This window comes from Glycine soja, chromosome 14 (genome assembly GCF_004193775.1).
Source record: "Glycine soja cultivar W05 chromosome 14, ASM419377v2, whole genome shotgun sequence".
NCBI lineage: Eukaryota > Viridiplantae > Streptophyta > Magnoliopsida > Fabales > Fabaceae > Glycine > Glycine soja.
This window is the reverse complement of record NC_041015.1, coordinates 11182154-11250392: the sequence shown is the minus strand read 5'-3', so window position 1 is coordinate 11250392 and position 68239 is coordinate 11182154. Positions and strand designations below refer to the sequence as shown.

General features: G+C 33.5%; 2 protein-coding genes and 2 long non-coding RNA genes across 8 annotated transcripts; all 4 read left to right on the top strand.

The window, feature by feature from the left end:
* Positions 1-11562: 11562 nt before the first annotated feature.
* Positions 11563-16775, top strand: LOC114385436. 4 transcript variants are annotated; one of them, XR_003660871.1, is made up of 8 exons: positions 11563-12305; positions 12391-12483; positions 12723-12839; positions 13430-13485; positions 13752-15067; positions 15882-15978; positions 16081-16133; positions 16490-16775. XR_003660871.1 is itself a non-coding variant. In XM_028345515.1 (7 exons), exons 1-6 carry the CDS (start codon positions 12303-12305, stop codon positions 16119-16121), a joined length of 438 nt encoding a protein of 145 aa, XP_028201316.1. In that variant the 5' UTR covers positions 11567-12302; the 3' UTR covers positions 16122-16133; positions 16490-16775. The 4 variants fall into 4 exon arrangements, 1 of the variants encoding a protein (XP_028201316.1); XR_003660872.1 differs by having other exon boundaries at positions 11566-12305; positions 14981-15067; XR_003660873.1 differs by lacking the exon at positions 13430-13485.
* An 18691-nt stretch (positions 16776-35466) lies between these two features.
* Positions 35467-43662, top strand: LOC114383095 (histidine kinase 5-like). The gene is made up of 13 exons (XM_028342690.1): positions 35467-35822; positions 36612-37501; positions 38235-38291; positions 38504-38731; positions 38811-38904; positions 39009-39215; positions 39407-39537; positions 39716-39765; positions 40207-40565; positions 40677-40780; positions 41262-42056; positions 42276-42440; positions 42962-43662. The coding sequence occupies exons 2-13, from the start codon at positions 36776-36778 to the stop codon at positions 43082-43084; spliced, it is 3039 nt and encodes a 1012-aa protein (XP_028198491.1). The 5' UTR covers positions 35467-35822; positions 36612-36775; the 3' UTR covers positions 43085-43662.
* Positions 43663-55033: 11371 nt separating this feature from the next.
* On the top strand, positions 55034-63094 carry LOC114385403. Of its 2 annotated transcripts, none has more exons than XR_003660867.1 (6): positions 55034-55320; positions 55398-55450; positions 55778-55974; positions 56115-56300; positions 56392-56553; positions 62687-63094. It is a non-coding gene; the product is annotated as an uncharacterized LOC114385403 (long non-coding RNA). The 2 variants fall into 2 exon arrangements; XR_003660868.1 differs by having other exon boundaries at positions 62683-63094.
* A 13-nt stretch (positions 63095-63107) lies between these two features.
* LOC114385405 lies at positions 63108-66568 on the top strand. The gene is made up of 3 exons (XR_003660869.1): positions 63108-63267; positions 65494-65580; positions 66359-66568. It is a non-coding gene; the product is annotated as an uncharacterized LOC114385405 (long non-coding RNA).
* The last annotated feature ends 1671 nt before the right edge of the window (positions 66569-68239 follow it).

Genomic DNA, 68239 nt, shown 5'->3' with positions numbered 1-68239 from the left:
AAATTTAATTTAATTAAAAGATTGTTATTGATTATTAGCTAAAAGTTCCTGATACTTAAATATTTAAATTTTATATTTACTCTATAATAAAAAAAACTCATTTTTACTTCTTGATAAAATAAAATAAAGTATTTTTTATTCTTGACACTTTAATGTTTATGATAAATTAACAAATTTTATGTTTATTTTCTGGTAAAAAAATTTATTTTTTATTATTTATTTTGAAAAATATTAATAACAAAGTGGAAAAGAATATCATGGAATAAAAACAAAATTGGTTAATTTATTATGAACTAAGAAAAGTGTCAATGACAAAAAAAACAAAATTATTATTTTATTAGGGACTCAATGTAAAGAAAAAATTTATCAATAAACAAATACAAGATTTAGTTATTTAGTAGGAATTAAACATATTTTAATCTTCATTATTTATTTATATGAAGGGTACGTGGGGATTAAGAAATTAAAAGGTTTCTTGTCTGTCACATGGCATATACTTTTCCAAGGGATAGTGCCCTACTACATTAGATGAAAGGGATCACATGAGTAGGATTCCATATGCTTTAGCAATAGGATCTATCATGTATGTCATGATGTGTACTCGATCAAACGTCTCATATTCTTTGAGTATGATGAACATATACTAAACTAATCTTGGTGAAGGTCACCAAACCGTTGTCAATAATATCCTAAAGTACTTGGGAAGGACTAAGGATTCATTTTACACTAGCTTTCGAGATAGGGATGATTCTCAATCGCAATCAGGGTTTGTATTTTGCCTTAATGGTGAAGTTGTAAGTTGGAAGAGTTCCAGGCAAGGGACAATCATCCATTATTCTACAAATACTGAGTATATAGATGCCTTTGGTGCAAGCTGAGGAGTGGGATGTTTGGATCGGGATGTTTATTACTGGACTTGGCATTGTTCCTAGCATCGCAGGCCTGATTGACCTCGATTGTGATAACAAAGGAGTAATCCCGCAGGCTAAGGAACCTAGGTCTCACTAGTTATCTAAACCCATATACTTGGACGCTTCCATTTCATTCGAGAGATATGTAGAGAGCTAACATTAGAGAAGGTCGTTAACCCACTTATGGAGACACATTGCTTAGCAAAAGCATAATGTTCACACTAGACCAATAGGTATTAGGTTTATGCCCGATGGCACTAGTGCTGGTGAGAGATTGTTGGAATGAGCCTTAGTGGTCAATCCATTTTAGACTATATTTTATATCATGACTTTGGTTTATATGCATTTCAATCATTATATTATTAATTTGTTGAATAATAAGGTAACATCCTTAGAATAGGTGAATTATCCAATGATGTGAGATTCATTGAGTGATAAAATGTTATTCTTAAATGTTTGTAGAAGAGTATTATTGTTAACTATGACGACGATAATATATTAAGACTATTGTGTGAGTAGATGGATGACTGCATCTCACATGTCATGGATATGAAATATCAAGTCAGCACATAGGTATAAACATTGGGAGTAATATTTATACTAGATTGACTCACCATGAAAAGGTTTCATAATAGTTATGCAAGTGTCATAAACGCTTATCATGCTAATCATTATGTGATAGTAATCATTCAACTTGAAGTCACTACGATCCCTACATGTAGGCTTTAATGTCATCAAACGTCATATGTAACAAGGTGATCATAAAAGTAATACTTGTGTGTGCAATGAATTATGTTGAGAAATGTAAGTGATGTAGATAAGAATCATTCCCCCTACATAGCAGGAGTTATGTCTATGGGTCCCTTGAAAGAGTGGGATGCGCTACATGTGTGACCACGCGAAAATGGGTCAATATGAAATATAGGACTCATTTGTGTGTACACGTCCACTTGGGTATCGAGAAATAGATGATTGGACTTAACAAGGTGACACTTTTGTGTCTCGTGTTCGATAAAGACATTTGGATGAAGGGACAAAGACTACACAATGAAATGATTGTGCTAAGGTAGAAATCAAATCACCGATTTTCTCGTGGTTTATGTGACAACAATGTATTGCTAGATGTCAATCATTGTCTATAATATTATAAAGATAATGTTATTGCCATTCTAGTTAAAGCCTATAGTGTCGCATGCATAGAGGAATCAATTGAAGCAGATGAATAAATCAACTGTGATTTAATTTAGCTCATAGTTAATTAATAAAATATGATTTAATTAATTAACTACATATTAATTAAATAAGATTTAATTAAAAAGACAGAATTTGATAAGATAAATTATTTAGATATGATTTAATTAATTATTTATATATCTGATCACATAAATTTGTATATCTAATCGAATGACATTTCATAAGATCAAAGATTTATATCAAATACGATTTGATAAGATGATTATCAACATCAAATAAGATTTGATAAGATATGAGTGAGATGTGGATCAGATTATTCTTGTATATACGAGAGAGGTGAAAATACATGAATTGATAGAGATAAGTGTATTAAACCATATTACTATGTTTACCATCAAGACTTTTCTCCGATTGTTGCACACATGGATTGAGTAGAGGTGTTATACTTTCAACGCTTGATAATCAAAGACAACCCATCACTTGAAAGCACCCTACAAAGGCGCATTCTAATCCCTTAGTGATTCCTATGTAATGCATGGTCCATGAGATGTGGTTCTTTCCACTCATGGTTTGTTTAGAATATTTTCAACAATATATATAGATGGGGAAACCCCAATAGAGATCTAGTGGGGGTGGTTGCAAAAGGGGTGTGATAGTGAGATTTGGTGGTGAAGGTGAAGTGTCGATGATGGGGTGGTTGCGGAAGGGATGCAACTGCGAGATCTAATGGTAGAGGTGAAGGGGCGAAAGGAGGAATGGTGGTCATGCACTATGGAGATTATCATAATTTACCTAATGTTTATAGCTAATTACATGTTATTTTTCAAGAGAAAAGCTATGAGTTTGACATGTCATGATTTTGTGCGAGAACTATTAACTCGTTGGCAAGTGTAACAAATTATCACAAGTAGTAAAGTACTCGGAAGTCCGAGTGTCGAATCTACACAGACTTTATTTGTACTTAGATTAATGTAAACCCAATTTAAAAGCAATAGATAAATAATTTAAAATAAAGATAAGAAAATATAGGAGATAAGATAAAGATTTAAAAGAAAAGATAAAAGATTTAAAGATTAAAATAGAAGATAAAATATTAAGATATGATAAAGATAAGAGAAAATAGAAGATAAAAGATAAGAAAAATAAAAGATTAAGATAAAGATAAGAAAAGAAAAATAAAAGATAAAAATAGAAGATAAAAGAAATAAAATCAGAATATGATAAGGTTGGGACCTAGCCTGCCTGATTTGCCTAGGATGTATGAGTTTATGATTTTTTCTTTATCCATTTAGGTGATTCTGTTCTACCCACATCTGTTCAATTACTTGCTCCTGATTCCTCAGGATAACAAGCCTATTTTATTTATCTATCTTTCAACAAATAAAATAAAATTCATAAAGTATGAATTCTAGATGTTTGCAAGAATGCATGGGCATAAAATTATCATTCTATTCCTAGCAATGATTTTCTTATGAAATCCTTTCTTTTTGTTCTATTAGGAGTTACCCTCTTCTGAGGGTCTAACCTCTAAAATCAATGCATGCATACCTTCTTTAAATCTTATTTAGAAGTTATCCTCTCCCGAACGTCTAACGCCTAACAGAATATATAAAGATGAATAATGCAAGATAAAAGCAGAAAATATAATAAAATAGAAAGCATCTTTGCATTGATAAATAGTGAGTACATCATACATCGCTTGGCTTTTAGGCCAACTAGGGGTTTAGCCACTCATAGCCATTGGAGGCTTTACAATGAATGAGGTGGGCTTTACAATGAATGAGGTATAAGAAATGATGGGATAAGAGGGGTAAATGAAACCCCTAGGAGAGGGGGTTATGTGGTGTTGTGTTTTTTCTACTTGGCTTGACTCTCTTTTTATAGTTGTTGTAGTGGACTTGGGCTTGATGCTAAAAATCTTCCTTTTTGATATTTTTGATATCTTTTGAATTTTTGTAATCATATCTTCTTGAGATTTTTAAATATTTTTGATATTTTCTGAATCTTTTTCTCCCTTAATCTCTCATTTTCATATCTGCAACCCATAAATAAGAGAAATATCAAATCTTAATAGTTAAGCCAAATATAACTGCTAAATAAATATTTTTAAAGATATTTTCAATATATTTTTATTATCAAAATAACTTATATCTAGCAGTTATCAAAATCTCCCAAATTAAAGCTTTGCTTGTCCTCAAGCAAAAACAACAAAAATAAATGAGAGCAGGCTCCGAATGCTCCAACACTTTCAATAGCTGTAATTTTTTTCAAATTCTTTCAACTGGTCCTTTCCGCATTTGCCATAATCTCACAATGGAAGCACAAACAACATCGAGATGAAAATAGTTAGTATCGAAAATTAATCAAGTTGGCTTGCCTCACTTTCCTCACAAGGTTAGTGTTTCTCTCTGTGCACAAGTGTGTGGGGTGAGTGTTTGAAATTCTACGACCTGCAATTAAGATTCCCAAATTTTGCACTTCTTCTCAGTTAAAGTTATTCTTACTTACACTTGGTGGATCACTAGGGACCTTTATTGGCTTGTAACGGGGCCTGGCTAAACAAGAAATCATGGTTTGTCTGGGATTTCAAAAACTTAGGATTATAAGAGAGCATGCATCCTTAGAAAAACTTTCACTTATTTCTTGCCTAGGCTTATTTATTTTTTAGCATTTATTCCTCTAACAACATTTTTCTTCTTGGCACTTATGAAACCTCTCTTTTTCTGCCCTTATTTCAAAATTACTTTTTTTTTACCTTAGCACTTATGGCACCTTTTTTTTTTATGCCCTTATTTGCAATTTTTTTTTCTTTTTTTTTAATAAGAATACTTTGGGCTTACAAGCTTCTGAGGGTGCCATATTGTGTGCTGCTTTTTTATTTTAAGGAAAATTCCTTTAGCAATCCCCCAAATTAAGGACTTATCATAACTTGAAACCCTTATGCTCTCTTAGAATCCTAAAACAAGGTCAAGGATATCAAAATTAGGCTCAGGGGTTTATTCAAACAAATCATTATTACTTTTGGCTCAACAAGGGTGCAAGGGATGAATTCATCATAGGTGCTGAGTGGCTAAAATAAAAAGAAACATGGCCTTGATCATATCCACCTTATGCAAATAATCCAACAGTCTAAGAATGATGCAAAATTAGAAATTTAAAAACAGATGTTCTCTCATAATTAAGTTCACACAGCTCACCGGGACAAGATAAAGTTATCGGCTTACCGAACCATGATTTCTTTCCATCAAGCTAACCTTTTCTCTCTTTGTGATTCATGTTCCACTGTTTGACTGACTCTTGCTTCTAGGAAACCAGTATTTTCCCAATTGTCAAGCAACATTTCAAGTGTTGAATCCTTCGGAAAAAGCCTAAATAGTGACTTCACAAATATCATGCAATCTTTATTCAATGACTAAATTTAAACTACTAGAATTAAATTGCTGAAATTAAAATGCACAAAATCAAAATAAAGAAAGGAAATAACACATAATGCAATTAACTAAAAGAAAGATAGGGTAAGAAATCCTGGGTTGCCTCCCAGTAAGCGCTTCTTTAAAGTCATTAGCTTGACGAGTCCAATGCCTTCAAGGTGGCATGAAGGTCACATAAACATCTTCCTTGCATTTTCGCCTCTTAGTTAGAGACACCATGAAACTCGTGTATTTTGGAAGCACCTTCCACATTATTGCAAGAGAAATGGTAGCGATCAAGGAAAGAATGACACTTAAGATTTTCTCATGTTCTCCATATCTTTTTTCCTTGACAATTAGTTGATGAGGAGGGGTATTGACTTGGAGAATACTTTCTTGTTGAATTTCTACTTGTGAGTGCTTCTCCCATTGTTGTACTTTCTCCTCACCGTTTTCTTCCTTTTCCTTCTTTTCTCCTTCTTATTCTTTCTTCTCTTCTTCTTTCTCTTCATCTCTTTCTTTTGAGTCATGTTCTTCTACAAGGATTTCCTCATGAGCTTCAACCTCTACAAAGTTTTCTTCTCTTCTGATCACAAATTTAGTCACTTCTTATGCTAGCTTACCAACTTTAATTTCTAGACTTTTAAATGCTCGTTGAGTAGATTCAATGACTTCCTTGTATTACATCAACAAATTATCCAGATTAGAAGTTTTTTCTTCTTCATAGTGATTGTAGGGTTGTAACTCTTGCTCCCACTGATAATTTTCCATAGAGTAGCTCTTGCCAATCTGAATTTTCTAGTTTTGTATCGAGTTTTGATTGGTTGTAGAGGTAGCATGGTATGCCATGAATTCTGCAAACACACTTTCAAGAGTTAGAGTTTTTTCTTCTTCATATTGATTGTAAGGGTGTATCTCCTGTCCCCACCAAGAATTTTTCATGGAGTAGAGATGACAGTTATCATTGAAATGTTCTCCTCCACAAAAATCACAATTTACCGGTGGTGGGTGATTGACCCTTGATCGCGTGCTGACAAGATACTTAGTCCACCTCTTATAAATATCTTCCATCTTGGAAATGTCTCCCATGGATCAAGTTCTTCTAAGGTTTTATCCTGCAAGTATAGACTCACACGAAAAAGTTTTTTTTTTTTTTTGAAAAAAAAAAGAAAGTAAAATAAAAAATAAAAGTGAAAATTAATTGCTTTAAAATAGAAATATGCAAATAATCAAGTACGAAAAACAAAGTCCCCGACAACGGTGCCAAAAACTTGTTAACTCGTTGGCAAGTGTACCAAATTGTCACAAGTAGTAAAGTACTCGGAAGTTCGAGTGTCGAATCTACACAAACTTTATTTGTACTTATATTAATGCAAACCCAATTTAAAAGCAATAGATAAATAATTTAAAATAAAGATAAGAAAATATAGGAGATAAGATAAAGATTTAAAAGAAAAGATAAAAGATTTAAATATCAAAATAGAAGATAAAATATTAAGATATGATAAAGATAAGAGAAAATAGAAGATAAAAGATAAGAAAAATAAAAGATTAAGATAAAGATAAGAAAAGATAAGATAAGAAAAATAAAAGATAAAAATAGAAGATAAAAGAAATAAAATCAGAATATGATAAGGTTGGGACCTAGCCTGCCTGATTTGCTTAGGATGTATGAGTTTATGATTTTTCTTTATCAATTTAGGTGATTCTGTTCTACACCCACATCTGTTCAATTACTTGCCCCTGATTCCTCACGAAGGCTATTTTATTTATCTATCTTCCAAATTCCTTTGCAAAGACTCAACAAATAAAATGCATAAAGTATGAATTCTAGATGTTTGCAAGAATGCATGGGCATAAAATTATCATTCTATTCCTAGTAATGATTTTTTTATGAAATCCTTTCTTTTTGTTCTATTAGAAGTTACCCTCTTTCGAACGTCTAACCCCTAACAGAATATAAAGATGAATAATGCAAGATAAAAGCAGAAAATATAATAGAATAGAAAGCACCTTTGCATTGATAAATAGTGAGTACATCATACATCGCTTGGCTTTTAGGTCTCTCAGGCCCTAACTAGGGGTTTAGCCACTCATGGCTATTGAGGGCTTTAGAATGAATGAGGGCTTGAAGCTAAAAATCTTCCTTTTTGATATTTTTGATATCTTTTGGATTTGTTTTTCTTGTAATCATATCTTCTTGAGATTTCTTGATATTTTGGATATTTTATGGATCTTTTTCTCCATTAATCTATCATTTTCATATCTGCAACGCATAAATAAGAAAAATATCAAATCTTAATATTTAAGCCAAAGATAACTGCTAAATAAATATTTGTAAAGATATTTTCAATATATTTTTATTATCAAAATAACTCATATTTAGCAGTTATCAAGAACATACTATAATCATTAATAATATCCAAATCTTACAATCATGGTTTGGAAATTTTTTAAGAAAATCTGGTGCGTTTGATCATGCAAGTTTTGCATGAGACTAGTCATAATTTCCACTCTCGAACAAGTTTTGCATGAACAAGATTTTTCTCTCGTATTCTTTTCTCCTTTGGTGATTGTTAGAAATAATAATTATAATTCGTTATTTAATTTGGCAGTAAATCATGTTTCAAACGCAAGCCACCATGCTTAACTTAACTTATTTATGTGTAATTACCTTTTTGTTGGGTTCTTAGATATCTTACATTTTTATTTTATCTATAGAGTTTGAGTTCATATGAGGCTAAATTCAAAATCATATCAATGCAATGAAAGAAGTATTGGTGTTTTTTTATTTATAGATCATTTACTGCACACGATTAACCCGACGGGGTTGATTATAATTTATTACATAACGCCCTTTGACCCTGACTTAGCTTTTTCTAAACTCTCATTTGCTATTATATTTATTTTTTTATTAAGTATTGTTATAAAAATTGTTTGTGTATTGATTATAGACAAAATTGTATTTTTGGTCTCCCTACCTATCTCCAATTTCGATTTTAGTTCCCCTTTAAATTTATTCAAGAATTTAGTCTCCAATTATGTCAAATCCTGTAAATTTGGTCCTTAAGCCCATATTTGAATGTTGATTGCGTTCAAAAATATAGGCTTGAGGACCACATTTACATGATTTGACATAATTGGGGGATTAAATTCATGAATAAATTTAAAGGGAGGCTAAAATCGAAATTGGAGACAACTAGGGGGACCAAAAATACAATTTTGCCTTGATTATATGTGAAATAATTTGTTAGCAAAACAACCCATGAGCACAGGCCCAAAAGGACACGTAGCAAACCAACACTTAAGGATTAAGTCTGAAGAAGATAAGGATCAGAAATCACCAAATATTCTATTAGCAATTTTGTTAGTTATAATAACTTAGGATTCTTTTACCAGAATTCCATTAGCACTTTTACGGCCGGCTAATGATTGGTTGTAGCAATATCAAACATATCTATATATACAACTTCAATGCATAAATAAAATATAGAGAATTACCTTTTTGTTTCCTTCTTCTTCCTTAGCTAGTTCATAACAATTGGTCCAACCTGTCATCCTTATGTCTGAGCACAATACCAGGTAGGCCACCACAGAACGACCTCGAGGAGGTTGTTCATTGCCTTACTCAAAACCATGCTTCCATCTTGCAAGCTCAGTCCATCATGAACATTAAGATCGACTCTATTTTAGAGCATCTTGCAACACTTACAGTCCAACCACCCTCACCCCAAGATCACCCCACCCCCTCCCACACTCATCCTCATATGAAACTTGAGGTACCGCAGTTTGATGGGCATGACCCATTAGGGACAACCACCAGAGGATATTGATACTTTGCCCCCAACGAATTCTGATAACCACCCAGTGGTTGAACCTTTAACAATCCTTGACTGGAAATGGGATACCATTGGTGTTTCGCCTTCGAAGCTCGTTCTGGTTCAGTGGTTGGGATTAGCTCTGAAAGATACCACTTGGGAGCACTAGGATGACCTAAAGTTGCAATATCACCTTGAGGACAAGGTGATTTTTTCGGAAAAGGGTGTTGTTAGCAAAACAGCCCATGAGCACAAGCCCCAAAGGATACGCAATAAACTAGCGCACATCAAGGATTAGTCTAAAAGAGATAAGGATCATAAATCACCAAAATTGCTGAAGAATCTTCCCAAATATTCTATCAACAATTTTGTTATAACAACTTAGGATTTTTTTACCAGAATTCAGTTAGCACTTACACGGCTGGCCACTGATTAGTTGCAGCAATATCAAACATATCTATTTATACACCCAAGTGCAACAAGGCTTGGAAGGGTTACGGGTGTGTGAGCTTATTGATGAGGTTAACTGTTGTAGGAGGATTGATAGGATCTCTCAAATTTTTGTGTAGGAAGATGTTGAGGTTAATTATTCTTCGAATGCCTATCTTGGATTTGTCAAAACAAGATTCTATTATTTGGGAAGCATCTAAGGATGGCATCTACTCTATGAGAAGTGCCTATAAGCTTATCATGCTTAACCTAACAGATGTAAGTGAGTTCCATGTTCTCGATGATTGGCAGAAATTATGGGCTTTGAAGGTTCCAACGAGAGTTAAAAATATGTTGCAGAGATCCTGCAGGCACTGTATCCCTACCAGAATAAACCTAAAATCTTGTGGAGTGGATTGCCCCATCATCTGTCCATTAATTTTGTGAAGAAGATGTTGAATCTACATTCCATTGCTTTTCCCTATGTAATGCAAATACAAGTTGCTGGAATCATTTGCACTTAAGGCACCTTGTTGAGGATATTGCTTCTAATGTTGAGACTTTTGCAGAATTCATCTTTGCACTCTTCAACGACTTGCATGATCATCATCAACAACAAATGGCTATGTTGCTTTGGAGGCGGAGGAATGATAAAGTGTGGGACAACAAAGCTTACCCAGATTCGCATGTGATAGCTCAAGGAGATGAGTTCTTCCAGTCTTGGTCGAGAGTGAATAGGGAAATTGGATCACGTCTATGCCAATAAACATCACCTACTAGGGATATTTGGATTCCTCCTCAACCTGGGTCTTTGAAATGTAATGTAGATGCTAGTTTCTTTCAGTCACTGAAGATGAAGCTTGGAGCCTTCTCTCAGCATTGCAGTTTCTGCAATCCTTTGGCCTTGAAAAAGTCATTTTGAAGATTGATAATAAATCGGTAGCTGAAAGAGTAACATTGGTGACTATAGATAATTCCAAACTAGGAAGCATCATCTAGAGTTGTAGGGAGATTTTAGAAGATAACCTAACTTATCGAGTTCCTTTTATTAGAAGACAAGCTAATAGAGAAGCTTACGAGCTTGCTAGGGCAGCTCTTTTATTTCCTAGTCTCCATAATGTTGATCATGTTTTATCATGTATTCAACACTTGATTCTAAACAAAATGATATGAGTATTTTGCAAAAAAAAAAGTATAGACCAAGTCGAGAGTGTGTTGTACCACTCCCCCTGACACCATCTACCATTGTTTTGAAATATAACTAAAAAATAACATGTTGCAAACCTAACTCTAGCAACCAAGGAATAGCTTGGTTCCGCCTCCACAGGTTGAATAGAATCCTCCAAACAGATTGATTTTGCAAGCAAAAATCTCAGACACATACCAGCACCAAAAAGTCTTTGAGGGCCAAAGATGACAGCATCAACATTACATTTGATCATACATGGAGGTGGTTCCTGCCAAGGGACAATGCATTGACGCCTGGGTGCTTTTGAAGACTGCTTCAAACAGGCTCTCTCCCAATTCTTAAGACCAGGGTTTTAAATATCGGTCTGTGATCGTGATTTCGGTGGCAACATCAAGGTTTTAAATAAGACTTACTAAAAAAATTACTTTCTATGACCCGGATTCGACAATAATTGTCATAGACCCGTCTTAAAATGCATGCCGGTAACATTTTTGTAAATATTGAAATTTAAAACAAAGGCGATTTTGTGTTCTACGACGATTATTTATAAAACCGCCTTAGAATGTATTTGTGAAATAGTGTTGGAAGACGGGTTTTATATAGGATCGTCTTTGTTTTGGAAATAATTAAGTCACGCGACTCTACCCCTTCCAACCTCTTCAACACTCCAGACCCCTCCTTCAACCTCACACTCCAAACCCACCTCTCATTCCCTAGAGTAAGACCCTCCCCTCCATTTCTCATTATTCATTAACGCCGATAAAGCAAAAAATACACCCTTCACAAGTTCACATAAACACACCCGAAGAGAAAAAGAAATAAAGAGAGAGAGAGAGTCGGGTAGGGTTTTGTTCTTTGTTACTCGTTTCCTTCCAAATTAGGGTTTCCCTTTTTGATTCACCAAACTTCTCCCGATTCGAATTCGCCGAGTAGGGTTTTGTTGTTCCGCGTCTCGCTTTCGTGATGCCACACAGTTCAAAGCACAAATCGAGCAAGCACAGTTCACGTGACGCGAGGGAGCACTCCGACTCCGAGCGAGATTCCGGCGCCAAGGATCGGAGGAGCAAGGAGGAGAGCGGTGGCGGCGGCGGCGCGAAGAAGGATTCGAGTTCCGCGGAGAAGCGGAGGCTGGATTCGAAGGACGCACACTGGAACGGGGAGTATTCCGACGAGTACGCGTCATCGTCGAAGCGACACAAGGATGGCGGAGGCGGGGGAGACCAGTGGAATGGCCGCGAGGAGGGATTGAAGAAGTCAAAGACGGCGGGGGATTCGAAGAGCAGGAGGAGGGACGAAAGGGTGGGAGTGTACGGTGAGGGCGAGGAGGTGAAGAGGAGTAGCGGGAAAGGGGATGGTAAGTGGTTATGTTTGTTGTTCAGACTCAAAAGCTATTTACAACTATGCATTATTATTTGAGCTGTGTATTGTTTTTCTTGTAGCTTGAACAAATGGAATGCAGAGCTAATAATGCTGAGAGAGAAGCAGAGCTGCTAAAAGAACAACTGAAACATCTTAAGGATCAACTTGATAAGGTTTGGATCTCTAATTAGCTGCTTGCTGGCTTTTATTGTTCCTTTAAGAATATCATGTGTGAACAAAGCTATACTCACTCTGCAATATGAAATTTGATTTGGTGTTAAGCCTCTGAAATTCATGTAGACCTTTTTCTGGTTGAGGAATGTATTTTACATGCTTCATTTCATTGTTGTATTCCCTTTTCCAGTAGGGTTATTATCTTATGATTGCATTGCATCATGATTCCTATTTCCAGTGTTTGCATCAGAAGATTGAAGTTGAAAAAAAGCTATCTACTTTAATGTTTCAAGAAGTTGCTTCTACAGAGAGTAATGTTTTAGTTAAGCATTTGCAACAGGAGCTTCGGAACTATGTAAGTTTGCTTTCTTTTTTATCTTGAATCTTGATGGCTCTTTTTATTGGGATTATAGTAATGCGAGAACACATACATTGATGACTTGATGTATATGACTCTGGACTAATTTTGGTAGTTACTCATCTGGCATAATCATAAATGAAGAGGAACTGTGTCATTATTTTATTGATTGGTCTGGCTATATAGAGAAAAAATTGAGTAGGCTTGGCCCCTTGACTTGAGTCCTTTTTTTAAAAAAAAAAATGCTGTGATGTCTATGGATTTGTGGCAAAAGTCTCATGTTTGTGTTTTTTCTTTGCTATTTATTGTCCATTTTTTAATGTAAAATTTAGTAAATATTATTTAATCCGACACCCCATATTTAGAAATACTACGAAGATATATTTTCTAGTTTTTATAACTTCATTAAAATATTTTATTTTCCTAAGGTTATGCTTTTGTCTAAATTCTCGTCTGTAGCCTTCCCTTTGCTGGTGCTTTAATGAGTTTTAACTCTAATTTTCAGCAAGCGTATGTTAACCAAATCATTATTTTGATACACAAGCTTTTGAAGTGTGATTGAGTTCGTTTTAATGTATGTTTTATAGGTTGCTGATGGGAACCTTATGGCCCTTGATTCTTGCTATAATCACTTAAGTCACAAGTAGGCTTCTACTATTAACTTAGTTTTCTGAAATTTGGTTTGTAAGTTTAAACCAGCCCATAAGCATCTTGTTTTAATATCTTAACAACCCCCACCCCCCAGTTAAGAATGCTTTGTATAATAATCATTCATGAATTTATCTCCCTTAATTGATATCTACATGTGTATCTCCCTTGATGTTTCCTTGTCCACATTTTTCATTATCACTCTATTTTCTTCATATTGCTTAAGATTACTCTATGCTGCTAAATTCTTTTTCTCTCTAGTAATGCGCAGTTTGAAGGAGAATTTTGACCAGGCTCTATAGAGAGACGATGTCATGGCAATTGTTGTTACAAGTATTGCAATTTGCTTTTTAATTGGACAGAGTCTAAGCTTTGAGATTTTTCAAATAACTGGGAAGGGACGGCACTTAAGTTTTCTCAATTTATTCTATCCTTTTGTTAATTTCTTAACTCACGTAATTAAGTTTTTATGGCAACCGTGATACGGTGACACCTTTTTTGAGGCAAGTTTCCTAATCCAGCAGAAAACCTTTATTTTATCATTGTTGATTTCAGTGTCATTTTCTTATTGTTGATTTCAGTGCCATGGGTTTTCAATGAGCTATTTGGAAATCAATTTTGGATTGTGATTATAGAGAATTGGATGCATAATTCGTGGTATTATTGCATTCATTCTTTGGGGGTATCTATAACTATTATGATCTGGCAGGCTTAGATGCTGTCCGATTTATCAAGACCTTCTCAATGTGTGTGCTTGCTTGTAAATGATCTTAGTTTTTCACTTTTCTCTCTTTAGGTGGGGGCTGCTGTCCAGTGATACAAGGCATTGCCATAATTAACTTGAAATCTATGTCTTGATATTTTATTTTTGCTCAAGTTTAGAATGCCCCTGTTCTGGATAATTAACTTGCTGAGATTTAAGCACTTACTTGCTTGTTGGTTCCTCTCACCTACTGGGTGTTATTTCATTTTTACTTGGGTGTTATTCATTGGGCAGTCTATCTCCTTGCCTTACGCTAGTCTTTTAGGTGAATATTACTTCAATTCTTTGAATATTACTTCAAGTCTTTTAGGTAAAATACTCAGATTCAGGTTATTTTTTCTCCTTTGAAGCTTGTTGTCAATTTTTGCTTGTCAATATTAACTTGTGTTAAAATAAGTCAGGCTCTATTTTTTTAAAAAAAAAATTTAAGCAGGACTTATCTCTCATTCCCTAGGACTTCTAACTAATTTTTGTTAAACATATAGTTAATTTTGACTAGATTCCTCTCTTTAATCATTGTACTGTAACCTATATAAACATCTTATTTGGCATACACTTATTTTGTTTCAATATATCCTTTATGTGGTATATAAACAAGTATGGCGTATGAGTTAGTTAAATATTATGATAATCTATAGCAACCTTGTAGTACTTGTATTTTTTTTGTTAATCTATCATGTTGAAATGCATTAACATGAAATTATTAATCATGTTTCTTGTGTTTCAGAATATGGCCTGTGACACATTTCTGACAGGCCTTCCCATCACTATTGCAGATCTTGAACCCCATCAGATACATTCCTTCTATGAATCTGTATGTCTTTTAATATCTTTGATCTCAAGCTCATTGGCTATAATTTTTTTTTTTCATATGCTCTATGTTTATACTCGTGTTTCCACATATATTTAAACATGATTCAATGCAGGCTAAATTCGTAAAATGTCATACTCATAAAGATTGAATTTTTATAGGATTTGAGTTTTATTTTTAAAGCTCTAATTAAATTTGAATTTTTTTTGCATGACCCATTGTATTTCACAACATGTATATCTTTTTGTTTAGTATATTCCTTGATTAATTGAATAGGAGCTGCTAATGATATTAAAAATTAATTAACTAATTTAGAATTAACAACCATCATGCATGCATTTCAAATTTCAATTCATTAGGGAAAAACATTTATTATCAGATAAATAATGTGAAAGGTTAGGATTAATTGCTTTTGTTGCATGATAAGTTCTGTACCATAAATTAAACTAATAATAAATACATGTATTGTATTTTAGAAATCCATTATCGCATCATACACTAAGTAAGTATTTTAGAAAATAAAAAATATTAATTATTTTTCAACAGTATTTTTCTCATTGAATATTGTTGCTCCTAAATATTAATTAATTCGCAACTATAATATAATGTTTTATAATGAGGACATTTTAATAAAATATATTTTTTCAAAGTAGTTAATAATTCTTTTATATATATATATATATATATATATATATATATTATCTTAAAAGACAAATAATTTGAGACAGAGGAAACAATTTCTACTACCAGAATTTTGAAATAGAAAAAAATGTTGTGCATAAATTCTTAATCCTCGTTTCCTCGTGCATCCCTGCAGCTGAGTAATTATTGTTCCTTTGAGGGTGTCCTATACTGTAAGCCTCATTTCCATCAACTGTTTAAGATGACCGGCAGCTGGGACAAAAGTTTTGAAGGTGAATTAATGCTATATAGTTTGTTTCTTAAGTATCATAAATACTTTTTTTTTTTTTTATTTCTAACAATAAAATACTGGCAACTTGTATTCATGCTTGTAGGTGTTCCAAGAAGTGTTAGAGTGGAAAGACCTGCTGATTAGGTTTTTACAATTGTAAGCCTCCTATTTTCTGAAGTCTAATACCAAGTTAGTATAAGTGTATAACAGTATTTGAAAAAGGGGTAAATAAAAGAATTGAAGACCCAGAATTGATTATCCTGGTCATGTGTATAGTTTTCTTAGTAATTCCTAGTGATACTTGTTATTTCTGCATGTTTTACTCTGTCGTACCATGTTTGTATTGAACTTCTTTACATGCTATGTAGATGTTTTAATCTAGCTAAAAAAATTGCTCAACTGTTAACGCTGCATCAATAGATATAAATTTCACAATATGAATCTTGGGATATTGGAGACACAAGGATAGTAACTTGTTGTTTGGTTTCCTGTTGTTTATAATATATATGCAGTGCCAATTGCAATTCCTTGATGTCAGCACTCTACATGCTGCTCTGCCAGATTCCACTGCTGTTAGAATCATCTCAAATTCTCGTTTGTATACACGTAAATCACTTATCTATTAGTAGGATTTTAATGTATTTCAAATATTTGTATAAGTAGAAATTTCTTTCTGTCATCTGGTTTTGGTTCAATTATGTAGGTGGTTTAACATTCATAGCTGCATGACCACCAAGTTCTCAAATACTGTAAATAGCTGCAAAAAAATATATCCAACAACAAAAATAACAAAAATAAATTCGCATTTTACATCGGTTCTAGGAAGACCGTCGTAAAATTAAAAACTTTCTACATCGATTCTTAACAAGTGATCATCGTAGAATTAAAAGCATTCTACATCGGTCGTGCACGTGACCGTCGTATAATGAAATGTTTTTTAAATCGGTCATTTTGACGTGACCGTCGTACAATGAAATGCTTTTTAAATCGGTCATTTTGACGTGACCGTCTTAGAAATATACATAGCGCGACCGTCGTAGAATAGCTACTCTTTTGTTGTAGAAAGTTGTTGTAGTAGTAGTATCAGTTGCATTTGTCTGTGATTTGTCACGATATTAACAAATGTGATGAAATCGTAAGGCGATCTCGACCTATATTTAAAACCTTGCTTAAGAATGTCTTTGGCTCTCAGCACTACAACAAAGGATTGTGATTTGCTCCTTCCCAAATTCTACCATTTCTATGCCACCAGAGACTCCACAACATCATAACAAACTCCTTCAAGATTATTCTAGGCAAGAGATCCACGAAAGTTAAAAAAAAAAAAAAAAGTTCAGAGAACCCATCTGCCACTTGAAGAAAAACAAGTTCTTCATGCGTTGGAAAATTGGATCTTCTCACATATTAATATAGTGAACAGGATATATCATGTTATGTGAGAAAGTTGCAAAACCATTATAATAGAATTCACCATTACTCAAGATGTTGAAATCCACATTGGCTCTGAAGTCAAAAGCATCTTAGGTGATAAGGTTGGTAGTGCTAGTGGATGGAGCTCACCATTATTTCAAGATGTTGAAATTTGTCGCACTATGCAAGCCTTTTGTAGAGTTTGGATTCATTATATCTTTCGTGAAGGCAATCTGTGCGCAGATACTTAAGCTAGATTAACTTATGATTTAGAAGACAATTACATGATGAATGAGCAACCTCATGCAGTTATGTAGAACTTGTTCTTAGCTGACTTTGGGAGTTTCTATTCCTCATTTTATTTTAGTGTATTTTTTATTTTATTTTTAGTCTTACGCCTCGTTGAATGTTTATAAAAAGAGAAGAATCCATCATTATTTATGTAAGATCTAATAGTTTAATTTTATGTTTTTTATTTACAATATGACATTATCATGTTTCTTTGTAACGTCAGAAATCCTATATATTAGTATGTGATATATATATATATATATATATATATATATATATATATATATATATATATATATATATATATTATAATATGTTTCAATTAACATACATGAGTTTAATTTATATATATGGATAGTATAAAACATATTTATGCAAATATTTAATAGGATTCATCTTATTGTTATATTGTCATATTAACCAATAAATGACATGATAAAATGGTTAAATCTTATAAAATATATCTGTAAATATATTTTACATCACATATATATATATATATATATATATATATATATATATATATATATATATATATATATATATATATATATATTAAATTGTTAACTTATTTTAAAGAAATTTTTTCTTAAAGATATTTTTCATTTTAATTTTCATAAAGCTTTATTTATTTTTAATTCTTATGTTTAGTAAAAATAATATATTTTAATCTTTTTTATAACACTATGAACTAAAAGTACATGACTTTCATAGTTTTATAAAATTAAATAGGTACTAATTTCAAAAATAATATATTTGTTTGAGTCCTAGATAAATAATTATTTATTTTTATTTAATTTCTCAAAAACATTTTATAATAAGTTATTTTTCATATTTTAAGGTTTCACACTTTGTAATGAACAAGATACATCCCAAATGTATCATGATGTAGAATGTTTTTAAGGTCACTTTTGAGGCAATTCCTTCCTGAACTCCAAAATGACCCAAACAAACAAAACTATCCCTCCACCCAACATCATTGGGCCCCATCTCCATCCAACAATCCAACACCACCGCTCCACTCAAATACACCCAACAACGCTGTCAACAACTCTTTGCAGGGAAGAAGACGCAAACAGAGAAAAGGACAACGAAGAGGTGTAAAATGCGGAATAGAAACTATGCTAACATGAATTCACATATATGTTATTTTTTTATACTTCTAGAACAATATTTCCAAAACTATGCTAACATGCTTGGAACAACTTTTTCATAATCATGCTAACATGCTTTCAGAACAACCTTTTTGGAACTATGCTAACATACTTCTAGAACAACCTTTCCACAATTATGACATAGTTCTGAAAACGTTGTTCCAAAAGTATAAAAAAATAATGTATTGCGGATTCATGATTTTGGAATGGAGGGGTGTTTTACACCCCTTCGTCGTCTTCTTCTCCGTCTACGCCTTCTTCCTTGGAGTTGTCGACAATGGTGGTGTTTGTGTAGCGATGGAGGTGGGGCACATTGGTGTTGGGTGGAGGGTAGTTTATTAGTTTGGGTCTTTTTGGAGGTACACGAAGCGAAAGGGGGTGCAGGAAGTCATTCTCCTTCCTGAACTTATAACCTGGGGAACTCAAGCGGATTGCTTATTTTGGGCTCCATGGCCCAATTTCTTGTAGGGTTAGTGTTTATATTTCGGGTGTTGCTAGGTGCACTAGGCTTATTGCTTGTGCACCTAGCATAGAAAATGAATTTTTCAAAATGTCCTTCATACAGATTACGTGATCCGTATAAGTCATACGGATCATGATGCTCTGATCAACTGAGCTAATAGGTCAATTATGTTATAAAATAAATAATATTATTATATATAATAGTAAAATTTCTAATGTATATTTAATGCGCATGTAAATTTAAATAATAAGTTTTGTGACAATTAATTTGATATAACTTATACAATTAGCTAATCTGTATGTTTTTTAATTTATTAATAAATTATTTTTTTAAATAGTAAATATTTTTTATTTATACAAAAATATATAATTCGTATGAGTTATATCAAAATTAATTGTCACAAAATTTATTATTTAATTTACATGAACATTAAATATACATGATAAATTTAATGTTATATATAACAACATTATTTATTTTATAACATAATTGGCTTATTAGCTCAGTTGGTTAGAGCGTCCTGCTAATAACGCGAAAGTCTTAATTTTAAATTAATTCGTAAAACATATTTTTAAAATTAAAAAAAATCACTTATGAATTAGGTGATCAGTATGATTTTCGTTTTTTGTGTTGGGTGCACAAGCAATATGCCTGGTGCACCTAGCAACACCCTTATATTTCTTAAGCCACTCCTAGGGCTTTGCTACACACACCCATCATAATTGTTGGTACACCCAACAAATTAGTGCAATTCTCATTTTACCCTTCTATAAAACTAATACGAATTTGTATGAGGCTTAAAGATTGCCCAATCCGTAAGTGGCCCAAATGATTTTTTTAATTTTTTTTTCAAAAATATGTTTTATGAATTAATTTAAAATTAATGACCCAAGTAGAAATCGAACATGTAACTTTCGCATGATTAGCATGACACTCTAACCAACTAAGTTAATAGGTCAATTATATTATAAAATAATTAATGTCGTTATATGTAACACTAAAATTTCTAATGTATATTAAATGCGCATGTAAATTTAGATAATAAATTTTGTGACAATTAATTTTGTTCTAATAATTAATTTGTTTACATATATAAATTTTAAATAAAAATCATAGGTTTCATAAAAAATCATATATGTAAATATATTAATTATTATATCAAAATTAATTATCACAAAATTTATTATCTAAATTTACATGCGCATTAAATATATATTAGAAATTTTAATGTTACATATAGCGACATTAATTATTTTATAACATAATTAGCCTATTAGCTCAGTTAGTTAGAGTGTCATGCTAATAACGCGAAAGTCATAGGTTTAATTTTTTTTTTTGGTCATTAATTTTAAATTAATTCTTAAAACATATTTTTGAAAAAAAAATTAAAAAAATATTTGGATCACTTATGAATTACTTAATCCGTATCAATTTTATGAAAGGACAAAACAAAAATTACACTGATTTGCTGAGTATACCAGCAATTATTCTGGATGTCCCTAGCAAAAACCCCACTTCCACCCTCTAGAACAAAAATAAGAGCCACTTACATCCTCATAACCGAAAAGAGAAAAAGCCACTTCCACCCCAACATCCAAGAAAACACACTAAAAAAGCCACTTCCGTTTGCAAGATATACTATTAGGAATAATGCAGTTTTAATGGAATGGCCACCAACGAAGCATTATTTGGGTCTTCAATAAATAAATCACGTCCTTTGGTGTTTAATTTAGTATTTTAAGTTAAACATCCACTAGTCTATTATTATAAGATACATAAACAACAGGAATAGGGGACTATTAAGTGGATCCAAATTGATTTTTGCTCCAAATAAGTAGAACCTGCATGTGGGAAGGAACCTTTGAGTCTGACTCAAGTGATGATCTATCCAGGTTCAAGTTCAACTGAATCCACCCTTAATTATATTCATATACAACACCAACAACCACTCTATTTTTATTAATATATATCCAATTTTATTAGTGATGTCTCATATGAAACGTATAAATGAACAATTAATTAGGAGAACTGAAAATGAGTTTTTTTTTCCCTTTTCTAACCCGCTTTGTTCTATGCACTCATTGTTCTCTTTTAATTTATTATTAGCATCAATCCAATATACTATTTATGTATATACTCACCATGCCCCCTTCTTCTTTAGCAAAGCAACCTTTTGTGCTGCTGTTTCCTGTTATGTATTAATTAATTAATTGATCAATTAAAGGCTGTCTCTATGTTTGTGGACGATTCCAACGCAAAAATCAAGACATGCAAGGACTCAAGTTATGTGGAACCCCCTCAAACGAATTGGAGAATTAAGCTAGCTTAGGGGCAAATTATGTGGAACCCCTTAAAAAGCAAGTTTCCATAAAAATGATTAAATTAAATTCATGGTTATAATGAGGTGCATCTTCGTCCCAAGTGTAGGCTATAGGCTAATGTACTCTATTGTACTGTGCCTTTCAGAATAATAATAAAAAGATCTAACTGAAAATGATAGTGCTTTGTTTTAATATGTTTGACAAGGACAAATATAGATCACAGTGATCAATTATTTGCATTTGTAGCACAAGGTTAGAGGTCGAGGGAAAGTTCAGGCAAGAAAAACCGGAATGGTGTTTTCCACTATAGTTTTTATATATCCATTACATTAATTTCTTGTGCTCTAAAGTTTGATATATGGTTGAGCTACTTCTCCTAGGTAGTAGTAGGTGGTAACCATCTTTATGCTCTGATTGTGTTTCGGAAGTATCAAGAATTCCAAGCGAATCTTAGAAAAAGTTGAGGATGAAATCTCACCAATTGACATGGATTCTTATTCTATATATATCTATTCCATGACAATAAAGAGAATGATCCATTTTTGGTTTACATATTTCTTTTTACTTGTTTTACCTTTTAATTAACTTTTATTAATGTAACTTTTCATTTTTTTATTATTAAACATCTTCTTTTTCTCTTCTTATATTTTATGTATTATTCCACAAAATGAAAATGTGGACGGATAAACACAATAGTCTTAATAGTGTTTACAAGTTTGAGTAATTTGTGAAATCAGCTAGACCCAAATATTGGTTTAGATTTTGGTGTTGTTTGAGTTAAACTTAACCTATTTCAACTCATTCAAATTTGATGACTTTTGGTTTGGATATCAAGTTTTTATTTTTAAGCACGGGAATTTGTTGATCCAATTAGCTGATGTCATTTTTGTAATTATTTTTTTAATATTTTGCACTTATTTATTTTTTATTAGTCATTTAATTTTTTGAAAATTTAAGTTTTTTTGGACCCAATTGACCGACCTATTATTGATCATGTTGATTTAATTTGGAGTTTAACCAAAAAAATTACACAAAATGAAAAGGAACGATGAATTGCTCTAAAAAAAAACTATTGATTCTCTTCCAATTGGTTGGATTGTAGGTGTGATGATTTACTTCATGGACAAGGTCTCTGGTTCAATTCCAAGATGACCTAGCTGCGTCAAGGAAAAGAATAAAAAACTGACTTGACTCCTTCATACATGCTCCACTCGACTCAGAGGGAGGAGGGGTATAACTCAATTGATAGAACTCCACTCATTGAGTCCTTATGATTTCGGATTGGATATCTAATTGTCCAGACAATAATGATAGTATCTTATACTTGAACCGGTGGTTCACTTTTTTTAAATAATGGAAAAGAGGATCGAAATATGCCCCTGAAAGACTTTGAAAGATCCCTTTGTTTGTATACAAGAAAAGAAAAAAATTAAAAAAAGGAACAAAAAAGAATTTTTAGTTAATATTTGTTTAACTTTAATTTCTTCTACCAGTGGATTCTATCTCTAGTTTTGCACATAAAACTAATAATAAATATTTTGTTAAACTTACTATATTGATTAAAGAATTATTTATTAATTAGTAAACAAATATTTAAATAATTATGTATTTTTTTAATCCCATTTGATACATTCCACATTCCTGGATCTATATCCCTGATAATAGATATCGAATAATTGTATTTACTCCAAAAAGTATGCATAGATGACAGTTAACACCAAACATGTACAAAGTGTTTGTTTAGAATATTTTTTAAGGAGAGACAATCAATTATTTTTTAAAATTCTCTTTGAAGTTGTTAAAAATAAGATATTTTTTTAATTATAAAAAACTAAACTAAGTAAATATTAAATTAACAGCCGAAGTAAAATACTTATAAAATTAAGGTTAAGATTTTACTTTAGAAGAATTTCTTAACAACTTATTTGAAGTTGTCTTATGATTTAGGCACTAGTGTAAGTGTTTGGTATAGCTTATAACATAGAAGTAATTGATGATATATCTATAAAGTTTTTTCAGCTTATTTCAATAACTTCTCCTTTTAACATCTACAACGCATAGTTAGATAGATAAACTGATTATCTTAATTTTGTGAATTTTATAATTCTATATAGATTTAAACACTCTATACAAGAATTCACTCCAACGCTAAGATTATTAAAAAAAATATTAATTTAACTTAATTTTATGAATTCTATAATACTTAAAAAATATGTTATTTTTAATATAAATGTTTTAAGTAACATTATATAACTAACTCCATATCATCTATTCTAATGAAAAAAATTAATCAACATTATTTAAAGTTGAGTGTAAGGAACCCATTAAAGATACTATATGAAGTTAACTTATAAAAACAGCATATAAAACTAAAAATTCAGCCCTCTCTCCTTTTTATTATAAAAATAACTTATCATATAAGCATTTATGTATTATTTAATAAGACTTTAATTAAATTATTTATCCAAACACGTTTTAAAATTATAATTACTTGCTTGTCTTTTCCACAGAGTTTTTATTCAATTAGGAGCATATGAAGAGTCTTATAGGTCTTTATTTAATTAGGGCGGTGTAATTAAATTAAATTTAGTATAACCTTCAAGGATTCTAATGTAGGCATATGGGATCCATGGAAATACAAGCTTCTCTGGTCCCAAGATAAGGCCACACGAAAGTCCCATTAACTTGGAGTACATATCCTGAATTTTAAAGGTTTTTATTGTAAACTTATGTAAAGGATCACATCGCCATATTCCCTTCATTCGTGAGGAACAACCTAAGACCATCTAGAATCCCAGGGAAAGGGACTGTATCACGTTAACCGAAATAAACTTAATAAGCAAATCCACTTATTAAGGGGATTGTCCAAAGCAATCACTTTTGCTTTGATGAGCTGTTTGCACTGAATTACTAATTATAATTTTGAAGAAATCCCAAAATAGACATCACATGCTAATCATTCTTTAACATTATACATTCCTTCTTCTTTTCTCTTCTTCCTTTGTTAACAGCAAAACAAAAGGCTAAACATTAATACGAATATCAGGATGTAATAATGAAAAGCATACAAACTGCAAGCAAGATATATATATTATAGAGGAATAGGTTTGTAACTTTTATTGATAATTTGATATTAGTTTACAGTGATATATATATATAAGTGAACAGTCTTAATATGTAGTGAATCAAGCTACCAATCTCCTAATAATTGTCAACAAATCAGAATTGGAAATAACAGATTTACACGGCTAAATAATTAAAGGAATTGAAAACTAATTATTATTATTGATATCCTCCCGCAAGTTGTATAATCTGGATGAGAGATGCAACTTGGACAGTAGCGATTCGAACCGAGGGCGAAGCAGAGGCTTTGTTAGAATATCAGCAAGTTGATCATCGGTAGACACAAAAGACACTCGAAACTTGCCATGTTGAACATGTTCTCGGACAAAGTGGTAGGCTAAGGCTATATGTTTCATCCGAGAGTGGAAGACAGGATTAGCACTAAGATTTGTGGCACCAAGATTGTCACAGTATATGACTGGATTGGCAGTGGGCATGTGACCAAGTTCTGTGAACAAGGAAAGAACCCATAATAGTTCACTAGCCGTGTCAGCCAAGGCTTTGTATTCTGCTTCAGTTGATGATCGAGCAACAGAACGTTGTTTGCGGGAGCTCCAGGAGATGGGAGTGTTACCGAGATACAACAAGTAACCAGTGGTTGAAACATAATCATCCTTGTCACCAGCCCAATCAGCATCCGAGTAGGCATGAAAGGTCAAAGGAGCAGTCGCTAAGATGAAGACTCCTTTGTCACAAGAGCCCGCCAAATATCGGAGCACTCGTTTGAGTGCAGACCAATGCGCCGTTCTTGGATTTTGCATGAACTGTGCGAGTTTGTTAGTGCTGAAGGCGATGTCTGGACGTGTAAGACTCAAGTATTGAAGGCTTCCAACCAGTGTGCGGTACTCATTTGGAGAGGGTAGGAGATCACCAGAATCCTTAAGTAATTGAACACTCGCTGACAAAGGAGTGGATGCTGGTTTTGTATTTGTCATGCCTGATTTATGTAGCAGATCAATGATATATTTCCTTTGTGAAAGAAACATTCCTGCAGCGGAAGGAATTACTTCGACACCCAAGAAATAACTGAGACATCCAAGATCTTTTAACGAAAATCGAGCAGCAAGTGTGGCAATGAGTTTGGACAGCTCTGCAGATGAATTTCCAGTCATAATTATATCATCAACATATACTAATAAGTAAAGTGTAACCTCTGGTTTTTGGTAGATGAACAGAGATGCATCTGCAGTGGAATTGACAAAACCAAGGGAGAACAGGAATACGCGAAGCTCCGTATACCAGGCGCGGGGTGCTTGCTTCAGCCCATAGAGTGTCTTTTTTAGGCGACAAACATGATCAGGAAAGTTTTTGTTGACAAAACCAGGTGGTTGTATCATAAAGACTTCCTCCTTAAGTGTCCCTTGAAGAAATGCATTGTTGACATCAAGCTGACGTATGGGCCACCCTTGACGAACTGCAAGAGTTAGGACAATGCGAATGGTCACCGGTTTAACAACGGGGCTAAAAGTTTCTGTATAGTCCCAACCAGAGCGTTGGTGAAACCCTTTGGCGACTAACCGAGCCTTGTAACGATCAATTGATCCGTCTGGATTTCGTTAGATTCGAAATACCCATTTACAGCCAACCAAATTTTGATCAGAGGACCGACTGACAAGATCCTAAGTGTTGTTGTGGTGTAAGGCATCAAATTCGGCTTGCATGACTGAGCACCAATCAGGGTCGCAAAGGGCCTGGGTGATGGTGTTGGGTTCAATGGGAGAGGAGGCTTGGACATGGAGATTAAGCTTTTGGATGGGTTTGATAATGTTGTTTTTAGACCGAGTGATGATCCCACCTCCATTTGGGTTGACAATGGTTTGGGGTGGTGGAGCAGAGAGTTGCGGGGATGATTGTGAGGTTGGAGGAGGAGATTGAGTGGGGTTTGTGGGTTCGGTGGAGGACTGGGCCATATATTGGGAGTTGGTGATGGATGGGGAGGAAGGGGCAGGAGATGAATCTTCCGGTGGGTTCATGGGTTGTAAGATGAAGAGTTGAAGTGGGCCTGTTTGTTGCTCCGGACTTGGACTAGCGTGAGTTACTAGGGAGTTGAACGGGAATTCAGATTCAACGAACTTCACATGCCGAGAGGTGTAGATCCTTCCTGTTGTGGGATCGAGACACAAATATGCATGTTGATCAGCCGAGTAACCTATAAAAACACACATAGCAGACTTTGGTGCAAGTTTATGGTTAGCATATGGTTTAATCCAGGGAAAACACAAACATCCAAAACACTTTAACTTATGATAATCCGGACTAATGTTGAGCAATTTAGAATAGGGTGATTGGTACCCAAGAATTGGAGTTGGGAGGCGATTTATGAGATAAGCGGCGGTGGTCATGGCGTGAGGCCAATAGGTGAGGGGCAAGCCCGAGTGATGGAGAAGAGAGAGACCGATTTCAGCAATGTGACGATTCCGGCGTTCTGAAATTCCATTATGTTCAGGTGTATGAGGTGGCATTGTATGATGACTTATACCATGATTTAGTAAAAAAGGGCGAAGACCAATATATTCGCCACTATTATCTGTGTAAAGAATTTTTATTTTGTGATGATAGAAATTTTCAACGAGCGATTTAAATTTGGGAAATATAGTTTGCACATCAGATTTTCGTTTCATTGGATATAGCTAAATATAGCGAGTAAAATGATCAACAAACATGCAATAATAGCGAAGACCATCAATTGATAAAATAGGAGAAGTCCAGACATCAGAGAAAATTATTTCTAATGGATAACAAGATTTAAGAGTGGATTCATGGAATGAAAGTTTATAACTTTTGCTAATTTGACACGAGTTACAATCGGATTGCGGAAATTTATTTGAGCCTAAGGAAAAATATTTCTGAACAAATTTGAAAATAGAAGATGAAGGGTGTCCAAGCCTATGATGCCATGATGCAGAGGATTCTGTTCGAACCGTGTGGACGAAGGGTGAGGTGGCGGGCCAGAGATAGAGTCCATCCACACATGAGCCTTTATGGGTTGTGTGACCCGTCTGCAAGTCCTTCACATAAAAGGAGTTTGGCAGGAAAACAATAGCAGAGTTAGTTTGTTGGGTAAGTTTAGAGACAGAGATTATTTTTTGTTTCATGGAAGGAACACACAAAGCATTAGACAAGGATAAATCATTAAGTAAAAGTGTTCCAGAATGAGTGATGTTTAAACCTGAACCATTACCCATAAACAGTGAGTCAGGACCAGTGTACGGATGATGAAGCGCCAGATTATCGAGATCATTGGTTACGTGATGTGTCGCTCCACTGTCAAACAGAAAATCATGTTGCGATGGGCCGGCAGTTGCAGTATTGACCTGAACCTGTCCAGTGTGAGCCGGAGAGTTACGAGGTGGCGGTGGGACACTAGGATGCTGCTGCTGGAAGGTTTTGCACTGAGAGAGAATATGACCTTTGATATTGCACCACTGACAGCGGCCGAGAAAAGGTTTGCGAGTGCCAGTGCGTTGAGTTGATTGTGCAGGGTTTTGTCCATGCCGAGATTTGTCATTGGAATTGGGTCGAGCTTGAGCATTCAAGGCTGTCAGCGGGGCAGGAGTTTGTCTTTGGGCAGCACCAATTGAAAGTTCCTGAATCAGAAGCCGTTCATGGAGGTCATCAAAATTGATTGGGGTGTCCCTTGCATTCACGGCATCAATGATTGCTCTATAGCCGTTGTCGAGACCGTGTAAGACATAATCAGTCATGTCTTCAACAGAAACAGGAGAGCCAAGTGATGCAAGGAGATCTGCAGTTTGCTTTAGGTGATGCATATAGGTAGTGATGGATTGGGTACCTTTGGAAGCCGTACGGAGACGTTCCTTTAACTGCTTGAGATGGCTGCGAGATGCTTTGGCATAGGTGTTTTTGAGAAGGATCCAGAGATCATGCGAGGTCTTGGTTTGAGACACCAGGGAGGCCACTTCATTAGAGAGAGTGGTGAGGAGAGCACCATATATAAGGCGGTCCTGTCGACGCCAGGTTTGGTAAGCAGGATTCTGAGTTGTTACCGGAAGTGATGCAGTGGTGGGGGTCGTTTCCGACGGAGTCGGCGTCGAAGATGTTGGAGCGGTGAGGATCGTTTCTGACGGCGCAGGAAAAGATCCATTTGGATATTGGAGGAGATCATAGCCATCAAGGAGAGCTTCAACTTGTTGTTTCCAATTAGGATAATTGTTGGGAAGAAGTTTGGTGACATTGGTGAAAGTGATGCAAGCAAGGGGTTTGGATGGCTCATGGGGGTTGGGAATGAAGGAGTTGTTGTCGGCCATGGGAGACAAGGGTGGGAAACGACGTCCTTAATTGAAGAAATAGGGAATGGGTGGATCGTTTAGGCTGATACCATATAGAGGAATAAGTTTGTAACTTTTATTGATAATTTGATATTAGTTTACAGTGATATATATACAAGTGAACAGCCCTAATATGTAGTGAATCAAGCTACCAATCTCCTAATAATTGTCAACAAATCAGAATTGGAAATAACAGATTTACACGGTTAAATAATTAAAGGAATTGAAAACTAATTATTATTATTGATATATATATTATAATTTGACATTCTATCATTTTGAACTTTGTATATTATAATATGAGTTCTGAAATGAGTTCATAGATATATAAGAATCCACCCATATTATGTTGTTCTTTGTAAAATTGGGTTTGAAATATTTTTTTAAATACGATTTTGAGTTTTATAGATGAAGAGAATATAATCAAGAAAAAAGATTCCACTAACTTAATAAATATTTCACACCTATAATATATATAAAAAAAATATAGAAATCCATAAAGTTTTTTTTCTTTTAGGATCGGCAGAAATCCTTAAACTTGACTCATGCTAATAAGGAAAACGCACATATGATATTCATGCATGCCACGTAATAAAAATATGAGAGCCATATTATGTGAGTAGGTATTCCCCCAAATTATTCCTTTTACAGTTTGTTTGGAATCTAAATTTGGAGTGCACAAGAAAAAAATAGTGGTAATTAGGAAATTAAGTGGGAACGACAGTTGAATTGTGGAAAGAATTTTTAAGGGTTTATTGATTAACTATTTACCCTTGTGAAAACTTATACATGGATATCCAATATGCATATTTGTTTAGTTTTTAGCAAGGAAGAGCGAGAAGAGAGATTCTAGTGACAAAGAAGGGAAAAGATGAGAGCATAGAAAAAAAAAACAAATATATTTGATTTGCAAGGATAAACAGAAGAAACATAAAATATTTCACTATTGTATTCTTAGAATAAATAAATAAAACAATTAAGTTAAAATAATGTAGTTTAATTAGTATAAAACCTTTATGTCCTCTCTAAATATTTTAGGGCTTGTGGGGGCTTATTATTAGTTTTAAGTTTTGAAAATTGTAAAACGTAAATTATATAAGTTTCAGTTTCATAATCTAATTCTATATTTTGGTGGTTTTCAGATTTCAATATTCAATATCAACCAAATTTAAAAACACAAGTTAATTACAAGTTTTTTTTTTTATTTGGACTTGTTTGGCAGTTGATTAGTGATATAAGGGTGACTATGATGATAACAAAAGTAATAATGAGTAGGGAGAATAGAGCAATATTAGAGATAATGATAAATAATGATGGTATCAAAACAAGGATGATGATGATAATAATAATTATATTAGTTGTGATCCTAGTTACAATTATAATTGACTATATATAATGGTGATAATGACAAATAGTGATATTAATGATTGTGATAAAAGTTATTTTTATAAGTAAAATAGTCGTGATAATATGCTAGTGTTTAATTAATAAAGATTGTGTCAAAAATAATGATAATTAAGGATAGTTGTGATGAAATTTAAGGTGAGAAACAATAATGACAAATAAATTGAATAGTGACACAATTTTTTTTTAATCATTTAAAATAATATTTTCATTTTTTTTCATACAATGAACGCAATTTTTTTAACTGATATCTTTTGTTCGTATGCTCTATATTAAATAGAGGTTAATGATTATGTATTGTTAATGTAATTTTTATTTTATTTTTAATTAATAAGAAATTATCCTTAATATAATTTTTAATATGAATATAAAAAAATTATAAATTTATTATATATAATATTTATAATTGGATAATAATATAAAATTAGTTAATACTGTTACTGCATATCTTATTTTTTTATTAAATAAATTAAATAACGTTATTATACAATCCATTCTTTAAAGCAAATAAGGGCACCCACTTTGAAATACGAAAATTCCATCTGGAACAAATAACATTTTGTCAAAAGACGTACGATTGTGATTTCCGTCAAATCATTTTAATATTTTATTTTTATTTTAAATTAATATTTATTTTTCTAAAAAAATGTCATCCTTCCACGTTTCCGTTCGTGTAATCTCCAAATTCATAACAACAAATAGCATCATTGTTGGAAAAATCCTTGTTTCATTTACCTCGTCACTTTTATATACTTATTGCTAATAACTGCTTCCATTGTTTCACTGCCATACGCCACTTATCACATGAAAATGCAACACTCATAAATTCATCCAGGCATATATATATATATATATATATATATATATATATATTATTCTTTCTCTAAATATATAAGCTTTTAATAAAAAATATATCTAACTGTTTGTTGCAATTTACTTTAAAGTTATACAAATCTTAAATATGTCATCTATTTTCCCTTTTTATGCATAAAGAAGCATTGCAACTTGGCTTGTGGATATTAATCATTCTATACAGAAGGGATGATCGAATGTTAACTGGCATTTCAAATTTAATATTGAAGAAAGACAGAAAAGAAAGGAAGAACCACACATAACTGTATAAACCATATATTAATGTCATGTAGTTGCCATAAAAATAAATATATATCGACGCCATGTATCGCGAAAGTCAGCGTGCCACATAGCAGTTGTTGAATTGATGTGGTTCTAAGGCAAAATAAGCCGACTGTCACATGGGAATGGTTAATTTGACAAAGTTCAAGAAGCAGACACAACAGAGGAGAATATGGCTTAGTTGTTCAAATGCATAAACAAATAGCATAATGTATGTGTTATAGTGTTTTTCTTAATAACCTAGACCAACTTATAACACACCCATGCCCTCCAACTATTTTTGTTATTATTATTATTTTGAAAAGGACGTGATTTTAATATTTGTGTGTTCTTTTCTTTATCTTTTGTGTCTCTTTATTGGTTTATTTACTCTTGTTTTTGGGGAAGCATTAAAATATTCCGAGAAAGCTAGCTTTGTTTGCAATAAAAACAACCACCCTATATATCCTCAGAACACAGAACATGATTAGAAAGTGGACAATATGGTTTGAACTCCGGAAACTTTTGTTTTGAGTACCACTCAACATACGCGGCATTTGAGAAAAAACTTTTAACAGAATGATGTGTTAAATGATATCTACACTCATTATTGATCTTAATTATTATGCCATATATAGTTTTTATTAGTATTTTTTTTTAAAAAAAAGTTTAAAACGTTGTGATTTAACTTAAGTAGAATAAAATTGTTGAAGAAAATTAAGTTTGGATGATGCTACAAACATAATTATTGTAGTAATCATATATCTAAGAGATTTAATTTAGTAGGTCGAACAAAATGAATAAGTTATTATAAACTTTTAAATATTTATATTTGATTTTTAGGGATCAAAATAAAAAAAAAGAAGTCTTTGTATACCAAATTAAAATTTAGTTGGTTTTACTTTTATCTCTAGATGGTTTGACTAGATAAAATAGCATTTGTTATTAAATTGTATTTCGATCCTTTCTTCCCATTTTTAGTTTAAGGTTGTCTCATTTTTGGGAAGAGTCAAAGTTCAACATGTATTCATTATCATATGATAATTTTTTTTTAAAATAAATCATATTAATTGAATATGGGTGTATAAAAATAATACACTCTTACCATTTTTTCATAGGTTACAAGTATCTTTTACATAAGAAATTGAATTAGTAGGATACTTTTTAGAGTTAATTATGCTGTTAGTCTCTGTCAAGCTAGGATTTTTTTTTTTAATTTTAATATCCATAAGTTTGTGTTTTTTTAAATTTTGATTTCTATAAAATATTTTGTTTATTTTTAATTTTTATAAGTTTATGTTTTGTTTTTCAATTTTGATCCCTTTAATATTTTAATTTTTCATTTATAGTTAGGGACTGATCCAAGAGGGGGGCAAGCAGAGCCTTGCCCCCTTCTCCCCTCTCTTCCCTTAGGACACTTTGTGTAAATATGAGAAAAAAAAAGAAAAATTATAATTAAAAAATATTAGTAAAAGAAAATATATAAGAAAAATAGATTTTCAAGTTAATATTTGCCTAAAATTTTCTAGTAGTAGTTTATATCTCTAATTTTATCCATAAATGTTTTCTTGAACATATTATTTATTAGAAATAAAATATTTATATAATTATGTTAAAAAATTGCACCCCTCCTAATACACTATTGGATCCGTCCCTATTTATATTTCTTATGACTTCACACTTACAAGAATCAAAATTAAAAAAATATAAATTTACAGAAACTAAAAATGAGCAAAATATTTTACAAAAAATCAAAGTTGAAAAAACAAACTTACAAAGATTAAAATTAGAAAAATAAACTTACAAAGACCAAAAAGAAAAGACTAACTTATAAGGACCAAAAATATATTTAAACCTAATTTATATATATATATATATATATATATATATATATATATATATATATATATATTTCAAACTTTATATCGTATTTGAAAAAAACTAGAAGCTAGTGGACTTTTTGAACAATTATTACCAATATTTCGTTGGTTGATTTATTTGGAAGTTGGAATTGAGTTTGGATTTCTTAAGTAAAATTTTAAATTTGATAATTATTGATGAAAAAATGTGGTAGAAAAAAAAGATTCCAGTGAAACTAGTTAGTTGGTCAAATTTTTTTATATACATTAATTTGACAAAATTAATAAATACTTTGCATTAACATGTTAAAAAGAAAATTATTGGTTTATTACACCTGTATTTTTATAAAATTTTGATAGTTATTAATATAATCAAACTTATCAAATGAATTACTATCAATTATCAAACAAATTTTGCATTTCCAACGTATGGATATTAAATTTACTTGAAGCATGCTTGAAAATCAAAACTAATCACCAGTGACTATATTTTTTTTGTTGCTTCACGGGTTCACAAACCTTAAAGTAATACCCATTGAAATGCACATAGTATTTGTTAAACCAAGCTGTCCATAAAAAACAAAATAAAAAAAAAACCAACCAGTTCATGAAAAGAACACATGCAGAGTGACACTTGGCATGGTAAAATAACATTACCAAACAAACGTATACTAAGTTAACCTCTGAATTCTTAATCAATGTAACATTAATAAAATGCGATCGATCAGAGATAATCTTATTTATAATATTAAGAAATAAGAATCTGTGCAACCGCCCCCGTTGGTCCCTTCTTTTGGGTCTCAAATACATGCATGCATTGCATCTCATCACATCACAAAGTAAAATAGTAAATTAAACCCTAAGCTGAGATCTATAAATCATGTGGCTTGTGCTGGTAAAACCCACATTCTCCCTTGGCGCGTGACTTCACGCCCCGCGCCACCACCCCCATGTCACCCTTGGAAATGGCGGGGAACATGAACATCAATGGGGATTTTAAAAAATCCATCTCCCCATAAAACAAATCTATTCTCTCTCTATATATATTGCTTGATTGGGTTAATTTGTTAACTTTTTTTTGTCCTAGAGGAAGAAGAGTAATAAAGTAGAAGTTATTATTAGTACCTCATTTTTATATTCATTCTTTGATATTGATTTGTTTGTTATATTTTCTTTATTACTAGGTAAATAATCGACCAACATGGTTTGGATATATTAAAAAAAGAAGTGAGAAAATAAGTTATTTGATCTATTGCGGATAAGTTTAATGCATGTTACAAAAAAAGTAGACAGATTAAATTGATTCCATTTGAGTTTTTAAAATGAAGTTTAGGTGAGTTTTTAAAAAAAGTAAGCAGATGAAAATCCAATTTTTTTTTAACTTTAGGTGAGTTTTTATGGAATAAGTTTGAATTGGGTCTTGATAGAACTAAATAGGCTCGCATTTAATTCAAATTCAAAATTTAAATCTCAAATCATATATTTCATTGGATAGGTGTAGGCTGGGTCAGCTTTGAACTAATTTTTTATAATGTTGTCAATTAAGATTCAAATTTTTACTAGAAGATGTATTCACATTTAGTGTTTGATAGTTATTTTCAAAGAAAGATACACTTAGCAATCCAAAAGAAATAATCATATTAAGGACAACTGATCCTGGCTGCAGAGCGAACGTAAGCTGTTCAATTGAGTTATCATAAAAAATTATTTAATAAAAAAAATATCGTTTTTCTCAACATAGACACTATAAACATTCAATAGTTTTTGATTAATTAATACTTGTTTGTGCCCCATCAACCTGCCTCAGCAAAATTAGAATAAGATAATAACTGTGGTGCTCAATAATAAGCTTTAGTAAAAAAATAGTTGCATGGTGACTAATACCAATAACTTCGGCTTAATGCTGAGGTTTGCAGAGGAAAGAGAACCGTGAACTGAACAATGAGGTAACGTTGTTGCCTCATAATATGACACAAGAAAGACAATTAAAATAAGGAATAGAAAAAAATAATGGGCAAGAACATTTCTCTATCATATTTGACCCCCAAATGCACATGGTTGCTTGGGTTTCTGTTCTATTAGTTTTTGGTTTTTTAAAAGTTTTTGCCTTTACCCTCACAAGTTTACAATCACATGCTGTCCTCTCTCTTCTGCCCTGAGCTGACTCTCTCTCTCTTTTTCTCTCTCCTCTCTAGTCATTGACTACATGTATGTTTCAGCTGTGTCATTGAATGCTTTTGACTCCATAGTTGAAGAGATTCCTCAGATCTACAGGGAAAGACTTTTGGACATTGTCAGCCTCAGTTCTTCATCTTTCTGGGGTCTTTTTTTGGTCACTCGCTTTAATTCCATCAATCCAGAAAGGTTGGACTTCTTCAACAATTCATTGTCATGACATGATTCACAATCATGTATAAGGTTGGTTTGCATTTATTGTATTAGTTTTTAATTTGGGGGTGTCCAATTTAAATCCTTATGCCTTTTCTTTAGAGTTCTTATTATTTTTTTCTTCTATTTGGGTGGTTGTTGTTGCTATTGCTGATGATGGATCTTGATTTTGTTTATTGCAATTGGGATCAATCATTCAATCTTCTTTGTATTTGTGAAAATGTGTAGTAGTTTTGTTTTTGCAATTTATAAGTGTTTGATGAAGTTTATTTGTTTTTGTGTGATTGAGCTCTTAAAAGTCTAAGGTGTGTTTTTCACTTCCTTTCTCGTTATTCTGAATGTGCAGTGTCAGTGTCAGGTGCTATTCAACTTCTGTTTCAACACTTTCCAATATATATATATATATATATATATATATATATATATATATATTTTAAATAGTTTAATGCACCAATTCATGATTTCTTAATCAGTTAAACTTCTATTCAAGTGTGATTTCTTCAGGGGTTGATATCACATATTTTCTTCAACCGTTGTCCTCAGGTCATGGTTTTGTCACATTCCATATTTCAATTCTTTAGCATGACATAATGACATCAAATCAATGAACATTGTGTTTCGTCTCTTTTAACTTTTTCCTTATTCTTCTATTCTTGGTCGGTTAAAGTTAAGTTCCTGATCTTGGTGGTTACTTTCACTGTACTACTTTTGGTTTTTGTACTTCTTTTATTTCAATTCCACCTTTCCTTAATGGTAACTTAATTCTATTATTATATATCTGTTCCAATTTCTTACAAGAGACTCATCTTGGCCTAACAGATTGCAGCTGGCACTAGTGCTCTGGCTTATAGATAAAGACAATAATTTAATACATTGACCAGTGCTTCTTGTGATGCAAGTACTATGGATTGAAGGAAGAGCTAGTTGAAACCACAAGTTGAATATTGTGGAAAAGAAATTTGGATGCTATCAGTTTGCTTTCAATGGTTTGCGAGATGGAGAGTGACTGTATTGAGGACATGGACATTGAAGTCCTCTCTTCAATGTGGCCTGAAGATATTGGCACTGATGTTGGAAAACAGTTCAATATAGAAAAGCCTGGAAGAGACCAGGATATGTTGGAGGAAGTCACAATCATAGAGGAGCCAACTATAGCTGATTTCCAGCGTCTCATGGAGCTTACAAATTACACAGATAAAGGGTCTTCTCAGCTGGCATACCTCATGAAACACTGGGAGTATAAGCAGGCTAACGCGGTTCGGCTTCTCAGAGAGGAACTTGACAACCTTAGCAAACAAAGGAAGGAAGTTGAGCTCAGGAAGTTGGAGATACTCAAAGACACTCGGTTCGAGGAAGAGAATTATGGCGGTGACAAGCGCCCAGTTTCTATATTGGATGAGGTGTACTATACATGGCAAGATGTGCCCGTGCCATTAAGGAAAAGTAATATAGTTGTGCAAACCAAGAGGATTGAAATTGATGCTGAGTATGATACTGTTGTGTATTGGAAACAACGGGCGCTGCAGTTGGAAAGACAGTTGGAGGCAAGTGTGCAGAGGGAGCAGATACTAATGGACAAGTTGGAAGAAAGTGTAAAGAATCTTGAAAGGCAGTCTTCACCTGTGGAAGAACTATCTCAGATTCTGAAGAGAGCAGATAATTTCTTACATTTTATTCTCCAAAATGCACCTGTTGTTATTGGCCATCAGGTACATTACAGTGAGTATTGAGTTTATCTATTGAAAGTAATCATAGAAAAATCTTTCCATATTGTGTGCAATTTATCTTAGATTAGCTTTTCCTCAGTCTAAGTACTAAAAGAGTTAGGACTTTGCAAGTATTAGTGGCATTTTTTGAACTTATATTCAATATTTTTCTGTATAGAGTACCGGTTCCCTCTTGTAAACACAACATTATCTTTTGTTTACAGCATGGTGGTTGACATGTTGAAATATGTACATGAAAGCAAGTAATGCACTTGGACAACAGTTATCTTTTCTATCGGCTTAGATGGAAGGTTGCTTTATGGCTGTATTGCCTAGCTGCAGTGGACACAGAATAATGCCTGAAAATGTCTTTTTAAAAGGCTAGAATATGTGAACAGTGCCACTAAACTGTTATCTAAAACTTGTGTTATGTTGGGGGATCAGGTGGTTGGTGCATTAACATGTGAAACATAAATATAGGACATGTCACCACATTGATAAAACACGAAACGTAAATATAGGAACTTGTCACCTAATTGATAAAAATCTGTAATGCTTTGGAATTGCATGACATTGTTTTCCTTCTAACGCATGGTCCATATTTTGTGCAGTACTTGTACTATAACTCCTTTATTGTAGTTTTAATTGTTTTATCATTCTGAAAGCTAAATACATGTCTGCCATTGTAAGGGATCTTTCAATCAGAAAAGGACTGACTCTGATACTTTTCTTCCAGGACAAAGAGTTGCGCTATCGCTTTATCTACAATCATTTTCCGAGTTTACAAGAGGAGGTAATGATTATTGTTGAAGTTCTTATTGCAAGTTCATATGATTAAGTAGCATTGTAATTTATTTTTATTTTTTAAATCAAAATCTGCACATACTTCAGAAGAAACTTCTTTAAAGTAGAAACTTCTTTCCTATTTATGAGTTATTTAACTTCTTATGAAAAGGAGTATACTGAGATATCTTGATTCTTAAAACTAACTCATTTTTTTTTCAGGACATCATAGGAAAAACAGATGTTGAAATTTTCACAGGATCCGGTGTTAAGGAATCTCAGGATTTCAAGAGGGAAGTAATGGAAAAAGGGTTGCCTGCAAAAAAGGAAATTACTTTTGAGACAGAATTATTTGGGTCAAAGACATTCTTGATATATGTAGAACCTGTCTTTAGCAAAGCAGGAGAGACAATTGGAGTAAACTACATGGGAATGGAAATAACAGATCAGGTACATGTTATTTGCTTTTAAGTGTTACTTGAAGTCTTGTTCTTGTAAAGAAGATATTTATATTTTTCACAAACTGCAGGTAAGAAAAAGAGAAAGAATGGCAAAGCTCAGGGAAGAGATTGCAGTCCAGAAAGCAAAGGAAACAGAACTTAATAAAACCATTCACATTACAGGTTTAATCACTCAGCCAAATCTTAATTTATGAATTTTACTTATTAACTTGCTTTGGCTGTAAAAAGCTTATTTTTCTCCTCACCCTTCCCTCTCTTTTCAATAGAGGAGACTATGAGAGCAAAACAAATGCTGGCAACAATGTCTCATGAGATAAGATCTCCTCTGTCTGGAGTTGTTAGCATGGCTGAAATTCTTTCCACCACGAAACTTGATCGGGAGCAAAGGCAGCTCTTGAATGTCATGATATCTTCAGGAGATTTGGTTCTTCAGCTTATAAATGACATTCTTGATCTTTCCAAGGTTGAGTCAGGTTAGAAATTTCTCCTGCACTATTGCTTGTTATCATTGGCATCCAAACTTAAACAGTTATTCAAAGACTAATATTAATCATTCAGAGAGGAAAATGGAAGTTAGTTATGTACAGTGAAGAAAAAAAGTGCTTTCAATTTTCTGATCATTTAAATTTCTGCCCACCCCTCAAACCCCCCTTGTTCTCTATAGGAGTTATGAAATTGGAAGCTACAAAATTCCGGCCAAGAGAGGTAGTAAAGCATGTACTCCAGACAGCTGCAGCTTCATTGCAGAAAATGTTAACCTTAGAAGGAAATGTGGCAGATGATATGCCTATTGAGGTGAGTAATTAAGTAACACTTGCATTACTAACAAAGATTTAGCGTTGTTGTTGTACCTAAACTCAGAACTACTTCTATGATCTAACTCTGGTCAGGTCCTGACCTGAATTTTGATTGCAAAGACATAATTTCACCTGATAGCTAACTTGCACTTCAATTGCTTCATGCATAATTGCAGGTCATTGGAGATGTTTTAAGGATTCGGCAGATTCTCACAAATTTAGTCAGGTACTAAGCATCAATTGATTGAATAGTCTTTGAATTTGCAACCAACCACCACTTCAAATGTTTTCATTTTGGTTGTCATGAGAGGAATTAAATTAATTTTTTTTTCCATTTATTCTTTTAGTTTTGTACTTGGCTGCACATCATAGCTAGTCCATAGATAACTTTGTGCTTTTAGATTACAATAGGTCATGAATCATGATTCATGCGTATTATTGAGTACTATATTATCAAACTACATTCAATATTTTGATAATGTAGTTTGATATTTTATTATCAAACTATATCAATTGCTTCATGTATACAATGGGACAATAGGTCATGAGTAGTATTAATGAAATTATATTGACACTTAGCTTTTATTTCTCCTTCCTTATACCCCACTAAAGAATGTGTTTCTGATTATCCATTGCTCTACATTTATTATTTTCTAATATTTTGCAGCAATGCGGTAAAGTTTACACATGAAGGCAAAGTTGGAATAAACCTTTATGTCGTTCCAGAACCACCTTTTGCCAAAGCAGAAGGCCATCAAAAGATGATCACAGAACAGTCAACAAATTCAGCAAATGGGGTGAAGGAAGAGAAACGTGCATCAACGCCGCGAAGCAGCAGCGATCAAAATTGTCTTGATGGTCAGAAACACAATGACCATCCTAGCCAAAATCATGCATTCAATGATGAATGTAGATCTTCAGTTAAAAGTGAATGCTCAATGAATGGAGATACTGAGGAGCAAACGCATTCAACTGAAACTGTGTGGATACGTTGTGATGTATATGACACAGGAATCGGAATACCTGGTATATTAAAACTTTATGTTAGTACTTAATTTGTTATAGGATTAATGTTATTTTGTACCTATATAAGTTTGAAAGTACTTAATTTTTTACATGTTATATATAATGCTACAGAAAAGGCTATACCTACTTTATTTAGAAGGTACATGCAAGTAAGTGCTGATCATGCTCGAAAGTATGGTGGCACAGGGCTGGGACTAGCAATATGCAAACAGCTGGTAAGCTTTCCCCCCTGCCTCTTATTTTGGCCAAAGTAAATTCTTAGATAACAGAAACATACACACTCAAGTTTCAACTTAAGAATTTCTTAAATCTCATTTTATTTTTTTCATAACCTGCTCTAAAGTAAATCGTTTTGAGTAAATAGCAAATGCACTCATAGTATAAAGTGTTTTTATATTGTGATTCAATTACAAACTATCATGTATAATAAGTTTATTGACTTTTACAATAGCCATCATATAAGTCATATTAACAATGATTTTTGATTGATTGGTAGTGTAAAATTTTTTACACTGATAGTCCATAGAAATTAAACTAAATGGTTTTAGCCTAAAGAACAATGAACAAAAAATGTGATGATATTCCACATTGTATAGGTATCTCTATCATTTCTAACTGGACCAACATTAACATGATTTTCTTTCTAAGACTAATCATATATTACACCTTGTTAATGTTTCCTTGCACTTGGAACAGGTTGAGTTAATGGGGGGTCGCCTAACAGTGACTAGCAAAGAACATGTTGGTTCTACCTTCACATTCATACTTCCTTACAAGGTTTCAACAGCTTGTGATGATTCTGATGACCCAGATGAGCTCTCAGATGTGGATGATAATGATGATGACACAACAGAGGGGTTCTTCCAATTCCAACCACGCACTTTGGGCTCTCTCTTCACTTCTAATGGACCTACCAGGCCCCAAAATATACTACCAGGTTTCAGAAGCTCACACAAGTTCAATGGCATTTCAGAAAATTCTTACTCATTCCTCACTACCAACACAAGATCAAAAGGGATTAGTTCAACTGAGGATGCATCTTCAGTCATTGTTGATGCTCCAGAGATGTCTGAATCAACAAGTTCATCAAGTCACAGCCCAGAAACAAAGCAAGAAAGTGTAATTAACACAAACAATGAGAATCAAGATAAGGCACATGCTCGGTTACAGAATGGTAGTGTAGACTCTTCTCAACATAAGGAGGTAATGGTAATGACTCTTGGAACAATGCCAAATGAACCTCAACAAACATGTCAACTAGTGAACACAGACATAACCTCCCAACGTGTTATTAGTAGTAATAATAACACATTATCAGAAGTAACCAAATCCTCATTAGGGCCTAAGATTCTTCTTGTTGAAGATAACAAAATCAATGTCATGGTGACACAGTCAATGATGAAGAGGTTAGGCTATAGCATGGATGTTGTGAATAATGGAGTGGAAGCCGTACGTGCAGTTCAGCACCATACTTATGATATCATATTGATGGTAATTTATCTTGATGCATTTTCATTTTTTTCATATACTAATCGCTGCATTTTCTTTTCAAGAAAATTGGCCAGTCCACTTTAGGATAAGAAATAGAATGAATGACTCCCTGGACTCAGTTTGTATGCAATATTTCTTACTGATGTAAAATGCTCATAGTTTTTTGTTATGAATAAAAATTTTAGTTTAAGGTGATTAATTGATACTTGTGTTTTATAGGATGTTTACATGCCAGTTATGAATGGTCTTCAAACAACAAAACTGATTCGGTCTTATGAGGACACGGGCAATTGGGAAGCTGCAAGAAAAGCTGGGATAGAACAATGTTTACCAGCTTCAAATGAATGTTCTGTACCACCTAAAAACCGGATCCACATCATTGCGGTGAGTAATTTGTCTTCTTGTGCACTACATCGAATCTAGAAGACAAGAACTCCAACATGTTAACTTGTATAAACATGCAGACAAGAAACCTTACTACACTCAATTATTTAAACAACTATCACCAGACAAAGAATATGCCACTTGCCACCCTCAATGTAGCATGGTGTTGCTGAACCTGACAATTTTTATTTTCTGATAGTTCTCCAGGGATCATGATTTTCTTGCTTAATCAAATTTTGCCATAACCCATTTAGCTGTTTTTTGCTCAAAACTATTGCTAAAACAAAATTTTGGCTGATTTCTATTTGAGTTTAATTTATATACACTCTTCAATATAAAATATTTATACATTGACATTCGATAAGATTTGCTATTTTTACCACTCCATCCTAATCATTGATATAATTCCTATTAAATTATGAAATTGTCTTAATATTGGAACTAACTACCTCTTTTATGTATAACTGCAATCTTTGAGCAGTAAAGTAAACATTTTCTTATATTATCATACGTTAATGCAGATGACAGCAAACACAATGTCAGAGAGTGCTGAGGAATGTTATGCAAATGGTATGGACTCGTTTGTGTCAAAACCTGTGACATTCCAAAAATTGAAAGATTGTCTAGAACAGTACCTGAGGTGATATATCCATGTAAATTTCCGCTTGTGTATAATAGAATAAGAGCCTAGGAAAGTTTTGCAACGAATGAATCATGTTCTCTCCTCTTTCATCATCAGTGTCTACCTTAAAAACTGTATAGATCTACTCATCTACAATATTCTTTTTCATCTCTCCGAATGCATAATAGCTATTAGAAAGCTAGTAGGACTAGCTGGAGCGTGCAAAGTAGAGGTATATAACATAAGCCTTTCCTATTAGGCTATGTATTGGGAGTTTTGGCAAATATTGGCACTACCAGAAATCATAAGAGCACCCTTTTGAAGGTGATGGTAATATTTTACTTGCTGCTAGTAGAAATTATGTAGAGCTTGCCACTAAAATTAAAGGAGTGAAAGAGGGGTGTGCAAGAATTTATTATGTACATCAGTATTATTGAATAGGATCAATGATCTGACTAGGATTTGAGTCTCCTGCAGTATTGGACGGGGTGCAGTTAGGGAAAGGAAGAGAGTAGGACCCTGTCTAATTTTGCAGGAGATATCATCTCAATTCTCGACTTCAATATTTATACTCGAGATCATTTTACGTTTGTTCAGCAACCATATGATGTGCATAATGTAAATAGGAATAGTAGTGTTTGCAATACATTTTTTTAACAATTTATCTAACACATTTTTATCAGTTACAATTCATGTAACTCCCACCATTTTGGAAATAAAACTATTAAATAGGAAATAAATAAGACTCATGTCCTACAAAAAAGTAAAACCTACATATATATATATATATATATATATATATATATATGTTGAGATACCCTCTACTCCTCACATGTATACTAATAAAGGAATAAAAATTCAAATATTAATTAAAAGTATTTTTAAAACATTTTTAAATACAAGCCTTTCAAAGGAGTAAAAGGCTCACATTCACTTTCTTCTACATCATATTCAAACTTGTCCAAATAAATAATAAAGTCATCTCGGCTCAAACAAGGTCGTCTAAGCTTCATACAATTAATATAGAACCTATATCCTAATGTCACATCCTATCAGAGCGCTGTGTTCCCGTGTCCTCTAGCATGAGGTTTTTCATAGTCATCCACCTATTCATCTGCTCTCCCGAACACAAAGTTCAAGATTATCACAGGATTCAAACACAAACAGCAAACCGAGAGTGAGTTATCAGATTCCTAACTACTAGAGAGAAACAAGACAACATATAATAGCCAAATACAATTTACTTAGCATATCTCACATTATTTCATCACTTTGTCATTCAAAATTCACTTTTCAATCATCAATCACAATACACAAGAATCACACACTCCGATCAAGACATAATAACACATCAATTTCATAATAAACAATTAGCAAGCGTATGCAACAGTTATGCTAAGACTCAAGCCTATATGCAATGTGGTACCATGTCAGTGAAAAACCTCATCGAGCACCTAGGAGTACATGACAAGACAAACCACACACTAACAAGTCAAGTCACTCTCACTAGGTAATATCATAGGGAGACCAGTCAGGGTCACAATGTTTTGCGAGAATGCTCCAACCATATGGGATCAACATAGGCTTAAAGGAGCACTCAAACCGTGTGACCCCCAAGGCCTACACTCCGAAGAGTCCGTCAGGGTCTCTCCCTCCTGATTCAGGTTCAACCCAGAAAACATTTTAGCGCACAGACTCTATCTATGAACTGTATAAAACACACGACTCCTCAATTGTTCTCAAAATAGTTTTAACTCGTCGCCCTTAAAGGGACTTAACATTAACTCGTCGCCCAAAAAGGGACTTAACATTAACTCGTCGCCCTTAAAGGGACTTAACATTAACTCGTCGCCCTTAAAGGGACTTATAGTCGTGTGATTGTACAATTCATAGTTAATACTCAATGCACACAACATCTCAATCACATACATACACATTTTATCACATACACTCGATCTCAATCACAATGGTATAATATCAAAATAGCATGTTATCACATCTCATGAATCATATTCACTTTACCTATGAACTATGCAATATACACAACTACTCAATTGTTTTCAAAATCATTTTAACTCATCGGGTTCACACAATGGATCCCATCACAATACTCGTCGCCCTTAAAGGGTCTTACAATTGTGTGATTGCACAATTCATAGTTCACAACTCAATACACACATCTCATCTCAATACACATGTATTTCATCATCCGTCACATGTTCAATTTATCACATAATCACAGTTTGAATCATCATTTCATAACCTCAACATAACAATTTATACAAAAGATTTTATCACAACATGGGGTGTAAAATCCCTGAAATAGTTTCTCACAATTATATCAAAATCAATTAATCAAATTCATGGGTTAAACACAAAGACATCAAGAACACTCAAGTTTATCAATCAATTCTCATCAGGACATCAATTGGTACATAGAACACAATAATATTGTATTTATAATCATAAAGAGAAAATTATAATTCAATAAACATCCCAAAATAAACCCAAATTTAGTTCTCTAAGGATCCCTACACATGTTCATTCTAACCCCCAATTGCGATAAATCCCTTACCTCTGCATGGACTCACGTGTCTTCCGACAGCGATAGCAGCATCTCTAACGGTTCCCTGAGATTCCTCCAGTTATTCCTCTGACTGCTCCGATAGAATTCCCAAACATTAGAGAGACGGAGAAGAGATTGAAGCCTCCACTTGTACTGTCTTCATGCAATTTATTTTTCTCCCTCCAAAAATATTATCTCGCAAATCCCAACGGTTAAAGTGTGCGCAATTTAATTTTGAACAACATATCCAAATTTTACTACAATCCAACGGTTAAAGAATCCGGGATCTTAGTTTTACCGAGACAGTTTTGGATTTCTGCGGGAAAATAAAAGGCTACAATGAGAAGGTTTTTCCTCTAAGCTTAGACATGATTTTGAAATTCCCAACGGTGAGAATTTTAGGAATTGGGTTGCGAACTTGGTATTCAAATTTCACGACGATCCAACGGTGAATAATTCCAAGATCATCGTTTTTCTGAGACTAGTTTTGTGGGTTGCGGGAAAAAGAAAGGATTTTGGAGAGGAGAAGAGAAAAAACGAAAATGAGGCAAAGAAGAGACATCATCAGTCTAAAACTGACCTAACATCGCTATTTATACCTAGGGTACACACAACTTATTATTACTCTATTTATTTATTTTTAATATTTTATAAAAAAAAATCTATTTTATTCCTTATCAAATGAATAAATCAAATATATTTTTTTTCTTCAAATCATTATTTCTCATTTTTTATTTCTTTATAAAAATATGATCATTTTTTTAAAACTATTTATTTATAAATAACAATTCTTTTTAAATTAGTTTATGAAGAAATGGGATGTTACATGTGTGTTATAATATATAAAAGTTGAAGCACGAATGGGGATATTGATATTTTAGCTATTCATTAACATACATCTTGCTACATCGGCATTTTGTCATTTGTATCAAATTTTGGTTCAATCTTTCACTTCCTCTTTAAGAGTAAGAGTCTATCAACATCTCCTTCAATCAATCATCTATCTTTCTTACCAATAAAGTCTAAGTTCAATTCCTAAGAATTAAAAAACAGTACCTAATAGGTTTGTACTACATTTAGGTAGGAAGCATTTAGAGAATCATTAAGATAGAGTTAATGTACATCATATGGTTTGTACTATATTTATATGAAAGGGTATTTTGGATGATAAAAAATAAAAAAAAAAGATGATATGTTTAGTAATTAGGAGCTGTAAATAGTAACATTCAAAAAGGAAAAGGGATAATTGGGCCAAGCTCAATTCAAATATGGCAATTATGCTAAATACAACTCATAAATTACTAAGTGTACCCCTTTCATCTTTTCCATGCATTATCCCTTCTAATCCCTATTTGTTCCAACAAGTAGTGTTATTAAACTTGGAGCAGACCAGCCAATCTGACCAATTCAATTGGATACTAGAATTGTGATCGGTCTGAATAGTTATTTTAGATCGAACATGCTCTTGACTTTGTATAACTTGACTCTAAATTGGAATGAATTAGTCTAAATCGTTGGTATTTTGAAAAGAGCACTAAATTGTCCAAATAAAAAAGTGATAAGTAAATTAGTTTGCTCCAAATCATGAATGAGATAACTCCTCTCATGGGTCTTATGTTGTTTAGAAGCATAGGCTACCACCTAATCCTTCTGCATAAGCACACCACCTAAACCTATATCATCTATTAATCCCAATTTTTTTTTTTTTTTTATCAAGAAACCAAAAGGAAAAGACACAAAGTCATAATAACAATAAAATGCTTTAAGGTATTCACAACCCGTCCAATTGAATTAAAACATAAAAACATAAGCATGCACAACTATAATTGGGGTCTAAGGTAACCCCGCTAGCCCAACCATGATCATACTCGTGAACGAGAGAATCTCACTCCCCCTTTACCTAAAAAATGATTCCACGACAAAGGTACAAGTAATGACGGTTCATTGCAATTTTCCTTTCACTTCTTTGTTCCAGGTTTTGATAACACAATTTCCAAATAGAGCAAAAAGAAATGTGAGGAAAGATTAGGTTTTAAAGAGCCTCACAACTTTTAGAGTTGAATTCAGCTTCCTCAGACTAAAGGCCCAAAGGCAGGCATTTAACCTAACATAACTTATTTTTATTTAATTAAAAAAATAACATAAAATATTTAATAATAACTAATATATATATATATATATATATATATACACATATATATAATATTAAATTGGAGTGTTACAAATTTTCCCCAATTTTTCAAATCTTCATTTTATTTCTAGTGGTTTTACACATCTAGAAAAATTTTAACACCTTAAAAGTGCTAGGCTAGGGGTCACACTCTCTTTTACACACACTTCATTTCATTGGTCAATGTCACTTAAGTTCTTAAATTGGTTACTTGCTTACCAATTCCGCAGGTTCAACCATCTTTTAATTTAATTTTATTATAAGGGTCCAAACTCAAACCATCATCTTCTAATTTCTTCCTTTTCCATCTTTACCTCCCACACAACAAGCTTTTCAATTTTTAAAAAAAATATTTTCCTCTTTTTTCTACCCCCGCTTCTTATCCTTAGTTTCCTCTCTCAAATGCCTCCATCATCGTTCAATTGAACCATTTCACCCACTTTAATCGTATGTTTGGATGGGGGATTTTAACTGGAATATTAAAATGCCTTGCTATAATGTAATCCATTTGGATAGGATATTTTAAAAGTAATTGAAAGGTTAGCATTTTTATGAAGCATTTTAATACACTAAATTAGGAGAATTTCAAATTCTTATAAAAAACGAAGGAGTTAAAATTCCTCACTCGCGAAACACAACACACTCTTTCTCTACTCAAGCTTTACGTCGCTTGCAAATGTGATCTCACTCACTTTGCAATCTCGATCTCTCTCGACTGGTAGGTTCTTCTTTCTATTCATCACGACCCTTTCTTTCTCCCATTGGTAGGTTATTCTCTTTCTCATTTCTGTGCATTTTTTCTCTCAAATTGTGTTTCATTGATTTTGATTTCAGTTTTGTGGATACGACGTTCATTCTCTTTGAAGATCTAAAGCCAACATGGTGCTTTTCTCATCTCCATTATCTAGGGTTTCATTTCTCATATTAGGGTTTGTTAAAACAATTTGTGTTTCATTTTTTCTTTGATTATTGTTTCAATTTGATTTTATTGATTTATGTTTCGTTTTCTATTTCATTGATTTGTTTTTCACTGATTTTGATTTCTTGGGTGTAGATTTGGATGGGGTTTTGGGTTGAGATAGGTTTTGAGCACCATGTGTTTGTGAATATGCAAGAAAGAGAAAGATGGAAATAATTGATAAATTATGCTTAATGATGATATTGAATACAAGACTTGGTACTATCATTGATAATAATTGCTTGTACGTACTTGAAATCAGTTAGAGATAATCAACTCATCAATTTTTTTTATCCTATTTGTCTAGATTCAAAATTTAGAACATAATCAATTAGCTCATTATATAACTTACCCCATGAACTAATTTCTTATTGCAGAATTTTAAACACAAGTAATCACTAGTTATAAATAAAAAAGCCTTGCATCTGGTTAAAAACATACTTAGGCAGATGGTGCTCCTTATTGTTTCTAGCACCTAGTAGCTCCCAAAATTAACGCCCAACTTTGCCAAATATGGAACTACAAGAAGCTTAGGTGTAGCATTTGTAACAAATTGGTTTTATGGATATATATGCTTTCTGCTGATATTATCTTATTTTTCTCTACTTAAGTTTGTTGTTGTAGTGGTTCCTTTGATGATTTTGTTGGATTCCAATTAAAATTCCCAACATAAAGGAGTTAGATTAATCCTGAAATCATTGGGTTATACTAGCTATAAAAGAAACATACTATTTTAATTTCACTGTGATGTTCCGTACAAGTTAACTACTCTAGCAGAACATTTGTAGATAAATAGAAGATTATGATGTTCAATTTCCAGAACCCTATGATGCTTGGTACAAAGAATCCAGTAGAACCACAATTGTTTTTTTTAACATTCAAACTAATTTACCTTCTTATAGCATGACTGTTACAAAGTTAGATGGTTGGCCTCTTAGCTAAAAGGCTTGCCTTCCTTAAAGCAGGAACCCACCCCTATGATGCCAAGAGGCACTTGGTCCTTCTGGTGCCTTAGACATGCCTTTAACTATCCTAAACATACTATATTCATATAATAAAGAAAGTAGGCATTGATTAGCATATCATTAGTACATAACTACTACGTATACCAACTTGTTTTGAAAGCTACAATGAACTACATTAACTTAACCAACCTCTTCTCCTTCTTGTATTGTTTATTCCTTCCATGATGGTTAGGATTTTCAGAGATGGTGATAAATTATTTATTGCTATCCCCACAATAAAATAGCTCTATTACAATTGTGTCCTAATGTATTTGGACTTTTCCTTGCCAAATAACTTGTTATGTTGTTATTGCTACTGAGATATTTTATACTTCAACAAAGGATTGACTTGAGCCATACTTTTTTAGTTTCTCTTTGTCATATTTAATAATATCACTTTTCTTGTGTATGAATCAAATATGACTGAGTTGCTTATAGGTTTTTTTATTTCTTATTTTTTTTCTCTAAAGAGCCTTAATTCTATTAATCTTTTAGAAACTTCACATTTGAAGATTTGTTAGGGGTTTGGATTAGGAAGAAATGGATGCTAGCATAATTGACACTGCAATTGCTTCAAGAAGATGTAAAAGAGAAGAATTTAAGAAAATATTTAATATTGCTATTGTTTGTGTCATTTATATGATTATGGGTGTAGTAGCATGGTATGATAATAATCATTTTGTTAAGGAACCATCCCGTAATTGGCAATTGGAACAACGTAATCACCTTAATTGTCTCATTAGAGGGTCAGAAAAAAGTTATATTGAACAATTGAGGGTTAGTAAGAGTGTATTTTTCAAGCTTGGTAGAATATTACAAGAAGGCAATGGATAAGTAAGAATACAAAATGTTCCAATAATTGAAGCAGTGGCGATGTTTTTACATATCCTTGCTCACAACCTTAAGTACAACATAAGGCAATTTGATTATTATATATCTAAAGAAACAATAAGTAGGCAAGTCAATAATGTCTTAAGAGCTAAGTCCAATTCATTCTTCACTCTCATGAAAAAATTCCATGGATCTCACGCTTAGCACATATGCCCCCCACGCTTATTCCTAAGAGGTCAAAGAACAAGTTATTTTCTTCTTGTTTTAGGCTTAGCGCTAGAACATGTTAGGCTTAGCACCAGATTTGGTGCTTAGTGCTAAGGTTTGTGGCACTTAGTGCCAAGAGGTCATATAGCTCCCATGCTCTCTACCTCTTCAAAGCTTAGCTTCAAAATTGATGTTTATCATCAATCTACGATTTTGCAGAATTTAGGTCGCAATCTGTGTCTTTTGGGGTCTCTCAATTCATTCTCAAACACCCAACATGTAATTAAGAATCTAGAATTGATTCCTAGCATGTTCTTAGTCTTTTCAAAGTAACACATGCAACACCAACAACAAATCACTAATGAAACAATTATCCCTAAATCCCTAATTCTTCAAAAAAAAAAAAAAAACAATAAAGGGAAAAGCATAGCATTAATCAAACAATCAAGATACACCAAACAATTAATAAATTTGTGCTTTAGAGTGTTCACAAACTAACCTTTCGTAAAATAAAATTGAAACATAAATTCTATTAGGGTTTAGAGCCAATTCCTCTACCCATGGCTAATGCAACACTTACAAGCAAGAGTTCATACTCCTCCTTACCTTGAATGATGAAAGTGTAAGCAGTACTTCTTCGATTCACACTCATAACTTTTATGACTCTTTGTATGAAGGTTCTCTAGAAGACACAATAGTGACAACACACGTTTCCCAAAGAATTTAAAACAGAGAGAGACTTTTAATAAGAGTTTCCATGCATCTTTGTATGAAGGTTTTTCGAGTAGGAGTAATGTACTTGATAAGGTATGTGCCTTTTAATAAGAGATTTGGTACCTCTTGTACCCCTATTTAATATATTTTTATCTTTGACGGGTAAAAACATACATTTTATGTGGCCAAGGTTGTTTGTTTTTTCTTTAATGCATGATATATTTTCTTACCATCGTTGTCATGTAGAGAAACATTGGAAAGTTATTAGCATATTTGGACCCTTTTTTTCCTTGTCACTAAGGAGTGGATTTGGAGCAATTTTTTCAAAAATCTTTTTAGAGTGAATAAAAGTATTGTAACTAATTGATAAATAAACTAAGATTATATATACAAAGATAAAAGTATTTTTATAATATTTATATTATAAATATAATTTTTTAATCTTTGGGTTATAATGTAACTAGTTTTACCAATTGTATAAGGTTATATTGTAAAACTTGTGGTCCACTTGGAAAAATTATGGGTGAAGAAATCCAAGTGCTAGATATAATTAATATATTTTCCTAAATCTCTTATTAAAAGGCACATATCATGTCAAGTACATCACTCCTATTCGAAAAACCATTATATGAAGAGGCATCGAAACTCATATTAAAAGTTTCTCTCTTTGTTTCAAATTCTTTGGGAAAAGTATGTTGTCACTATTGTGTCTTCTAGAGAACCTTCTTATGAAGAGTCGCAAGCTGTGAGTATGAATTAGAAGAGTATTGCTTCAACCTTTCTACAGTTTCATTATTCAGGGTAAGGAGGAGTGGAAACTCTTGCTTGTAGGTGTGGCATTAGCCATGGTTAGAGGAATTGGCTCAAAACCCTAATAGAATTTACGTTTCAATTTTATTTTATGAATTGATTAGTTTGTGAACAATCTAAAGCACAAATTTATTAATTCCTTGATGTATATTGAATGTTTGATTGATGGTGAGCTTTTCCCCTTTTTGATTTCTTGAAGAATTAGGGATTTAAGGATAATTGTTTGATTGGTGACTTGTTGTTAGGTTTGTGTTTGTTACTTTGAAAAGACTAAGAACATGCCAGCCAGGAATCAATTTTAGAATCTTAATTACATGTTGAGTGTTTGAGGATGAATTAAGATGCCCCAATAGACATAAATTGTAGACCTAAATTTTGCAAAATTGTAGATTAATGATAAGCATAAATTTTGATGCTAAGCTTGGAAGAGGTAGAAAGCATAAGAGCTCTCTAATCTCCAGGTTCTAAGTGCCACAAACCCTAGACACTAAGCACCAATCTAGTGCTAAGCCTAATATGTTCTAGCACTAAGCCTTAAGCGAGAAGAAAACAACTTGTTCTTTGGCCTCTTAGGAATAAGCATGGAGGGCTTATGCGTTGAGTATGGGATCATGGACCTTGTTCATGACAGTGATGAATGAATTAGACTTAGGAGTCTAATTTAACATGCGCTCTGAATTTGTGTTTTAATTGTTATAATTATAGGCCCTTTGTTATTTCTTCTCTAAATTTGTGTTTTAATTGGTGAATGGTATGTGAGTGTTTATGAATGCTAAGATTTTTTATGAATGTTATGTTTGTAGTGGTTGAGACTATTCTCACCCTTTTCCTCAATTGGGTCTCTTTGAATTTATAATTTTGATGCAAAGTCGTTGGCTTTTGTTTCTTTAGGGAAGAGAATTGATGTGGGGGTTGGCTAGGTTTATGGATGAAAATGGAACCTTTGTATTTCTTTTGAAATTGTACTTGGGTTGGTGAATGGACTATGAATGCAAATCAATAATGCTTGGTATCTCATGCTCGTGCCTTCGGTGTGAATTACTAGCTTAAAATAATGGATATTGTGCTTTCAAATATTTATTTCATATTTGCTTTCGTGGGGTATAGATAATTTTCTCTATGCCTTGCCTTTTACATTCGTTGTTTGTTCTTACTTCAATAGAAAATGACAACATTGTATGAGGCATACATATAAAATTGAGCCTCATGTTTGTTCTTACTTTGATAATTTTCTCTACACCCTGCCTTATACTTTAGAATTACACTTGGACCTTATTGAGCATTAGTCAATCATCAATGTTGCACTTCAAATTTATTAGGCCATGGTCAATCATTAGTTTTATACTTAGATCTTATTGGAATTTGGTCAATCATTAGTTTGATACCTCGACCTTATTGAGTCCTGATTCATCATTAGTTTTATATTTGGGTCTTATTGAGCCTAGACAATTATTAGTGTTGCACTTGGACTTTATTAGGTTTTGGTCAATCATTAGTTTTATACTTGTGTCTTATTGGACTTGGTCTATCATCACTGTTACACTTGGGTCTTATTGAGTCATTTTGCACTTCTAACGTTATATTCTTATTCTTTTTTATTTGTAATATATGTTAAATATTTTTTAATAGTCTTAGGTTTATTCTATAACAAAAAATATTATAGATGTATATTTATTTATGATTTTAATTATATAAATAGTGTTTAACCCACTATATTAACATGACAAGTAAAGTATCTTTATTTATTTTAAAAAAACAATTATGTTGTAAGACTTTGTTTTTATGCTAGGTCTTTTTTAAAAAGTATTTTTTTTTTTGAAAAATTACATCCAAAATAATTTATGGTTATTATGTTGTTGTTGAATATTTCTTTATTTCTTGTATCTTGCTTCTATATGGAGAGACAACAGAGTTAGGTTATTTTGTATGTGAGCTGTCTCTCTCTTCTTATGTACTCTATATATATGTCATTCAAAAAGCAATAAAGTTTAAGCTAAAGTGAGACAACTTTTTACTCACTAAAATATCAAAAGCTTCAACTATTGTTATTATTATTATTTATATTTTAATTATATTTGAACTATATACAACACTCTTAAATTAATAATTAAATAGTTGTAATGGTGGAAATAGTATTATCAAAATAGCCAAGTTTTATAATTTTCCAGTGGCGGAATCATTTTTTGGTGACCAATTTGAATTTTAAAGCGACAAAAGTAGTGACCAAACTAACTTAGTCGCTAAGCATTAAAATGTGTTGCGGTCGAGCTATCCTTTAGCCTCAACCCTCAACATCAGTTGCTAAATTTTCAAAAAAAAAATTTAAAATTTAAACCACTTAGCGACTGAATTAGTGGCTGCTTGGGTTGTCACCATGCATATCGGTTGCAAAAGTGCTCTCTGGTTTGTAAAAGTGACAACTTATATAATAGTTGCTAAATTGGTCGTTTTTTGTCACCAATATATTTGGTCGCTATTTTTAGTCTTTAATCTGCATATTTCTCGTGGTGATAGTATTGAACAATTTTGCTTCGAACATATGTTTGTGTGTGTATAGCATAATATACACAACTAAAAAAAAAAGTAGTTTCAACGATTGAAACTCAACAACAGTCCTCTGAAACCCGTCATTATTTTGTTATTTTTTAAATGATGGTATTTTTGTAAATATAAGAAACATTTGAAAGATGGTTGTTTTCCAAATCCGTCTTTGAATAAGGTTGAGTTTTTATATTTTTTGAGTGCTCAGCTCGCGCCCTAACCCTCTTGCATTCCGCTCACTCCGTCTTTGAACCTCTGGAAGCGTCTTCCAACCCTAATTTTGCACTCCTCCGACTTCTGGACTTTCAAGGGTTTCACCAAATTCGTCACGCGCCTCCTCTCCCTCCGTGACGCCTCGCTCGCACTCCTCAAACTCGATTTCGAGCGCCGCGGCTGCATCGAGCCGCAGCTCCTCAAACGGATCGTCAAATATGTCGTTTCCCACAATGTTCGCCAGGTAGGAATCTACGGTAGCATGCTATTTCCGAAATCGCTGAATCTCACGGCGTTAACCATATTCCAAAAATGGTTTAGGTAAATGCTTTCAGGAAAATGTTGGAAGGGAACCGAACATATCCTATTTGCAGGTCTGACTGTCCAGACATATATTAGCTATTACAATATTTGTTTGATTTGTTTCTCTACCTCTCTGTATTATGTTGCTTGTAAATAGATTGGATTTTGACTGGTATGTTTGGGAGTAAGGTTGTGGAGGAAAAGGAAAACAAATTTTTCATTTCTAATAAAATTTTGTAATTTTGGTAATTTTTAAAATAAAGAGATAAAATGATATTCTAATCCTTTGTTTATTTGAATGAACAATATATAACTTTCTGAATTAAAAAATTTGACTGGGAAACTCTTTTGTGAAGCAAGTTGAGATTCCTTTGAAGCCTGCTTCTGTTCTACTGCAGGTAACCTTGTCCAATTCTGCATGCGGCAAAAGAGTTATTTTCATGGATGGGGATATAAAGTAATGCGTGTTTTATCTTTAACCCGTTTTTTCTCCTCTCCTCTGGATTTTACTGGAATCCCTGCTGTTGTTGACCTGGCTTGCGTGCGTGATGCTAGGAATAAGCTTGGCAGTGATTCTAATAAGATTAATCCTCTGGTATACATCATTCTTACCATTTTTCTGTGCTTTTGTTCTCTGAAGTCATTTTGATTTGTAGAAATTTAACAAACAATTTTGCCTATATGTTATATTTGCTATTGTATAAGTGGCTCTAACTCAGCTACAATTGTTGTCAGGTTCCTGTTGATCTTGTCATTAATCATTCAGTTCAAGTTGATGTAGCAAGGTCAGAGAATGTAGTGCAGGCCAATATGGAGCTTGAGTTCTAGAGAAACAATGAGAGATTTGCTTTTCTTAAATGGGGATCAAATGCTTTCCGTAATATGCTTGTTGTCCCTCCTGGATCTGGTATAGTACATCAGGTAAGTTCAAAACAGACATTCCAAATGATTTTATGGATTTTCTTTACTGCTATTTTTTTTAATACCGAGGACTTGTAATGTCTCATTTCAGGTCAATCTTGAATATCTTGGACGCATTGTTTTCAATACTGAGGGCTTGTTGTATCCTGACAGTGTAGTTGGAACTGCTTCACATACAACAATGATAGATAGGCTTGGAGTTGCTGGATGGGGCTTTGGTGGTATTGAAGCAGAGGCAACAGTGCTTGGCAAGGTATATTTACTTGAATTTTGGTTTATTTGTAACGAATTTGTTCTAATTATATTCCTATAAATGTAATGAATTCTGATAGTTTGTGGTTTAGAACTATATGTTTCCTTTAACTCAAAATAAGCTCTTGGAGTTGTTTAGCTAGTGGTGATCCTAATGTTGTCTGCTGTAATAATGATAGCCTATGAGCATGGTGTTATGTGTTGTTGGGTTCAAGTTATCTGGAAAACTGTGTAATGGTGTTACAACAACTGACTTGGTTCTAACTGTGACACAAATTCTTAGGAAACATGGTGTTGTAGGGAAATTTGTTGAATTTTATGGTAATTAAGTTCACCTTATCCTCACATATCTAATGAACCTTTAATCCATTTATTCTCTACCATTAGTCTACTCCTAATCCAGACCCTTGGCCTTGATGTAATGATGAGTAGAGTATCATTTTCACGTAGATTTTTGAGTCAATTAGCATTCACTATCAAGCTATTGCAAGTTGAACTAACCATGAGGATTGGTGTTGATCTAACAGTACCAAAATAAAGAATAAAATGCGACAATGTAGTAGAATGAATGAAATGCAATGGAATTGCAAGAAACTTGGAAAAACACAATATGAAGTTAATACTATGAATGATTAAGTGGTTAGGCATTGGTATCCTTCTACCTTCACTTAATCCAATCTCATTATTCTTTGATTACATCTAATCCATTCAATTATCATTTGAGATCACTAGAATAGGTAGAACCCTATTCCTTGATGAAAACTCTTCAATTTCACTTGAAATGAAGGTGAGGAGGAGTCAAAACCTCACTTTCTCTCACAGCTTTATTAGATTCAAAATGTTACATATATATAGGATACAAAAAAAGAGAGAGGAGAGATGACAGTGACATCTCACTGCTGCCTTCTGAATAAGGCTTACAGATTAAGCTACCAAACAAAGCTAAAATACAAAAGAAATATTCAACATTCAACACTCCCCCTCAAGCTGGAGCATATAAATCATATGCACCAAGCTTGGAACATATAGTCTGAATTCTGGGTCCTCTTAGGGACTTAGTCAAAATATCCGCTGGCTGGTCATTAGAACCAATGAACTCAGTGACAATCTCCTTGGACAGAAGCTTCTCTCGAATGAAATGACAATCAATCTCTATATGCTTAGTCCTTTCATGAAAGACTGGGTTTGAGGCAATATGAAGAGCAGCCTGATTATCACAATACAACTTCATTTGCAACTCTTCACAAAACCTCAATTCTTGCAGAAATTGTTTAATCCACATGAGTTCACAAGTAACCATAGCCATCGATCGATATTCAGCTTCTGCACTAGACCGAGCTACAACCGTCTGTTTCTTGCTTTTCCAAGAAACAAGATTTCCTCCAATGAAGACACAATAGCCTGATGTAGACCTCCTATCCATGGGACAGCCAGCCCAATCAGCATCACAATATCCTGATAATTGCGTATTACCTTTGTCTTCATACAACAACCCTTGTCCAGGAGCTCTCTTAATATACCTCAAAATACGCATGACAGCATTCCAATGGTCCAAATGAGGATTTTGCATAAATTGGCTAACCACTCCCACAGCAAAGGAGATATCAGGTCTAGTGATGGTAAGGTAAATGAGTTTTCCCACAAGCCTCCTATATCTCTCGGGGTCAGGATAAACTTCACTTTGATCTGCCATGAGCTTCAAATTAGGATCCATAGGACTTTCAACAGGTCTACAATTTTGCATACCTGTTTCTTCTAAAATATCAAGGGCATACTTCCTCTGAGAGATCACAACACCATCTCCTGATTGAGCCACTTCAATACCAAGGAAATACTTCAAAGATCCCAAATCTTTGGTCTGAAAATGACTGAATAGATGCTCTTTTAGCTGGCTGATCTTAGTAGCATCATTCCCTGTAATCACTATATCATCAACATAGACCATTAGATAAACACATTTTCCAGGAGATGTATGACAATAAAATACAGAGTGATCAGCTTCACTTCGTTTCAGTCCAAACATGTGAACAACATGACTAAATTTACCAAACCAAGCACGAGGAGATTGCTTCAACCCATAGAGAGATCGATGAAGCTTACACACAAGGCCATACTCCCCCTGAGCAACAAACCCAGGTGGTTGCTCCATATAAATATCCTCCTCAAGATCACCGTGGAGAAAGGCATTCTTAATATCAAGCTGATGGAGGGGCCAGTGACGAATAGCAGCCATAGCAAGAAACAGACGAACAGTGGTGAGTTTGGCGACAGGAGAGAAAGTATCACAGTAATCAATGCCATATACCTGTGTGTAGCCTTTAGCTACCAAACGAGCCTTAAGCCGATCAACCTCACCAGTGGGCCCAACTTTAACAGTGTAGACCCACCTACAACCCACAGGGGTCTTACCAGGGGGAAGAGGAACAAGCTCCCAAGTACCATTATTTTCAAGGGCCTGCATTTCATCAATCATAGCCTGTCTCCAGCCAGGATGATCAAGTGCCTCACGGACAGTGGAAGGAATGGCAAGGGAAGACAATGAACAAACAAAGGAACTGTATGAAGGAGACAAACGGTGATAGCTTAAGAAATTATAAATAGGATGAGGATTACGAGTAGAACGAGTACCTTTTCTGATGGCAATGGGCCAATGTGAATCAGAATGAGGAGAAGAAGTGGAAGGAGAGGGCGGATCCATGAGTGGAGGACTGGTTGAAGAAGGACGAGAATCACTAGGAGAGGCTTCAGGTATTGGAGATCCAATCTGCCTTGTCCTGTGTTGATCTGTAGTCAGAGGTGGTAAGATGACTTCAGGTGAATTTGGTGAGGAAGATGGAACAATACTGACATTTTGGCCTGAGTTATCTAGGGGATAAGGAGAAGGAATAGGAAGAACTTCCTGAAGAGATGAAGAATGGTCCACGGAGGGTGAAAAGAAAGGTGTGTCTTCAAAGAAGGTTACATCTGCAGACATGTAGTATCGTCTCATGGTTGGAGAGTAGCATTTGTAACCCTTTTGAAGACGAGAATAACCCAGGAAGACACATTTGACTGACCTAGCAGAGAGTTTATCTAAACCAGGAGACAAATCATGAACAAAACAGGTACAACCAAACACTTTAGGAGAGACATGAAATAAAGGATCATGAGGAAAGACAAGTGAGTGAGGAATTTGGTTTTCAAGAGAAGAAGAAGGCATCCGATTTATTAGGAAACAAGCAGTAAGCACCGCATCTCCCCAATGATGTATCGGAACATTCGAATTTAGCATTAGGGAGCGTGCAGTTTCAAGAAGATGACGATTCTTCCTTTCTGCAATACCATTTTGTTGTGGTGTGTGAGGACATGTGGATTGATGTAGAATACCTTTGGAAGACAGAAAAGAAGAAAGATCATGAGAGAAATACTCTTTAGCATTATCACTTCTGAAAATTTTAATTGTTTTTCCAAATTGATTCTCAATTTCATTGTAGAATGACACAAATATAGGCAAAAGTTCAGATCTGTCTTTCATTAAATAAACCCAAGTACATCTGGAGAATTCATCAATGAAGGTTACAAAATATCGAAAACCAAAAGATGTAACACGACTTGGTCCCCAAATATCAGAATGAATGGTAGAGAAAGCTGAGTTACATCTTTGTACAGTTTGAGGAAATGACGACCTGACATGTTTTCCTAGTTGACAAGACTCACAATCTAAGACTCGAAGATTCTTAAGACTAGGGACCATCATCTTCAATTTTGATAAACTTGGGTGTCCTAGACGATCATGCAAAAGTTTGGGTTTTGAGATTGCAAAACAAGACCCAGGTGGACTGGATTCCAAATAGTAAAGTCCTCGTGATTCATGTCCTTCTCCAATCAGTCGCCCCGTCCCATGTTCCTGAATAACAAAAGAATTAGCAGTAAAGGTTACTGAACAATTTAACGAACGAGTTAATTGACTTAGTGAGATTAAATTATAGGGACACTGCGGAAGGAATAAAACAGAGTTTAATTTCAAGGAAGGAGACAATGAAACTTGACCACTTCCTTGAGACGCAACCTTGGAGCCATTAGCTACAGTGACGAGGTGAGGAATTTTTGGTAAGGAAAAGGATGAAAAGGAAGACTTATTACCAGAAATATGGTCAGAGGCACCTGAGTCGAGTATCCAAGGACTAGGACCTTCAATTGATTGAGAGATACAAGCTGTTGAAAAACATGGTACAGATGAGGATTGAGCTTGGTTGCTGGGTCTCTCAGATTTGAGCTTCAAATACTCCTGATACTCCTCATCAGAGAACTTAGACTCTGCTTTCTCTGATCTAGAAACCTGTGCAACCTTGTCAGGAAACCCATGCAACGAATAACAATTCTCTTGGGTGTGACCCATCCTCTTGCAGTAGGTGCAATGAGGACGTCCACCCCTTCCATTGCGGCCTCCTCTGCTGTTGCGACCGCCTCCTCTACCACGTGATGCAACCATTGCTGACGTCTCCACACTATCAGTAGGATTTTCATCCTTCGATAAGTGAGGCACACGGAGAAGCCTAGTGATGAGAGAATCCATGGATGGAACCTGATCCCCAACGAGTACTTGATCACGAACATGATCAAAGTCTGAGTGTAAGCTTCTCAGAATAAGGACCATGTAAAACTTGTCCAGTTTCCTGTTCACTTCTTCTAATGAATCAGCCACAAGAAACTTTCTCAGCTCTTCCACGGCAGCCCGAGCCTTACCCACATGAGCAATCATGTCATTGCTGGTTTGCTTAAGGGCTGTAACCTTCATGGTTGCATCAAATAAGCTCTGAATATCATTGGCAAAAATTTCTTGAGCCTTCTTCCAAAAGGAACGACACGTTTTAAATGATCTAAGGATATCCAAAATATCCGGCTCAACTGATTGCCATAACACAGCACACAGTTGATAATCAAGCTTCTCCCATTCGGCTCTTTTGTCACTTGAAACAGAATCGAAAGCTTTCTCCAAGTGGTCATGGTGTCCTTGACCAAGAAACCAAAGTTCTACGGAAGCAGACCATGAGGGGTAATTTTTCCAATTGAGTTTAGCAGCTGTGATGGTTGGAGTCCCGGAGAAGGAGAAAACAGGTCCAGGGGAAGCCATTTTGACCCACAAGGTGAAACCCTAAGGGAGCAAAAAGGTGGAGAGAATAGGACTGTAGCGTTCCAGGTGACGAAACTGGAAACTGAGGGCTGGAACGGACTCAGGAGAAGCCGACCAAGAGAACGGCGGAGGCGTGGCGCGATTCCGGCGTCGGGACGGCGGCGCGTGGACTGCACGCGCCGGAGGACGCGCGGGACGGTGGCGGCGCGTGGCGGCGCGTGGCTGCTCCGTTGCTGACGCGAGTTGGCCGACTGGCTCGCGCTTCCCAAGGCGAGCCTAACCCTGGCTTCGCCAGAGAAATGGCCGCCGGAAAGTGACGGCGGCGGCGGCAGACGGCGGCGGTTGCGGCGGCGACGGCGGCGGGCGACGGCGGATGACACCTGCTCTGATGCCAACTTGAAATGAAGGTGAGGAGGAGTCAAAACCTCACTTTCTCTCACAACTTTATTAGATTCAAAATGTTACATATATATAGGATACAAAAAAAGAGAGAGGAGAGATGACAGTGACATCTCACTGCTGCCTTCTGAATAAGGCTTACAGATTAAGCTACCAAACAAAGCTAAAATACAAAAGAAATATTCAACATTCAACAAATAATTAAGTGGTTAGGCATTGGTATCCTTCTACCTTCACTTAATCCAATCTCATTATTCTTTGATTACATCTAATCCATTCAATTATCATTTGAGATCACTAGAATAGGTAGAACCCTATTCCTTGATGAAAACTCTTCAATTAGAAACCTAATTCCTTAGGGGAACTCAATTAAAGAGAAATATTAAGTTCAAGAACAATTTGGTGAACCAACTTAAATGGTTGTTTCCTTTCTTATTCCATCACTAGGCCAAAACTACAATATGCAAAATGCAAGTTGACTCCTATTTGCAGCCTGTTGACAGGGTTAAGGTAGTAGTTTTTATGAATTAATGATACTATATATTTAGAATTTTAAATAGTTATACATTATATATGTATTTTTGATAAATCTTCATATTAATATACAATTTATGTTAGAAAGATGTTGGATTTAGTTGAGCTTCATCAGCCCCCATTATGTACCCAAAATAGTGAAAGGTGAAACCAGTTTCACTTGTGTCATGAAGTTTGGTGGCTCCTCTGTGGCTTCTGCTGATAGGATGGAAGAGGTGGCTACCCTTATATTGAGTTTTCCTGAAGAGAGGCCTATTGTTGTTCTCTCTGTTGTGGGAAAAACAACAAACAAGGTTTTGCTGGAAATTTTTTTTTGCTCCACTTTTTTTTTTCATGTTGGTTTTTGCACTACTTTGGGTTGTGCTGGTTAAGGATTGTTGTTGAAGAAAAAGGTTGCTTTCTGGTTTTGTTATGCTGGAGAGAAAGCTGTGAGTTGTGGTGTTATCAATGTATCAAGTATTGAGGAGCTTTGCTTTATAAAAGACCTGCATCTAAGGCAAGAGCAATGAGCTTTCTCTTTTTTGCTTTTACTAGTGTAGCATAATAATATTTGAAGAAAGAAAAATCACTTATTTTTTTCCCAAAAGGAATGTTATTTTATGATTGGATGTTCTCACCTGCATCTCAGGACTGTGGATCAGCTTGGTGTGAAGGGATCTGTTATTTCAAGTAAGTTGCTTTTTTCTCATGATGGTTAAGTTGGAGTAGGATCATTTGAATATTCATTAATTTATTTGTTTAGATAAAAAGTTCTTCTTTGATCATTTCACCAGACTGGATCTTGATGTTATATATGCCAATCCAATCTGGATCTTTATTGTTCAAGAGTTAGAATTAACAATTATTTGGTGCAGTGGAAGAATGAAACATTTTCACATGCAAATCAAGAAGAATTTAATGATAAATCAGAGAAATTTTACTTAGATTACCGCTAAACAATTACAAATCAAATGCTTCAAATAGAATGCATAAGGAAAAGGAAACTAGGAAAAATAACTTAGAAAAGGAAACTAAAAAGAATAGAAACGGTAGGAAACTAATTATCTCAACAAAATAGAAAATAATTATCATGTGCTGCATCATTTTATATACAGCCTGAAGCAACAGCTACATTGTATATGCATTAATGTCTCTGATGAAATAGACCTTGTATGAGTAAGATGAAATTGTACGCTATAATTGTGATTTTGATTTGCTGCCACAGGAAAAAAATGGCATTTCATACTTTGACTTTGTCATATCATGCACTTTCAACATTGAATTTCAGCTTATCAAACAATTTAGAGAAAAATAGTGTCACTATATATCTCTCAAATCAAGAAAAAGCTAAGAGTTTGGCATAGATTTTGATTATAATTGTAACATTAACCATGAACTTTGTCATAGCCGCTGCAAGTTTTTCATCTCATTTTATCACTTTATGAACTAAGCATATTTTATTATGTCTTCTTTCTTGCAATTTTTAAGCTTATTTTTTAAATAAAATAAGTAATTTTCTGATGTATTTGTCTATTTTTTTAAGAAACAAACCCTATATATTTCTTTAAAAAGAACTTATATAAAAAATGGTTTTATTTTTTTTTTTTTATTTTTTTTTATGTTTAAACAAGCTATTCTAGCATATGATTTTAATCATGTTTTATATTCTTTAAAATTTTTATTTTCAGTGCTTGTCCTATTTTTGTTTGGCTTTACCATCTCTATTCTTTGTTTACCTTGTTTTCATATTTCCCTTTTGATTTTTATTTTCATGCTTTCAATTAGAGCTTTGAATCTTGGTCAGTGATTGTGATTTTAAGTCCCGTTTAATTTGGTGACAAATAAAACGACACCTTTTTTTTTTTTTCCAATTTTGAGGCTACCATGGTAATTCTTGAATGCATTCCCATTGGCCCCTTTTCCTTAATAAAACAACCCTTATATTACTATAAACTCAAATAATTAATTCTCAATTAGCCCACCGTGTTCCCTTTTGGCCAAAGGTGTGTCTGTAAAATTTTGAGAAAGCCAATTAGGATAATGCAGGGAAATTTTTTGTTTTTTCTTTTTCTCGGAATGGGGTTGCTTTGAGGGTCTGGGTATGAGCTAATGCACAGGGACATATCCTATCTATTTTATTATATGTCTTTGTGGTGTGTGATTTAATGTACAGGGAAATTTGGAATTTACCTATGCAATTTGTTGCCTATTTTTCTATGGGTTACAGAGGTTGCAATATACACGTTGCAAGATATGCCTTCATAGTTTATGTTAGAAGATATGTTTCTAGTGTAGAAGTAAAGTGCAATGTAGTTAGCATTTGTTGGTCTTTGGTATACTGGCTGTTTCGGGTTTGATAGGAAAAGTATGTTAAAATTCAGTTTGATGTTTTTTCTTCTTGGGGTGACATTTGTGATAGGCCCTAGCACTGTTTGGCTTAGAGTAGTGCTATGGCAATTGAGATGGTCCGCATATTGTTTTGCTTTTGTGCTGAAAAATAGCTTGAAAGTCCTTGCATATGTCCTCAAGTCGTCTTTATGAAATCACATGAAGCAATTTTTTTTATATTTCTTTTTATTGTATAAGGTACTAAGCTTGCTGTATTTCTTTATTATTGGAATTATATTATGGATGCACGTTATTGAGTGTATTTAAATGGGCCTGCCAACATCTGCCAGTGTCTTAACATTCATGCAGGACATTCTTTATTACTTTCTTACATGGATTTGTTTTGCATAAATTGGTAGTTTAGTTTATTGTTTTACACAAGCATCTACTTTTATGTATTTTGTTGTTAAATACTTCATTACTAAAGAGATTTTAACAATATCCTGGTGATCTAGTTGGTATTAGACCGTGCTTTTATGATAAACCCAAAACTTTTATTTACAATCAATCATTTTTAAATTCTGTCAGATCTACCCTTTCCAAAAATTGTGGGAAACTCATGGTGCATGGTGAGGAATGTATTAGCTCAAAGACTGCAATAGAGATGGTATTCAGGTGTTCAGATTCGGAATACAAGGATCTCTTCCAGTTAACAACTTTAATTATATATTATATATTATATATATTTACACGTTACTTTTTCTCCAATTGTATAATGCTTTGATTCTTCAATTGTCAATCACAATGCCTCAAGCTTTTTTTGTGCTTTGAGTAGCTGTAGGACTTGAGGTAATGAGCTACAAATACATTCCTCACCTTTTAAAAATACATTTTAAGATGGTTCTTTGAAAAATTTACATTTTAAGATGATTCTCTGAAAAAATCGTCTTAGATTGTAGGCATTTTAGGACAGTTTTCCAGAATCCTAAATTTATTTTAATTTTTTTTAAAGAAAATTATATTTTAAGACTGTTATTTGAAAACTGTCTTAGAATGTTGTCATTCTAAGACGGTTATTTTTCCGAAAACCGTCTTAGAATATATAGCTTTTCTAAGATGATTTTATAAGAATCGTCGTAGAAAATTTTGACTTTCTATGATATTGGTTACAAATCAATCGTCTTTGAATGTGTCATAGAATCGATGTAAAAACATCTTTTTGTTGTAGTAATAATTGCTTTTGAGCCTATTTGATGTTGTTGTTGACTAATTTTTCTTTGTATTTTTTTAGTGCATGGGTCCACTGAGACAGAACTTGTCCTATTAAATATCAATTACTTTTTTATAGTAGCAAATTTGTCTGTAGTTCTATATTGAGTTGTAGTAGGAGATTGTGGGATGGAAAAATGATATGTTGCTTCTCTCACTTATTTTTTTGTGTATAATTGTGCAGGTTAATCTGGAGGATATGTCATATGCGTGTTTTCAATTATGTTCCAATATGTACCTAGCACATGAGTGCTTGAGTCTATGACTAAATCTATCTTTCAAAACTTTGTAAATTTTGTCGTGTTGAATTGATGTTCATTTTGTTTTAATTGTTATGTCACACATGTTGTGTTTATATTGACAATACGACTTCTATTTACATTGTTGAATTGTATGTGAAGTGTTATGAAAATTTAATTCATTATCAATACACAATTATATCAACACCCCTTGCCAATGATGATATGCATGTCTTTTATAAAGTGGTTGATTTGGGTTGAAATCTTGGTAGACATGTTTGGTTGTGGTTTGTAACAATAATATATGGTTTTCATTTTGATTGATGAATATAATTAAAAAAGATAAGTCTTAATTTTGTCACAATTTAAGAAAAGAATTTTGTACTTAATCTTTCTACTCTTTGGAAAAATTTAGTATTTTTTGTCAAAGATTTAATAAAAGTAAATTAAATAATATTTATTTTATAAAAATTAATATTAAAATTAATTTTTTGGATAAATATTTTAAAATGAAATTCAATTGATATTTCCAAACAAAGAAATTAAAATACAAAAAAATTAAATTGTTTTATCCAAATAAAACATTTAAAAAATGAAAAATTCAATTGCAAGTAATTTAAATGTCAAGTATTTCAATTTCCTTAAATTTCTAAAATTTTCCATCCAACCGCTAAAGGTTTCAGAATTAAACACAGAAATCATGTTGAGAGAATACATTGTCAAAGTTTTGTCCATACTCAACAATATTTATTACACATCAACAAATGAGGTGGAAAACATTAAAACTTATACTGCACCAGCAGAGTATATAGAATCAAAGTTAGGAGGCAACGAATATCGCCCCTGTAGAGAACGTCATGCGGTGAAACTTGCGTCATGCGATGAAGAAAAAAGCGTGCAACATGCACCCTTGTAGAGAACGACGGTTTGGGTTCTAATTTTTTTTAAAAAAGAAAAAACTTGCAATTTTTTGTGCGTGTGTAAGACTTGATGCGTCATAGCAAGAGATTGAAAAGGAGGGCAAGTAAAAGATGAGGGTTTGGATCCTAATAGTAATAATAAAATTAGAAAATAATTTAACCTGCAAAATTAGTGAGCAAGCAACCATTTCAAAAATTTAAGTGACATAGACCAATAGTATGAAGTGTGTGTAAAAGAGAGTGTTTGGGACTTGGGAGTGTGACCTAACATTTCTACATCAAACTAGTAATGCATATGGGAAGTTATGTGATTCTCACATTATCAACATAATTGACGGACTAAATTAAACAGATAAAAAAATCATGAAAAGAATAAAAACAAGTGTTATAAAAAAAATGAGACTAAAAATTAGGGTTTACTAACAAAATTTGTACATGAATTTCATGACAAACTAATTGATAATATGACAACTCACATCATTATCACAACATAATTAATTTGTTATTTTACAGCAAAGATTAATTTTTTAATGAAGAAATAGTTCAGCAGCTAAGTTTGATAAAAAAAATAAATTGTTGTAAAATAAACGTAAAAATCTCAAAATAAAAATAGTGACAAAAAAAATATTAAACCCTAACAAAATATTTTAAAATTCTCTCATAACATCTTTTTATCACCCTCGCTTGCGTGATAAATCCTTTATACATCTATCGCTTCTTTCTCACATCATCTTTCCACGTAAAAACTCTGATGAAGAATCCCACATTTTAATCGTGTTGTAGGAGGAAGCTTCATGGAAAAGGATTGGCGTTAAAGCATATGTGTACGTTATTCTACCGTGTCAAGTCACTCACGTCCGAGGACAATACATTTTTCGTTTTGACAAGTTAGGTCGTTACCAACTT

Coding starts and splice junctions, on each gene's coding strand:
- LOC114383095 (XM_028342690.1), top strand. CDS start 36,776: ATGGTTTGCGAGATGGAGAGTGACTGTATTGAGGACATGGACATTGAA. Junction 38,905..39,008: donor TAAAACCATTCACATTACAG/GTTTAATCACTC, acceptor TCTTTTCAATAG/AGGAGACTATGAGAGCAAAA. Junction 39,216..39,406: donor TCTTTCCAAGGTTGAGTCAG/GTTAGAAATTTC, acceptor TGTTCTCTATAG/GAGTTATGAAATTGGAAGCT.
- LOC114385436 (XM_028345515.1), top strand. Junction 12,840..14,980: donor AACAGGAGCTTCGGAACTAT/GTAAGTTTGCTT, acceptor CTTGTGTTTCAG/AATATGGCCTGTGACACATT. Junction 15,979..16,080: donor CTGGGACAAAAGTTTTGAAG/GTGAATTAATGC, acceptor TCATGCTTGTAG/GTGTTCCAAGAAGTGTTAGA.